This window comes from Vigna unguiculata, chromosome 10, assembly GCF_037176805.1.
Source record: "Vigna unguiculata cultivar grain cowpea cultivar isolate G323 ecotype 2 chromosome 10, ASM3717680v1, whole genome shotgun sequence".
Classification (NCBI taxonomy): Eukaryota; Viridiplantae; Streptophyta; class Magnoliopsida; order Fabales; family Fabaceae; genus Vigna; species Vigna unguiculata.
In genome coordinates, this window is record NC_140801.1 from 38,732,413 (window position 1) to 38,804,501 (window position 72,089).

At 31.8% G+C, this 72,089-nt stretch overlaps 4 protein-coding genes, 1 long non-coding RNA gene and 1 pseudogene across 9 annotated transcripts; 1 reads left to right on the forward strand and 5 right to left on the reverse strand.

The window, feature by feature from the left end:
- Positions 1–15,950: 15,950 nt before the first annotated feature.
- LOC114167072 (patellin-6-like) lies at positions 15,951–18,804 on the forward strand. Its single transcript, XM_028052001.2, has 4 exons — positions 15,951–17,029; positions 17,199–17,323; positions 17,623–17,764; positions 18,177–18,804. The coding sequence occupies exons 1-4, from the start codon at positions 16,283–16,285 to the stop codon at positions 18,435–18,437; spliced, it is 1,275 nt and encodes a 424-aa protein (XP_027907802.2). The 5' UTR covers positions 15,951–16,282; the 3' UTR covers positions 18,438–18,804.
- Positions 18,805–25,902: 7,098 nt separating this feature from the next.
- On the reverse strand, positions 25,903–28,161 carry LOC114165460 (putative protein phosphatase 2C 74). Its single transcript, XM_028050079.2, has 5 exons — positions 27,976–28,161; positions 27,017–27,355; positions 26,797–26,914; positions 26,346–26,569; positions 25,903–26,130 (listed from the first exon to the last, which is right to left on the reverse strand). Exons 1-5 carry the CDS (start codon positions 28,159–28,161, stop codon positions 25,942–25,944), a joined length of 1,056 nt encoding a protein of 351 aa, XP_027905880.2. The 3' UTR covers positions 25,903–25,941.
- Positions 28,162–33,934: 5,773 nt separating this feature from the next.
- LOC146882547 (uncharacterized) lies at positions 33,935–35,321 on the reverse strand. Its single transcript, XR_014985105.1, has 2 exons — positions 34,325–35,321; positions 33,935–34,156 (listed from the first exon to the last, which is right to left on the reverse strand). It is a non-coding gene; the product is annotated as an uncharacterized LOC146882547 (long non-coding RNA).
- A 16,967-nt stretch (positions 35,322–52,288) lies between these two features.
- On the reverse strand, positions 52,289–54,521 carry LOC114165938 (putative disease resistance protein At3g14460). Of its 5 annotated transcripts, none has more exons than XR_014985046.1 (3): positions 53,062–54,521; positions 52,717–52,787; positions 52,289–52,584 (listed from the first exon to the last, which is right to left on the reverse strand). XR_014985046.1 is itself a non-coding variant. In XM_085667640.1 (2 exons), exon 1 carries the CDS (start codon positions 54,519–54,521, stop codon positions 53,082–53,084), a length of 1,440 nt encoding a protein of 479 aa, XP_085523766.1. In that variant the 3' UTR covers positions 52,444–52,584; positions 53,062–53,081. The 5 variants fall into 5 exon arrangements, 1 of the variants encoding a protein (XP_085523766.1); XR_014985047.1 differs by having other exon boundaries at positions 52,444–52,584; positions 52,707–52,787; XR_014985045.1 differs by having other exon boundaries at positions 52,444–52,584; positions 52,717–52,847.
- A 50-nt stretch (positions 54,522–54,571) lies between these two features.
- LOC146882548 (putative disease resistance RPP13-like protein 1 pseudogene) lies at positions 54,572–56,828 on the reverse strand (annotated as a pseudogene).
- A 9,318-nt stretch (positions 56,829–66,146) lies between these two features.
- LOC146882549 (protein FAR1-RELATED SEQUENCE 5-like) lies at positions 66,147–66,548 on the reverse strand. Its single transcript, XM_085667446.1, has one exon. The coding sequence runs from the start codon at positions 66,546–66,548 to the stop codon at positions 66,147–66,149; it is 402 nt and encodes a 133-aa protein (XP_085523572.1).
- Between the last annotated feature and the right edge of the window lie 5,541 nt (positions 66,549–72,089).

A 72,089-nucleotide genomic window follows, 5' to 3' on the forward strand; every position in this document is an offset into this window, starting at 1 on the left:
GAGCTACAGATAACTGGTCCCAACTACGCAGCCCCGCTACCACCATTAAATCCACCTCCAGAATTCTTTCCATCTGCTCCCACCATAAGGTGATCATTGCAAAAGGAAAAGAATCAAGGCAAGAACACACACAAAAAGAAAGGGTAAGCTACTGTAATTTAAAGTTAACATAGTATAGCAGACAAGTACTTAAACAATTCAAGCATGCAACACAGTGAGCATAGAGAATCATATTATAGCAGACAAACAGGACACTATGACTCAATTATCCGGATACATATACTAAGATCAGATTCACTGGACGCTTGCACTTTTTGTGGTCTCTACTGCTCTGCAAAGTCATTGCCAATGGGTTTCACCCTACCACACACAAGGTTAACCTTCAAGTATCTAAGGTCATTATCCTGCCAAAGACTAAGGCCTCCCGCCACTTTCACCACTTGGGTCAGTTTGCTCTACCTGAGACTCACTGACCCATTAGAGTTTCGGGATGCGGTCCTTACTTGAATCCATATCTTAATATATACACTACACACCACCATGAGATCTTCCCACGAGACTTATGGAATTACGCCTATCACATACAAATTTCATGATTCTCATACCATAACCACCACTGGTTATCTCAACATTGAATTCTCATGCACATTCTCAACCAACCAAACAAAATCCCATGTTTTACTCATGTTAACATACAAATTTTAGTGCCTACAACTCATGCAACTCATGCAATTTCACCATAATCATGTATGTTCAAGATAAATAGTCAAACACAAAAAGTAACAAGAATATACAACACAAATATGCACAATTCTCGCCTAGGCTAGAAGCCCTCGCCTAAGCTACAGCAACTGTCTCGCTTAAGCTAGGCATTCTCGCCTGGGCGAGGTCTGTAACAGTGGCACTCTGCGAGTCCTCGCTTGGGCGAGACCAGCTCGCCTAGGCGAGATCATCATTCGCCCAAAAATAAAAACCCCTCGCCTGGACGAGGACACGAGCAGAGCACACTGGCTTTCCTCGAGTACTCGCTTGGGCGAGCCATTCTCGCCTGAGCGAGGCAATGCGTAGCTCAAAACAAGCTTTGATCGCCTGAGCGAGATGCTCGAGCAGAACTAGGGCGAGCTTTTGCTATTCTCGCCTAGGCGAAACGAGCTCGTTTAGGCAAGAATACCAGTTCTCCCCCACTGTTTCACACATGCAGCACCACAAACAAACAACACCAACCAAAGCGTTCATTCATATACAAGCACAACACCTTTTAAATCATCCCAAGCATGAAATAGAGCATAAATATACCAAGTACTTAAAAATACGAAAAGAAAAGGCCTAGCTTCCCTTACCTCACTTAGATGCTAACAAACGCAACAAACCTGCAACTAAGGAGTACTTCAGCTCCAAGGGCTAGAGCAATGAGCTGAAACATAGAACGAAGACCAACCAGGGTATGAGACTAAACCCTAACCAGACCAACACACTTAAACGGTGAAAAGATGAGGAAAACAGATTCAAAACCTTAAGGTTCAACTTACTTGAAGGAGAAATGGTCTTTGCTAGCTCGGAGCTGAACGAGTATGGTGCCCTAGTAGAGTACTTACAAGAGATGAAGGGAGGGAACAAAAGCTGGTTTCTTTTTCTGAAAAAGAGTAAAGTGATATTGTGAGGGGGCTGGACAGAGTATTGGGGTCCCCTGGTGGCTGACCTTGGGCCTACGAAAAGGCCAGGTCCATACACTTAGGAACAGAAAAAGGGGCTTACAATAATTACTTATTTAATTTTAAGTGAAAAATATGTTTAGTTAAATTTTAAGACTTTTATGAATTTAAATACTTTTAATTAATTTTTATTAAAAAAATTTCTATTAAGTATCTAAAAATTTTATATTTCTTTTAACCGGGTCATTATCAGTCATTATCATTTATTTAGATGGTGTACCTAGGGATGGCAACGGGTCGGGTCGGGCACGGATAGTATGATACCCGTACCCGACCCGCTAAAAAAAAATCCGCCCGTTACCCGCCCGTTTACCCGCCGGGTATCCGTTTAAAAAATACCCGCGGATATTTTTAAAACCCGCGGGTACCCGTGGATACCCGATACCCGCAAATATTTAAAAAAATATAAATTTTATAAATTTTTTAATATAAAATTATAAAAATAAAATATAAATTAAATTAAATTATAATTATAATTATAATTATAATTAAATTTGACATAATAAAATATACTGTTACTTCTAATTTTAATTAAATTTAACTTAATAAAATATAAATAAAATATTAATTTTAATTTTTTGCGGGTAACGGGTACCCGCGGGTACGGATAGTATGATACCCGTACCCGACCCGTTTATAACCGGGTATTAAAATACCCGTTACCCGCTACCCGCGGGTAATAAATACCCGCGGGTAGTAACTATCCGTCGCGGATTTTATCCGCGGATATCTGCGGGCACGGGTATTTTTGCCATCCCTAGGTGTACCTAACTAATTTTACAGTCTTCAATATAATACTTTTAACTTAGAAAATTAAATAATAATATTTTAAAATTTTAATTATCTTCATAAAAATTATTTTAACTTATAAATTAAATATTAAAATAAATATCAAAATAAATATCAAAATAATTATATAAATACGTGAAACAATGACTATTTGTAAGAACCATTAGTATTTTATAACTTTTATTTATTTTATTATATTTTATTTAAAATTATAAAATCCAATGATCATGTAAGTTTAATTAGTGATAAAAATTCAATTAAAAATATAAAAATTTGAAAAGCTCAATAAAACAACAAATTTTAATAGAAACTTAAAACTTGATTTTTTTTTCTATGCATGTATATAAACAGTCAAAATATACAAAATAATCATGTTATCATAAATAATCATATAATCTGAATTAACAATAAAATCACACTACACAAATCCAATCGAAACATGCATATAGAATTTTTTATTATTCAATCAAATCAAAAATTTTAGTTGAAACTCATTATCAACTTAAAATCAAATATATATTACATTTTTTAAGCAATAACTTCTATAATGTAAACCGTAAAAAGAAAAAACATCTTTGAACATAACAAATAATATTTTTATTACTACTTTGATCGAGGATTAAAATTAAAGAGCACGTGTGCCAAACCAACTACTTTGTGTTAAAAAAAAAGAACTTTATTTTAAATATTTGTTGTGGTGTTATATTATATTATTATGCCTCTGAGGAATAGTTTACCTTGAGTTAGTAGTTGGTTAAACTCATCCTATACATGTCACGTGGACACTTACTATTCACTAGGTGGCCATAATTATTCATTCTTGTTAAATGTCTTCTAATCACTTAGTTAATGTGGGTTCTTCAAAATTAACATTTTAAATTTAAATAGCTATGTCTTTTATTATTTAGTTGTAGGCACTCTATCATCGATTTTTTATTTAAAGTTACCAGCTCTTTTGTTTCTTTCTTAAACCATTATTTTAATATATATATATATATATATATATATATATATATATATATATATATATATATATATATAAATGAAACATGCAGTTTAATTTGATGCAAAATGAGAATTTTATCAGGACTTAACATGTCAAAAATACTATAAAGTGTTGGGTTAAGTCCGGTAACAAATATAATCCTCGTCGTGTTTAGTGGTTAAAATTGATAAAATACTTAAAATAAGTATTATAGTATTGTAATAGTCTTTTATCGGTCAAGAGTTCAGGTAGATGATAGTTTAAATACACAATTTTTTTAACTCTTTGAAGTACATGACAAAATTATAATGAAAATTTCAGACTACAGAGTAAATAATACTTAGTGAATGAATGATACTAACGGTATCATTTCAATGTAACCTTTAAAATTCGGAAACAAACCATAATAAAAAATTTATGAATTTTCATTTGTTACAAACAGTATTAATATTTCAATTAAAGTTTATTATTAAGAAATCGAATCGTAAGATAAAATTTATATTTACATATGTTATATAGGCTCATGTTATTTTTAGTTGATGTGACTTTTCCGAGATTTGTTGAGTTACATGTAGATATCGATTATACCTTATATATTTAAGTTATTAAAATGTATTTAACTTAATTAGTTTTTTCATGTAAAAAAAAAAACCACAACCATTTCACATAAAGAAAAACTTAAGTTATTTTAAATGTTATGACAGTAAAAACTTATTGCTACCAAATCAATTAAAAAATAATAATTATTTAGACAACTCATTTAAACAAGAGACAACAAAATCACCTGTGTTAATTAAAAAAAAAATAGTCAAATGGGTTAATCAACACTGTTAAACTTAAAAAAATGTAACAAAGACAATGACAGTGAAATTAATGTTTGTTGAATTTGTATTTGGGTGTACCAAACCTGGATGGAGCCATAGAGGACCACACACCATGTTCCCAATTTCCCCACAGAAATTAAATTTGAAAATTCTATTTCTGTGCGGTAATTACCATTGTTTCCTCCTTTCAAGCAAACTTCCTATAAAGTCAAACACTTCGCTATCTCATTCCTTTTCCTCATGAAAAACAAATCATATCAGATTTTTGGTTTCAAAATATTTTATTTTGATTTAATAATACAAATGAATACCCGGTTACGTTTTATTATTTTTTTAATTTTTTGGATAACTTTTTGACAATATTTATGAAAAATAGATCTAAACTAAAATATATAGAAAGTTGTTTGAAACACATCTTCAAATAAATAAATATATATTTTATATACGATGATGTTTTTATTATTTTTAAAAAAATGTGTCTAAGGTTGTAATTTTTATTTTATTTTTTTAATTTTGAAGTTGTCATTCCAAGAATTTCATTGAAAAACTGTTTTTAGTTGAAGTTTTAATCTAAATAACAACATCAATAAAATAAATCACGACCTTGAATGTTGGAAAAAGCTAAAAAAAATAATGTTTTGAAATTCAAATTTTTATTTTTAGAAGTTAACTTTAGAAAAACAATTTTGTTAAAAGGACAATTCATTTTAGGAGGTATAGTTTAAGGGTATGTTCCTTTGGAGGATGGATATGTGAGAGAGTGTGAAGATGAATTTGTGTAGATTTGGGTGGATGATTTTTTGTGTTTTTTTTAGCGGATTTAGAGGGTAAAATGAGTGGATTTGGAGATAAGTTTTATGAAAGTTAGTGAAAGATTTGATTGATGTGATAGATAAAATAAATTGTAAAAATAGATAAAATTTAAAAGTTACCGAAATATCCTTGATGAAAAAAGAGAATGATTTTGAATTTGATGTTATAAAAATAATTATAATTAATTAATACGAATTAAAAAAATATTAAAATTATATAAAATTTTAAAATAAAAAAAAAATTATGAATGTAAAAAAAAATTATACAATTAAATTTTAAAAGAAAGTTAAACAATTAAATTTTAAACAAAGTTTTAAAAAAAGTTTTAAAAAAATTTAAAAAAAAAATTTAAAAACTTTTTAAAAAAAATTAAAAAAAATTAAAAAAAGTAAAAAAAAATAAAGAAAAAAAAATTAAAACCATCGACATCGGTGTGGTAACCGGTGTCGTCCTTCACAAAACAAGGCACCAATTACGTAATCAGTGTTATCCCCTCTATCTCAACAACACAACACCAGTGCATCCCAGCTTACACCGGTGCCATCCCATGCCATCCAAACACAGCCCTGCAACACCGCTCACGACACCACCGCAACACCTCTCACGACCACAATCACACCCCAAACCACCTCATCTTCTTCCCCCTCTGCACTCAACAATCACACACCATAACTCACCTCTCACATGTTTTGGAAAGAAACAAAACGCAAGGGCAATATGGTAAACAGTCTCCAAATACTCGCTTATCTCTGCTTTTATCGTGGATGAAATAATTTATCAATCCCTCAAATCAGCGCTCGCGTATCGCTTCAAATTAGTAAAATGGAACACGTTTGAAAAATAATTCCCCGCTCCCAAATTCAGTTAAACATTGTTATTCCCTCAAAAGAACAGGCCGTAAAAGTTAACTGTAAACATGTTTTAAGTTAAAAAAAAGTTATATATAAACAATTAGTTTTTTGTTGTTTTTATAAAATTTCTCTAAATTTATATTTTCTTACTGCTTTATATTTATTTGTTTTTTCCAAAATCATAAGTTAAGACATAGTAGCACATCTTTAGTAACCAATTAATTGGATGAGGAAATTCAAGAGGGTGATTCATTTATTTGGAGAATTTAGAATTCTTTGTAATAAAAGGCTTTGTTTGGATATAGAAATTAAAAAGCATTTAAAATGCATGTATTTTTTTTGAAGTATTTCAATTAGTTAAATTAGAAGAAATTCAAATACCCTAAAAAAAGTGGAATTTGAAATTCTTTCACTCAACCTAGACGGGTTTGACCGACCCAACAATCTAGGCGTGCCTGACCGGCCCGACGACTTAGACGGGCCTGACCGGCCCGACGACTCAGACGGGCCCGACCGGCCCGACGACCTAGACGAACCCAACGACGAAGACGTACCCGACCAACCCAACGACCTAGCCGGTTTGGGCCAACCGAGCAACACAAACTAGTCAGGCAGGCCCAATGACACAAACGGGTCCAACGACCCATATGGGTCGAGTGGGCTTGACGACCTAGTGGGGCCAAGCCAGGCCAATGACCCAGCCCGAGTTGGGTCGGGTCATGCCGGGCCAGGTTGACGAACTTGACAGGCACAACCAGTAGGTATGGGTCGTCAGGCTTCTTTGGATCATCGGCCCGATCCAGCCTATCTGGGTTTTCCGGCCAGCTCGACCCGTCTGGGTCGTCGGGTCAGACCAATTCAGCTGGGTATTCGGGTCAATCCGACCCATATGGGTCGTCGAGCCCGTTTCCAAATTTATCATGAACTCAAAACATAATTAATCCTAAAATAAATATTGTACAAATTAAATTTTATCTCTTAAGAAATTCAATTATTTTTTCCAAACAAGAAATTGAAATATAAGGTATTTTAATTTCTTTATCCAAACAAGTTATTTAAAAAATGAAGGGAATTTAATTGTAGGCAATTCAAATATAAAACATTTTAATTTCTGAGCATCGTTGAAATGCTAACTCCAAACACAAAGTTAGGGTAAGTTTGATCTCCTTTTACATTTCAAGATCTCTCTTGTTTTTCTTAGATGTGTAATTAAATTTCTTATATATGAATGACCGATTAATAAAAGAGGAATATATGTGAGTATATGTTTGCAGTAATGTAGCTATTTACAAGGTTTTACTTCAAAGTAAGCTACAATTATACTCTTTTAACTAGAATGGTTGCATTCTAAAAAATAAGAAAAAAAAAATCGGTGGGTGTCTTAGTTCAAGAATAATTGGTGTTAAAGCAATATTTTCTATAAAAGTAAATATAGTTCAAATAATATTCAATTTTTATTTAAGAGTGACTGCACTATAAATAATATTCTTAGTTTTTAATAAAAAATAATTGTATTTCGAGTAATTATTTATTTGTAATTTGCAGTAATAGTCTACAAAGTGAAACTTAATCTATTCATTAGAATTGAACATATTTTACATCGTCAGACCAACCAATACAAAAATTAAAAGAGTAAACTTTTTTTCTTTATTAAAAATTACAAATAGTTTTTCAACTAAGAACCATCGTTTGACTATTTTTGACTATTTGATGAAAAAGTATACATTACAAAAAATTTAAAACATAATTCAACCTTTTTTTTTTTCAAACCTTAACATTTTGTTCTGTTTTTACGCAAAAAGCACACTTCATAATGCATCATATAAATAATAAAATATTCATAAGGTAAAAAAAATGTTTATTCTTATTTCAAGTAATTTTCGAACCTAATAATGTGTTTGGATTAGTCGATTTAAAGGAATTATTCATTCATTTGAAAAATTAAATTTTTTTTTAAATAAAATGAATTATTTGGATGAAACACTTTTAAAAAGTTAAATTTAAAAATTCTAAAAAATTATTTTAAATAACTAAAAATTTAAAATTTAAAATTCACTAAAAAAATTGAAATTATAGTACTAATCACACTCTCTTTGTACACATTATACGCACAGAGTGTATCGAACAAGTTAAATTTTTAAATATCTAAATTTGAGTAATACTTTTTTTTAAATTTTAAATTTAAAATATATTATAGAAATTCAATTAATTTATGTAAATAAAAAATTAACTACAAATAATTTAAATATAATATTTTAAATTTTTAGAATTATTAAAATCTCTGATTCAATAAGAAAGTAAGATTATAAGAGATATGATTACACATTACTTCAGTAAATAAGCAAATTCTACTATGCACCATTCTTTCATGTGGTACACCATTGTTTATAGTTTTTTATATTAGTCTAAAGGTATCAAAGCTTGTATTGTTGTTGTCAAGGTTCATGGAGAAATCTCTCATAGGAAATGGTGGAGGTTGCTGGTGACTTTACATAGAAGTGCCTCAACATGAGGATTACAATGAAAGAACCGTACTATTTCGACAACTCATTTTATTTTTTTCTGATAATTCTATAACTTAGTTTATTAAATTTTTATTGCATAATTTAATTTTCAGTAAAATAATTTAATTTAATATTTCAATGTTATTAAAAGATAGGTAAGTTGGTTATCAATCTATCTTTTTCTACATTAAAATTATCAAAGCACTGGTCACATGAGAAACATATAGGTATAAAATATAAAACTAGATGGTATGGTACGAGATAGATATATTTAATAAATATTATTAAAAATAAATTATAATATTATTTATTTAGTTTTATAAAATTAATTCTCATTCATATACCATTGACTTAAATTTTAGTCAACCTCATACACCTTCAAATAAAATAAAGAAAATGAGAAGAAGAAATTTGAACCAATGTATATATGTATATACACAACTCAAATTCAGTTTGAAAACGTACAATGGATAAGGACAATGAAGTGAAAGTGATATAAAAATTAATTGACACATTCATACCATATAATATAATATGATACAAATTATGTGGAGTGTGGGGCTAAATGTTCCCACAAATGCAGTTTAGTGGACAATCACACCCTGTAAAGCTAACTTTTATAGCACGGTCACACTATTTCTTATTACAAATTATTCCACATGTGAGGAACATTTTATCTTCTGTGGAATATAACTAAAATTAATTATATAATTGGGACCAACATTCAAGTTATAAATAAATTTTATGAAAATAAATTACACTATAGTTATTTATAATATCATATTTAATAAATTTCTCTTTAAATAATTTTAGAAAAAGAAAACAACATGAGATCGTTAAAAGAAGCTAAGATAAATAATAGTTTACATAGCCTTTCTTCTTAATCTACCAAACGTTCTATGGATATGTTTCAGCGAATTTTTATTTTTATTATTATTAGGTTTAACAATATCTTTTGTCTTTATATTTATAATAATAATGATTCAATATATTTTTCTTTATTTACTTTTTATTCAATATAATTTTTATATTTTGAACATTTTCTTATTCAATCACCCATCTTATTACTCAGTTTATGGTTCAATGAAAAGATGATACGAATATTATAAAATATCTTATTAAATCTTTTTAAAAATTAGGAACTATTTTGAATAAAAATGAATAAAGGAAATAGAGAGACTAAAAATATTATTAAACTTATTATTATTATTATTATAAAAAGCAAATAAAAAGATAACTAAAATAAAATATTTTATGTACAAACTAATTTATATATATAAAAAAAACTCATCGTTAGTTTTTTTCAAATTCAATTTCTAACTTAAGATAAACTAATTTTAATTTATAAAAAATATTATATCTTTTTCTTGTTTATTAAAAAATCTACCACATTGCATGCTTGGGATCACTGATTACTTATAGTCAAACTGTAATCAGAGCAAGACCCTCCAATGACATTAATACATAGTCTTTTGGTTCACTGGTTTTCAGGACCATCAACCATATGATTATAATTTGTGTACTATGATTCATTTGACCACACACTATGGGATATATAAATAATGTTCTTTCGTATGGTTTAAATTTTAAGGTTGCTTCCAAACCAAGTTTAAAGCTTTTTGTTCATTTACATCTTACGAATATTAGTTATCTTTATATGTATTGTGTCTAAAAAGTTGTACACTGTTATTCTAAAGAAAATATATTGTTAGTATGATTTTAAAAAATATTATTATAAAAATTAAATTAAATATTATATATAATAGTTTATAGTTAAATAGCAGTGTAAAAAATACAAGATATATTACTTACCCACTTTTAGTATGACTCATTCTTTTTTCCTATGCATTTTATAATTGTTTAGCTTTTCTTTTCATGCCAATATTAAAATCAAACCAACAACCATTAAAAAAGAGAGAGCATGTTTAATTAAATAAAAAAAATACTAAATATAAGATTATTGTCCACTACATTTTATGTTTTAGATGATTAAACATTAACGATCTAAAAAAGAGTTTGGAGTCCCAACAATTTTTAAAGATGACACTCGATAATTTTATTAATCGAGTTTCATTTCAGAAAAACTACTTTCTTTGTAGAAGTTCTATCTAAAACTTTCCTATACCTCCTCTTCTAACTCATCAAGTTCCAATTTCTTGAATCCTCAACAAGTGAAATCATGCATTAAGTTCAAGAGTCTTAAGATTACTAATGAATCATGTTCTATCTCTAGATACAAGCTCCATTAGGTATTCAATTTTAGTTCTAGGTTCAAAAGGCATTTTTCAACACCTCAAGAACCACAAATCATGCATGGGTGGCCAAACCAAAACAACCATTAAGCATGAAAATCAAATGCTAACATAGAAATGGAAAAACATATGGATTAACATCACAAAATACACAAGAATTCAGTTCCTTACATCTAATCTCAATAAATAAGTTTAGCTCTCCATGGTGGAGAACCTAGGTTTAACAAATTAGAGAGATAGGGAAGAAATGGAAACCAAAGAGAAGATGCAAGCCCTCTCCTAAGGTTCTTGGCAGCTACTCCATGCTCCAATTACGCCTCCCATTCGCATCAACACCTCCAATTCATAGATCCTCTCTCTCATCAACCCAAAAAGGGGAAAACACCATGGATGAAGATTGAAGACCCAAGGAGGAGTGAGAGAGCTTCCGAACACCTCAATCAACCTCCAAGGGCCTCTCTTAGTCGCTCTAGGTGAATAGAAGTCGTGGGAGGAAGAAGAGATATTGAACCTTCATGAGAAAACATGTTTAAATACCCATTTTCGACCTATTAGCATCGTCACCGCCTGACACCATCTCAGCACCGTCGGGCGTGGTCAGGAAAATTGCAAAATTGGCAATTTTTGAGAGTCACCGCCTGGTGACACGTCTCCACTGCTCGGTGACAAATTTTACGAATTGAATGCGCTCAACCCCACTTTTTCACTGTTCAACCTTGATGACGCTCAGCCTCACTTTCCACCGCTTAGCCTTGTGGCGCTTAGCCTCACTTTCCACCGCTCAGCCTTGTGCAGTTTTACAACATTTTGTATTTGAAGCATTAGGCGTGATTCCTTGGTTCCCAGCGTAGGTCTTTGGCTCAAAATCAAACTTTTATTTTCCAAAACATGTTATCTTGGGTTCTTGCTTGTTTTCATCCACTAGAATTGCTCCCTATTCATTTATTTACACACTTAAAAAGAGAGATTAGAAGTAAAACAAGCATAAAATAGCTAAAACACAAAATAATATAAAACACATTAAACTTGAGAATATAACAAGATAAAAGATAGGAAGGATTTGATTTATTCATGACAATAAACACACAAAAAGAGGTAAAAATGGATGTTATGAACTTGTTACATAAGGTGTGAATGCTATAGTAGGAATCAGAAGAATATTTGTTGGTGTTTTTGCTTTGAATTGGATCATGAAACTCAATCCCAATGAAGCCTTTATCATATGTTGTTGCACACCATATGTTTGATAAAAATACAAAGAGTTTTATTTTTGTTTTTTGTGAAATTTGTGTTTTACTTAAGTTATGAATTGCAAGAGTTGCCAAGTGTTTCACAAGCCTCTTGGGAAACGATATTTGGACTTTTCACTTTATTACTTGTACGATCCGATACACTTGTCAATCCCATAACAATAGGTAAACCTTTTGAGGTTTATTGTAACGTTTGTCATCAGAGATTAGGTTGTGTGCTATGTTAGCATTGTTACACAACATAATATTTATGTTGGACAAAACCAATAGGGGGTGAATTGTTTTTTAATAAAAGTTTATACTTTAAAATTTTCCCTTTCAAAATCAAAGTTACAATAAAAAAAACTTTTGTTTATAATAACAACAGTTAAATAAAGAGAGTAGGAAAAAAATTACAAAAGTTATTTTATATTGGTTTAGATCAAAGTATTGTATGTCCAATTGTTAATCACTCTTAAAAGAGAGATTAACTAATCACTAAAAAGCAAACTAAGATTACAAATATGTGTAAGAACAATTCCATTGAAATCTACAAGGGATGAACACCTCCTTTGAGTCTTACAAAGGATGAAGACACATCTCTTGAGTCACACAAGAGACAAAGAAACACTTTCCTTGAAGCTACAAAGAATTAACACCTCATTTGAATCACACAAATGATGACCAACTTTACCTAGCAACAACAATACCTTATCACCTAAGATCACACTTAGTGAAATGATATGCTCTACCCACACTTAGTTTTCTAAAGCTTGTGACAAAGCTAATTTTCGCAATATAGATTTGGTTTCTTGAAAACATAGAGCTTTGCTTAATTTATAGAAGAAAAAACTTGCTTTGGAAAAATCATATTTTATTATTATAAGCAACAATCGATTATTCTCGCAACATTTCTAAAAAAATATTTTTCTCTGTAATAATCGATTATTATAACTTGCTTTGAAAATATTGTTTTTTCTCAAGTGATCCAATGTTGCTGCTTGGGTCTGTCTTAGGACTTTTGACTTACTAATTTAACTATCTTAAATAATATACACAAATTACATGGCTTCAAAAACTAAATTTGTAAGTCTTTAATGAAACTCTTGAGTCTAAGCATTCTTTAACTCCTCAACAGTTTCCATAAAGCATAATCATTAATAAGACAAACTAACTAAGAGTACACATTTCCTACCTATTAATCTTAAGATGTCTATGTTTAAGTTGACACAATTGTATATTAAGGAGATAACAAGGTTACATGGAGTACCATCAAGTATTATGTTTGATAGAGACCCTAGGTTCACATATAAGTTTTGGAAGACAATACAAGATGCTATGGGGAGTAAGTTAAGAATGAACTCTGCTTATCATCCTCATACAAATGGATAGTCAAAGAGTTCAATCACTAAAAGAGTTGTTGAGAACTTGTTTGTTGGATCATCTTGGTGCTTGGGATGAGGTGTTACCTTTAGTAGAATTTTTTTACAACAACAATTATCATACAAGTATCGATATGGCTCCATATGAGGTTTTGTATGGTAGAAGGTGTAAAACGCCTTTGTGTTGGTACTAAGAAAGAGAGTTTATGTTGGAGTCAAGCAGATACAAGAAAAGATGAAAGCTTTTGAAAGAAAATAGAAATCGTATGCTAGTAAGAGGAGGAAACCTTTGGAGTTTGCAACTAGAGTCCATGTTTTCGTGCAAGTAACTCTGACCACTAGGGTGGGAAGAGCTATACGGTCTAAAAAGTTATCTCCTAAAACCTTATCAGATTTTTAGAAGGATTCATCCAATAGATTATGAAATTTATTTACCTCCTCAATTGGCAAATCTTCATTCACGTTTCTTAACTAAGGAAGTATGTGGCAGATCTTTCTCATGTATTGCAAGTTTGTGTGGTTTAAGTAGGAGAAGATCTATTAATCGATGTTGAACCAATAAGAATAGAAGATCATTAGACCAAATAGCTAAGAGGAAAGACTATCATTATAGTGAGGATTTTGTGGGATGCTAAGATCAGTGATTCTACGTAGGAGTTAGAAAATGACTTGAACAAGTCTTATCCTCACATTCTATCTAAAGCTTTCCACTACATTCTCTCTAGAATTATGACATTATTCTTTATCCTTTTGAAGATCAAAGACCACAAATCCTAGCAGAGAGTTCTACAAGTACAAATCCATATGATCATAGTTAATAATACAATAAGTTGACTTTTTGTTGGGTTTTAAGGTCAAAGAGTGTTTTGAGTTGCATGTGGCCTATGGTTCAATGTGTGTAACTCAAAATAGTTCAAAATGAATCTCTATTTGTCTATGATAATAAGGAAATGTTTAGATTTTTGATTGGAGTTTTAATTGCATAGTTAGATCATCTTGTGAGAAATAGAGCGCTAAGGAACAACTTTGAGTTATAGGGTTTTCTACTTCAAGCAAGGAAACCTATTAACATTTTTTACAATTTGATTTATCTTATTGACCTGTGTGTCTGTTTTCTTTGATGGAATTGTTGATATGCATATTTAGGTTTCTAATTTTTGTGTAGACTCATTGGACGAACAAAATTAAACGACCATTAAATATTGGATTACGTAAAACTTCAAGACATGATTAATTTAATTTTTATGAAAAGGTAAAACTTTTGCTAATATTTGTAAGAATAAAAATATTAGTTACATAAAAAAATTTAAACATAAAAATTTATATATATATATATATAGTTGTAAAATCAAAATAAAAGATAATTAAGTGACCCTTTGTATATCTTTTCTAAAGGGAAATGGAGGGAAAGGTGGTCCCTTCCCACTTCACTCTTCTCCTCAGTTCTCCTACATTTTCCGTACATACTTCCTTACATTGTTCACATCACTTTCAAGACAAATTTGCTTAAAAAATATGAAAAATATTTAGGTTAAATTTGTTGTTTTAGTTTTTATTTGAAAACTAGTTTTATGATATATGTGGAAACTATAAGGATTAACATAACACGTTTTTCTAACAAAATATATGCTTAAAAATATTTTTATTTGACTTTTAACACTTAAAAGGTATAGTTAGATCAAAACACGATTAGAAAATTATCATTAAATTTACGAGAAATGTATATTCCAGAACAACTTATTAAATGGTAAATCTACTTTTATAAGACTTAATTTTATTGCAAATTCTTTAACAGACTGGAATAGTGGTTTTTATGGACATTCTTATTTAAGGCCTGCCTATTCTATACTAAAAACAAATTGATTCCTTCCTGGAAATTCTTTTGAATTGTTGTTGGACATATAATAGTTCTTTAATTTAGACCGCGTGTATTTTTCTTAATTTTTTAATCTAATCTAGTCTCTTTTTCAAATTAAGCAAATTTTAATTTATTTGTTCATATTTTTTATTTCAAACCCTGAATTTCGTTTTCTATTAGCATAATTACCAATGAAATCAATTATATTACCTGATCCTCAAAATATCAATTTCCACTCTAACTAAAATTTAAATTATTAAAATCTGTTATATAATTTCCTGGAAGAAAAAAAAAATTGATCTATCATCTTGTAAAATCTTCCAAATTTATCAAGTTTTACTCAATTTCTTATTTCTAAATTTTTAAAATTAAAAGAAAATATTAAAAATGGATACATATAGTCTTTATATTCACATTAAAATTTTAAAATCCATATCATTAAAAAATAATTTATACACCTTCTGACATAATAATGTAAAAGTTTACATAAAATAAAATAAGATTCATAATATACCAATGCAGATCCCATACTACTTCAAAAGTGATCTAATTACCTTACTAAATTAAAGATGAAAAAAAGATGAAAACAATTAAAGCAAGATAACCCAAGATTATAAACTCCCAGATTTCTCCTTTGAACTCTGAACTGTTCCGCAACACAACTCAAAACTCCCCCACTCGCCAAAGAACAACGCGTGCCTTCACTCTCTGCCACGATCCCTGTCTCCATTTACTCCCTCATCACCACATTCAAATTCGTTTCTTCCTCAAACCACACTTATCTCCCTCACCTCACCTCACTCATTCAAACACAACACAACACAACACAAAGTCACAAACACACTCAACACCCCACACTCAAATCTCGCCTCAAAACTCTCTTGTTCTGTTCTCCTTCTCGCTCATTTCCTTGTCATTTTCCTCCCTCTTAACCCTTTTTCTCCGATCATCATCCACATACTTCACTCAAGCACACACAGAGAGAAAGTTCAGTGCTTTTGCGTAGAATCACCATCCCATTATCCTGCATTTCCCATTTCATGCATTGATTCCATCTGGGTCTCTCTCAAAATCCCTTTTTTGATGATGGACACCGCTTCATCTCCTTTGTCCCTCCAAAACCAGAAGACAAGCTTCCAGGACCTTCCAGAAGCTTCCCCCAAGCCTTACAAGAAGGGCTTTGTTGCCACCCTAATGGGAGGAGCTTCCACTAATCCTTCCTTCAAAGAAGACAATTACTTTGTCTCCCTCCTCAGGTCCTCGGAGAAGAAAGCCCTTCAGGAGCTGAAGGAGAAGCTCAAAGCTTCCTTTGACGACTCTCCCTCTGATGCCTCCATGTGGGGCATTCCCCTCCTAGGAGGTGATGACAAAGCTGATGTGATTCTCCTGAAGTTTCTTAGAGCAAGGGACTTCAGGGTTGGTGATGCCCTACATATGCTTGTAAAGTGTCTTGCTTGGAGGAAGGAGTTTGGTGCTGACACCATTTTGGAAGAGGATTTGGGGTTCAAGGAGCTTGAAGGAGTGATAGCATATATGCAAGGGTATGACAAAGAGGGTCACCCTGTGTGCTACAATGCTTATGGAATGTTTAAGGACAAGGAAATGTATGAGAGGGTCTTTGGTGATGAGGAGAAGCTGAAAAAGTTCCTCAGGTGGAGGGTTCAAGTCCTCGAGAGAGGCATCAAGGTTCTTCATTTCAAGCCTGGTGGAGTCAATTCTCTCATTCAGGTCACAGACCTCAAGGACATGCCGAAGAGAGAGCTGAGGGTGGCTTCCAACCAGATCCTCTCCTTGTTTCAAGACAACTACCCGGAAATGGTGGCTCGCAAGGTTTATGTGGTTTTGTTGTTTTCTTCCAATTTGGAACGTGTTGAAGTTTGTCGTTTTGGTTTCTCTCAATTAATGGCATGACATTTATGTAACTGTGACACACATTTTCACCTTTTTCTGATAAACATATTTTTTTCTCATTTCCTTGGTTTGGCTTTTGGGGATTCAGATTTTCATCAACGTGCCATGGTACTTCAGCATGCTGTATTCAATGTTCAGTCCGTTTCTGACTCAGAGAACCAAGAGCAAGTTTGTGATCTCTAAGGAAGGAAATGCTGCAGAGACACTGTACAAGTGAGTTTATCCGTTTTCTGTCTTTTTTCCCCTGTTTAAATCTTCTGCAATTCAAAACCCTACTAATTTAAAGCATTTTGGCTCCACTCATATTTTAAATCTATATTAAGATTTAAAAATGCTTCTGAGATCTTGTCTACTTTCTAATTTCTACTATTCTTAGATTTTGTTCATAAACATTATCATTACCTAAGTTGTCTTTCTTCGGTTTCATTCTGTGGTAACGAATATAATTCCAACTTTCCTTCTATTTCCATTTTGGGTTTGCTTTCTGAAGGGAGTTGTTTCCTTGTGTTCAGATTTATTAGGCCTGAGGATATTCCTGTTCAGTATGGAGGACTGAAACGGCCCAGTGATTTGCCGAATGGTCCCCCAAAACCTGCATCTGAGTTCACAATCAAAGGAGGGGAGAAAGTGAACATACAGATTGAAGGAATTGAGGTGATGATTCACCCACTGCTTTTGGTGCATGTTTCCATCAACTTTTTTTAAAGAAACAATAACCTGTTTTTCCTTCTTTGAACAATTATTTATTTATTTCTAAACAAGGTCACATTTTACACCCACTCAAAACTCACTATCTAAATATGAAATTTATTGACTTGTATAATAGCTATCTTTCATTTCACTTCATTTCTGATTGCTTGAAAAGGGCATACAAATTAAACTCAATAATGTGCCTAACTTGTTCCTTTTAAGATTATGATTAGTCTTACAGGCATGCAAATAAACTGGTTCCTTTTGAGATATAATAATCTTTGTTTTTTCATTTTCTATGTATTAAATTTTGCCTTGATGGTTTTATTGCCAATGGAAGAGTAGTTGGTAATTTAGTTCTTGTTGGGTGAATTAGGCTGGTGCAACAATCACATGGGACATTGTAGTGGGAGGGTGGGACTTGGAATACAGTGCTGAATTTGTGCCTAATGCTGAAGGAAGCTACACCATAGCAGTTGAAAAGCCAAGGAAGATGGGAGCCTCAGAAGAAGCAATTCACAATTCATTCACATCAAAAGAATCTGGGAAGATGGTACTCTCAGTTGATAACACTGCCTCAAGGAGGAAAAAGGTTGCTGCTTATCGCTATGTTGTTCGCAAAAGCAGCACCATTTAAGACGGCCATTAAATAGTTTTTAGGACCTTTAATTAATATTCTGCATGTGATGTTACTTTTTCTACCTCTTTTTGGTTAATCTTTAGAGGGTCTCATTTATGTTTCTGAACTCTTTAAAGCCTGTTCCACAGGTATTAACTAGTAGTGGTACTAATGTGATGTAAAAAGGAGAAAAAAACTGGTGTTAGTATATCATATATGGCTTGGTATAGAAGGAAAGCAGATTAAGTTTGCTTATATAGCATACGTTGCCCCTCTAGATCGTGTGTGAGACCATTGATTGTATTGTCCTCTGAGACACGTGGTTGTTGTTGTTGTTGTTGTGTATGTTTCAATCTAGAGGCATCATCACATTGTGAAGGAGCAATCTATGGTTTATGATTTGAGGTTTCTGTTTCTGTGAGGGGTTTGATTGGTTGAAGTAAAGTACTTGAGACATGTGCACGCAAATGGAAGGAAAATTCTGTGGGTGGTGGATATTGACAGGACCATGTATTGTAAAAGGGTGTTTGGTTTGGTTACTTTGTATAGTTTCTATTATAATCAACGTATGGACCAAGAGGGTGACCAGAGTTCCAAAGCAAGAAGCTGGAAGAGGTCACAGGCAGTCTCTGATAACGTGCTCAGAGGGTTAGTATTAGGTAGTGAAGCCTCTTTCATTGCTTTATAATGTTCCAAGAGTGATGTCAATTCTGCTTTCTCTGGTTTTTAAATTGCTTCTCTTTCTACCCTCTTTTACCTTTTATGCATGGATATGGATCTTCTGTCCTGAGACTAAGGTTTTACTATTTACTAACAAAGTGTATTTTAGTGTCTGGTAATTTGTCTTTTATGGTGGTGGCTTTGCTTGGGTGGGAGATAAAGCAGTTTACTTATTATGGGTTGTGTAAACTTTAAGGTTTTTAACACAGGAGTTGAGATGTGTTAAAAATAGAGGTTAGAACTGGCTTCATAAATTTTGGACATAGCCTTGGAATTGAAAAGACAACTCATTTATAACATTTTAATTTCTCCATTTCTATAATTATTTAAAAGTTTATCCAAAATTAAGCAACTTGTCTAATTCTAATATTTTTACCAAAATTCTTTAAATGGGTAGAGTGATTTGATTTTTTTTTTCTTTTGAAGAATGTAATTTCAAAACTGAATAGAGAAAAGGTTCAGAAACAGGAGAGTAAAGACCAAAATAAATGATGTCTCCACATTGAGCTGTGTATGTAGCGGAATGAACTAATTTTACTCTACTAATTGGATTAGTAGACAGTGTCCTTTCATCATAGGCTGCATTGAATGCATTTTACTGTGACAATTGTACAGCATCTTTAATTCAATTCAAACCAGTATTGAACATTAACAATTGGGAAAAGGAACTTGTCATATGAAAAATTGTCATTCAATGCATCTGCTAACAAGTACTGCAGAATTCCTCAGTAGCAATTGAAGAATGGTAGACTAATACTGCATTGTCCTGAACATTTTGAGCAGAATCCACACAATTCTCAGACTTTTTTACTTATATTTTATTTTGGTTGAATTTTTTGCCAAAGACTGAGAAAATTTTACTAGCTGCCAGCCCTTTAGAAAATGGACTAGGTGCTCTCTAGATTGACTTGAATACTTGATCGGGATATTAAGAAAAACGTAGATGCGAGATTGATTATCTAATTTTCTGAACTAAAAGTTTATTCTAAATTTTTTATTTTTTAACTGATATTAAAGTTTTATCCCATTATAAAAATAAAAATTAGAAAAAAAAATTATCAAATATTTAATATACTTTTTTATTAAATATTAAAAAAATGTAATTATATTCGTCAAAATTGAAATTAGTTGAAACAATATCTATATCTATTATAACCAATTCATATGTCATTTCTATATTTAATTAATTAAATATGACAGAAATTATCAGTTTCTTGGATACTACCTTACTTATATTTTTTATTTTCAAGATTAAATTATTTATTTTTTAATTAAACTTCCATTTAATAACTATTATAGTTTAATTTTAGTCATTCCAAAATGTCTCTTTTCTTTTAAAACGCACCACTTGGTCTTTTAAGCTTTTTTTACCTTTAGTCTATCCATAAAGTAAGTCACCTACACAAGCAAAATTTTTTCTTTTAAAAATTAAAAAGACAAACACGTTTCCCTATTTATTTTTAGAGAAAACGAACTAAATTTTGAAATATTCGGAGAGAATACAAACAGATTATATAGTTACTAGTCATTTTTTCTGGTCTATTTACTTTTTTTTTAATTAAAGAACATTAATATTAAATTAATATTAAATACAGAGATAACGCTAAACAAATTTTGTGTCTTTTTCTCATAGCATGAGAAAAGGGATGCATTCAAATCCATTGTAGTATTTGAACAAACTTCGCAATAAAGATTTCTAGGACAAAACAAAACAAAAATTAAATTTATTTATAAGTTAAACTTAAGTTATGCGCTTATTAAATTATCTAAACTTTCTTATATAAATTTTCTAAACTGTGTATAAGCTAATTTTAATATTTAGAGAAATTTATATTTCTTTTTTAAAAGTCTCTCGTGATGTTTTTTTCCCCTTTACAAAGTAATGTTCAAGTCTTTTCAAACTATCTTTTAAGGGTTTTAGAAAAGAAGGTTTTGAAGGAGGCGCTAAACTCGGCTGCTACTTCCTGCACCTCCGTGTATACCTCTAGACTGCTATATTCTTTGAAATATCATATATACCCTTGTGAAACAAAAATAAAATTGGAGTATTTTAGTTTGTTGGATTATTTTTCGTGTGTTGTGAAGTCTGTAGTTTGTTTTGGTGGTGTTCAATGGTACTCACCGGTTCTTGGTAGCGGTTCATAAGTGGTGATGATATTTCATAGTGGTTGTTTCTTTTTTATTTTTTTACTGTAAGTTTCGGATCTTCCAATCTAGAAATTTCTTAAATTATATAACGCGAATATAAAAAAGAATTACATTTATGCATTTTGTACTATATAATCCAAAAATGTAATACATTCTAAAAAACAAATTTTATTTAGAATTATACAATTTAGAATGTAAAATTTACATTCCATGTCAGACATGGAAGAGACTAATATAATGAATTTTGTGAAAATTGAAGATGAATCGGTTGAAGGAGACTACCTTAGACCTTTTACAACGAATGAGGTAAGTAGAATTTGATTCATTTGTGTAAATGAGTTGAGACAAAACATATGTTTAATTACGTTATAATGCCTTTATGTAGGTATTTGGTACGAGAGATGAGTTACTTTAATGGATGTGTAGGCTGGCCTTCGGACTTGATATTGTAATAATAATGTTGAGCTTTAACAAAGTAAATGGACAGTAGGGAAAGAAGACATATGGTCTCTTAGATTGTGAAAGGAGTGATAAATATAGGAAATACAAACACAATTTGGATGTTGGTGTTGCTGGTACAAAAAAGAGTGATTGTTCTTTTAAATTGTGGGGTAAATCTGTTTGTAATGGAGAATGTTTGATTTTGAAGGCAATATATGGTCTTCATTATCAAATGAGCATTCCATGCTTATTGACATGACTAAAAGTGTAGTGAAATCGACAAACATATTACTTACTTTAAAAGAGAACAATAAGGACAAGGATATAACAATAAAGAAGTCTACAATGTCAAATATGCATACAAGAGATCATAGACATGATATAAAACTAAAATGCAAGAATTAATGACCTTGATGGGATGTGATATTTATATTCACTAGAGTAATAAATCTTCACATGTTGTCATATATATGTTTGGGACACATCCTGGTAAGTTAAATTGCCAAATGCATTTAACATTGTATTGCTGATGGGCAACATTTACAAAACCAACAAATGTAGGTTGTATTTACTTGAGAGAGTAGGTGTGTCATCCACATGTTTGACTTTCTTTACTGTTTTTTTGTGTTTTTAGGAACTAAATGAGAAAACAACTTCATTTGAGCTCTTGAAAAACTTCAAGGGTTACTTTTTAGATTAGATGTGTTCTCTCAATTCATTGTTAATGACAAAGACCTTGTTTTAATAAATGAAATTATCACTGTTTTTCTTGAAGTTTCAAATCTTTTGTGTTGGTTCCACATTAAGAAGAATGTTAAAGCAAAATGTAACATATGAGTAGATTATATGCAGGCCTGGGAAGTTGCTATGGATGCATGAGTGACTGTTATGTATTGAATATGTGACTGTTATGCAGGCTTATCATGATGCATTTAGGGGATGTCTCAAACACTTTAAAGTTGTTTGTTTGCCATTACCATTATGTTTTGAATATGTGAATGAAATATGAGTCATAGAAGGAAAAATTTATTAAGGCATGGATGATAAGATCATGAATGTGGGGAATACAACATCAAATATGTATGGTTCTATGTGTTCATTACTTATTATTTTTGTAAAAGTTGTTGGTGCTAGGGTCTTCTTTGGTTTGTAATATGTAGGTTGAAATTTCTCACGGGAATTTAAAGTGACTTTTGCAAAATAGTATGAGAGATTTGTGTACGTGTAAGATGTAGTAAAAAAACATCATAATACTTCAACTTAATGAAATTAAGGCATTTTTTAGCAAAGCTTACATGTTGTGGGACACTCTTTTAATATCAGTTTGTATAAAAGATTGGTGGGCTTTATATATAAATATTCTTTGATGCACATTGATGAGAGTTTCATTAATTTAGGTATGTGGGTTTTGATAATGAACATTGTGGTTGTATTTTGAGCAATGCTCACAATTTACCATGTGCTTGTGGATTAGATATATATGACTCAAATATCATACTAGTAAATGAGGTTCGTATTATGTGGACCAAATTGAGTTTTTCTTTATTTTTTTATGTGTTATCATGTGATTCATTTTTTGAGTTATCTATTCAGCAAGAATTTGATGCAATCTAAAATCGTTTCAAAAAAGCCGACATTGATAATAAAATATCAATTTAGAGTAAGTTACGTGAAATTTCATACTTAGATATGATGTCAATATAAACACTAGTCATTAAAGTCAAAATAAGGGATCCTAAAAAAAGTCAATCAAATAAATTTTCCGGGTCCACAAAGCGTTACCTATCATATTTTGATCATGTTGATGACATTCATTCTACGCATAATAGTTTATCTACATGGAAGTCCACCAAGGAGAGGGGAAAAGTGCAGGTCCCCATGAACAATAAAGTAGTTTCCATGTTGGATCAATTTCCTCACATGTCACCTTTACGTAGTTAATGTCATTGATGTCAAAGTTAATGGTCATTTTGATTAATGATATTGACATAATGGATTTATTTAAAGAAATTGGCCAATAACTCGAATATCATGCAATGCTTAGTGGTTATGAACAAATAGACAAACTACAATCATGACTCATGGAGATGTTAGTGGTAAATTATTTAACCATAATCTTTTTACTTCTTTATACTTACTATTTATTCATAGAAAAGTGTAAACAAGTGGATGATTATACTCGACATGGGATACATCATTGTTAGTAGATACAATGTTGTATTTGTGTGCTTATTATGCAAAAAAAGAAAAATATGACAATATTCCCCTTACGAAGTAAACCTCCTACGTATGCCCGTCTTCATTGAATCTTATGATGCACCGATACTTTAACGTAGGTCACGTATCCGTGTCCGACACGTATCGTGTCCGATACTTTAGGATACTTTAACAATACTTATCAATGAAGTATCTACTTTATAAAGTCGTAATACATTACAATAAAATCTTTGAATAGTGAATAATTTTAGTGACAAAAAATAATTAGTCACTATATTGATAATTAAAATAGTTCCAAAAAATTATTATTAGTCTCTAAATTGATAATTAAAATAATTTTAATTATGAATTGGTTTTTAAATTGGTCACTAACATCAGCTACTAGGTTTTGACTACCAAAATAATTGGTTTCTAATTAGGAATTTTGGATTCACACATTAACAATCATATATTTATTATATTTTGTAAGAATTATTGTACATTTTTTAATATTCATATATCAAGTATCTATCACGTATCATATCCTATTATTTAAAAAATAAACGTATCGACGTATTGGATACATATCGTATCCGATACACATATCGTATCTGTGCATCATAGATTGAATCATATGTATTGGAGATGTTTATAGTTCATATTTTTTTTTAGGTTGTTGTAGTTTTTTATATCCGTTGTGGCATTATATATTAATTACCATGTGCATTGTATACTTGTGTAGACAAAGTTGGAGGATGGTTGTCCCATGGACATTTTATGGTTTAATTTCTAATATCTGGCGGTTAAGAATTTTATGTTCGTTAATTTAACATGATTATAGAATAATTTAATATGTAAATGTAATAATTATTTTAATTTATTTAATTAAAAAAATTAATTAATAAATTAAAGCTTAGAAAATATTTATATTATTAATATATATATATATATATATATATATATATATATATATTAATAAATAAAAAAAATAAATGTTGACGGGTCAAACTGTCAATGGTTTTATTATAATGGTGATGGAGACTATTTTTGGTGAGTTTGATCGAAAAAAGTTGAATTGATCTATTTTGTCATCTTAATTTTTTATTAAAGCATTTAAAGAATCATAGTGAGAATCATGTATTTTCCAATGACTTTCTCACACAAGCATACTTTACGAAGATATAACATTTCAGAATCATTGTGCAATAATGACTTTTGTGTTTAACCTTGTACTGGGTGTTTAGCCTTGTACTGGGTGTTTAGCCTTGTACTTTGATTCTGCTCAATAACTATATAACCCCGCTGAATCATTAGAAAATTATTATCACTATAATTTAGTTGGTATGTGTAGAATCCCAAAATCCATTTATTCTACTGTCAGATATGGGGAAGAGTTAACACATCACACTGAGAAAGAAATGAACATAAATAGAAAAGTAGGTACGCATAGTTCTTCACTGAACTTTGTAGTATTAAAGCCAGAAAAAAGAGTTACAATTTGTTAAAAGTTCATCGTACTAGGATGATAAAAGAAAAGTCTTGTATTACATGAAATCAAACCAGAATAGAAGGCTGAAACAATTGCTTTCTTCTGGTTCTATGTCCAAACAAAACCTTCTGGCTATACTATTGGTACCTTGTAAGTTGCTCTGGTCCCTCCCACAACTTCAACCCCGTAGTGCATGTTTGCTTTCGTGTCAGAGTTGCATATAATTGATTTTCCAATAAAGAATAAGTGTACGTTTGGTTTCCAAAATCAATTTAAAAATAAAAAATTTACAGAGAAACAACTGATTGTAACTTATCTGTCAACGAATTGATTCAACTAAAATCAATTTTGTAACGCATATCATGATTCAAAATTGAATCTAGATAACCCTACAATAGCTTCAAATTCTTCCTTCTGATTCTAAAACTACTCTTGCCGTTTACACTTCGTTACATTCAGTATTTACATCTCTAGATCATGGCCTTGCAGGTGCTTCAAAGGGATGTTGTTGTTCCCACTCACATTGTGTCAGGGTTGGGTTAGAACAGTTTGATCCTTCAGGAACAAGCATATAGCAGTACAATCATCAACCATGGATTTATACTTACGTCTCCAAACTTTAACTGCATGGTCCACTAACAATTTAGCCGCCATGGACCTTTTTGGTGCTGAAGCAACTATGTCTATTACTTCACTGTTTGTTAGCACATCCCATACCTGTAAAAGAAAGAAAATTTAGACCCTTTTGATTGAGATAAATATGGGGAATAATAATTGGTTGTTGCTTATTGTTTGAAAGCCCTATTTGATCAAATGTTTTGTTGGAAGTTCACGTTTGCCATAAATAAGGTTATTCAAAGTATATAAGTGGTACAAACCTCATCCTCCAAACCAGTTTTGTAGGATTGAGATTTTAATATGAAATTGCTTACCCCATCAGAAGCCAAAACCACAAACTCATCCTGCTCTGTAAGTTTTCTGTATGACACATCAGGAACTGAGATGAGACCATATTCTTTTAGGCAAAAATCTCCGAAGGCTCTTGCCATAGCCAGTCCAGGGCGATCCCCATTTGGCCTCCATAGTCTATTTACTCTTGGTTCTTCTTTTATAGAAAATATTTTACCTCCACAATTAATGATTCTTAAAGCTTCACCTGAGTGACATTGAAGAAGAAAAGCAAGTTAGACAATGGGAAATTAGGAAGAATGTCTTGTAAAAATAAGTTGTTTTATCTTATTTCACTAAGTTTTACAATCAAGTTATGAATAAACTCTCATTTGATTTGATAAGTTTTCAATGAATATGCGTTGAACTAAACCGTTTAACCAAATTTTAAGATCAGAAAACTTAGATTAACAGTTAATACAAACAAAGACAAACTTGGAATATCTGGGGTCAAGTCAACAGTAAGTTGAACAGGAACAAGATTGTTGTCATCTGCTCTTCTGCAAAGAACTGCACGTGAATCCCCCAAATTGCCAATAATTAATTGGTCACCCTGAATTTAAAGGGGTGAAAGAATGTGGTTAATTATAACATTCTTGCAAAAAGGCCACATTGAAAACAAGGAGATAATGAAATTCAGAAGGTTTAATTGTACCTGTTTGATAACAGTTACAGCAGTGCTACCTCCAGCTAACCCTGTAGGGTCTATGTTCGTAGCAAGGTCTTCATCCATTTCAGTGAAGCACGTCTTAAAACTTCCCTCCCATGAAGCAAAGGACATGTTTTGGTTATCCTCAACATGGACATTACTATGACTACTTCCATCTGTAGCATTAGTATCATTGTGTTTGATCACCTTTTGTTGTGACTGTTTGATTGATTCTGAGAGTTTTGAGGGCAGTTTGTCACGTATAGACTGTGAAAACCTGTGCCCCAGAGGACCATGACCATCAAACACCCCACAAAAGATCATGTCCTTCGTTTTAGTGAAGTCCTGATAACGTATCATAGTAAACATTAATCTAAGACATGAATTCATTCTTTAAGAACCATTATGTTCTAATGATTTAAAACCGTGATAAGTTAATTTTTGGATTAAATATGTTTTTAATCCCTTAACTTTCGGTGAAAATTGAATTAGTCCCTTTTGAAACTTCGGTCTAATTTAGTTTCTAAACTTAAAAAATGTGTAGATTTAGCTATTTTAATAAAATTTTGTTAAGATTATTTGACGATTCAATCTTATTTCATGATAGCTCACAATATTTGAGTTGTTTACACTATTTGACACATTTTCATTTCAATATTAACTGAAAAACACATTTGAAAAGTAAGATAAACTTACCAAAATTTAGTTCAAATGACTAAATCTACACGATTATAAAAATAGGAGACTAAATTGATCCAAAGTTTCAAAAAATGACTGATTTAAATTTTCAGTAGAAGTTAAGAGACAAAAAATATATTTAACTCTTAATTTTATATCTGCAATTTCACCTTCTAAAACGTAATTTCAAACCTTGAAGACTTTAAGGAAAGCAATTCCAGGAAGATTGATTGAAAGGGAAATAGAAAATGAAGCCAAATTGCGAACATATACATCAAGAATCTTACCTTCCACACAGTGAATGCATCTTGATTAACTCCTTTTGAACCCTTTTTGCTGTACATTGATACAAACTCAGAGGACCCTCTTGACATGATACGGTCCCCATCATGTTCACATGCACCATCATTATGGTTAGGCTTGCATGAAGATTCCATATCATGTACTGAAACATGGCTGCAACAAGTTCCCATGATGATATCTCAAATGCAGAAGAACAATTGCCACAGATTTTCAGAGAAAACAAGTGAAGGAAAATTGCATTCAAGGAAGGTTGTTTTTGTTTTCTATAGAACAAAGGATGATTGAACCTTGAATTCGAATGAGGAAAAAATATTGGTGTTTTGCCTTTTATCCGTCGTGGTTTAGTCTGTTAATTTTTGTATTAAGTTGTCGCAACGAACTTAATTAGGATTATGAGTTGAGTACTTGAACTGGCTCAATTCTAATTTAGATCAATATCATCCTAATCTATCCACTGTATTGTCTTTATTTGTGGATAATATGGAATTGAAAGCTAATTTGACAACTATATTTTAGTTGTTTTGTGAGTAAGGGTACAAATAATCCGTATTGACAAGTAACCAAAAAGAAAATGTTTTCTTTGTTTTACAAGTTACAAGTAGTAAGTTAACCCCTGTGATGCATATTTTATTTTATTTTTTATACGGAGAAAATAGTTTTTAAATTTTTGTGCTATGTGAAATAACTTTTCTGCCCAGTTTAATAATATTTACTATAGGAATCATGCTTATTTTTTTTTATAAAAAATATTATAATTCAACTCAAACTGTTCTCAAAAGTTTAAAAAATTATGATATTTTTAAAAATTAATTATTTATAGAAGTTATTTATAATAACTTTTAATTAATTAAAATTAGTATAAATGAACTATTTACGAAGAGTTGACTAAAGTGTTTATTCTTTTCTGCCAGAAACAGAGTATACATATATTGTGCTGAACTGAAAAGCATATATTGTGCTGAACTGAAAAGCATATATTGTATTTTCATTAATAATTAATATTATTTTAATATAGAAGCCAATTTGTTTTTCAAATAAAAATTAATAGCATAATAAATTAAAAATATTAACTTTAAAGTTTTGATTGACAATTTTAATTACAAATATTTTAATCTAATGCACACATTAATAACAATAATAAATATAACTTTAAATATTTAAAATTTGAAATACATTATTTATCAAAATTATATTAATTATAAACGTTTAAAAAAATATAAACTTATGAGATATGTCATATTACTAGTTTTTATACCTCCGCACGGGGTTTTTTAGATCTTATTTTTTTTTTAAATGACAATGAACAATAAATGTTATGCGATAACTTATATATGAAAATATAATGTGTTTAAAAAATTGTGAAGTGTAGAAATGAATTAAACAAATAATAAAAACGTACTGTTATTGCTTTGAGAAGCATCGTTGTTGTATTTTATTTTGTAAGATCACTAATAGAAATGTTAAGCTATGTTGAAAATATGATTTCTTTAAAAGACAATTATTTTCCTCCAATAGACAATAGAACATGCAGTATTATATATTAATTGTATAAATATTCGTTTAACTTTTACTCACAAAAATATTTAACAATTAAATGTTTTTATGAAAATAATTATGATATTTGTGCTTAAATGATGTACTTTGTTTGTTAAACTAAATCTAAATTTTACTTTTTACTTACATAAATTCATTTATCCATTTAAAAAAATACTATAAAAAATATATAAGTTAATTAATAACTACTAATTTTAATAAAATACTAATAATAATACAAATACTTATTATTATTTCAATATAATTAATTTCTTTATATAATTTTCTTTAAATATATAATCATGTATACTTATAAATAGAATATTTAATAAAAATTTTAATAATATGAAAAAAATTAAATAATTAATTGCAGTTATTTTTTATAACAAATTAATTAAAAATAGATAATATTATTTTATAGTAATATTAAATATAATAATAAATTATATTATTAATAATATAATATATCAATTAATACTGAACTGAATTTATAAACATAAATTATATTGAAATTTACGTGTTTTAAAGTTACGTTTAATATAATTATTATTATATTTGGAAAAAAATTTATTTCCTACCTTTTTTTTCTTCCAAATTTTTTTTATATATATAGAATTTATCAGTATGCTGTTCATTCATGCGTTATAGTTTAAAAAAAATTTAAAATTGTGTCTCCTTACTAATACGGATAAGATAAGTAGATTTTTAGCTGGGTTCTATGATTTGATCAGTCGAGTTTCCAGTAACCCCTTTATAATATTTTTTTTATTTTATAATTTTTTTAATCGATTTTGGATCTCTTGGTTTGTTTCATGAATGTTAGTAGTGGTAGAAAGATTGGTCTTATTATAAATATAATGATTGTCGGCAGAACAATAAGAATGATTGTAAACCTAATTTTTTTGAATTTAATAATGTTTAGATGAATTGTTTTACATGTTTAAGTATGTGTTTGATCTGAGTATTAAAAAGTTATTTTACACAGGGTACGTCAAATGGAACAATAAATTCGGCCTCCTTAATTTTAGCTATATAATAAGTTATAATAAAAAAAAATCACATAGATTTAATTAGATGTATTTTTTAAAATATATAAAATGAGGAAAACTTATATTTATACAATATATGTAAATACAATATATTTAAAATATGCAATTGAATAATCTTATATAGAAAAAAAATATTTATAATATCTTTTGTTTCATGAATGTTAGTAGTGGTAAAAGGATTGGTCTTATTATAAATATAATGATTGTCGGTGGAACAATAACAATGATTGTAAACCTATTTTTTTTTGAATTTAATAATGTTTAGATGAATTGTTTTACATGTTTAAATATGTGTTTGATTTGAGTATTAAAAAGTTATTTTACACAAGGTACGTCGAATGGAACAATAAATTCGGCCTCCTTAATTTTAGCTATATAATAAATTGTAATAAAAAAAATCACATAGATTTAATTAGATGTATTTTTTAAAATATGCAATTGAATAATCTTATATAGAAAGAAAATATTTATAATATCTTTTGTTTAAGAAAAATAATATAAAAATTGCAAACTCAGTAACGTAACAATAAATTTGAATATAAAAAAAATAAATCATGAATACAAATAAATATATATATGATAAAATATTAAAGAAATTATAAATTAATGTAGAAGCTTAGATTTATTTTCTAAAAGAATATCATAAATAATAAGATTTTTAATATAATAATTAACTTAAAGATTTCTTTACGTAAAAAAAACATATTTGAATATTTGTGTTTAGGAACCTAATATAATAAAAATTAAGTTTTTCAAGAAAGAAACAGATAGAAATTCTAAATTTTCTAAAAATTTATTTAATGTCAAAAAAATATATATTTGAAGTCATAAAAAAAATAACTATTAATGTATTTTTTAAATCCTAATTTAATATAAATTTAATTTATTGTTCAAAATTTTAGAGAACTATCTTAAGTGTTGTTTGAATGTAGCTACATTTCATCCAAAGACAAAATTTTTTCCAAAATCTCGCCACAAAATATTTGTTGGCTTAAAATCATAATTATTCATTTTTTTTGTCAATTTCTTTATGCTTTAATTTTGAAGTCCATATCTTTGAATATATAACAAAAAATTGTAGAGAAAAGTTATTTTTTTATAAGAAATAATGAAATGAAACAAAATTATAACAAAAATAGGAAATAAAAATGATTGTAAATTCTCCTCTAGAATTTCTTCCACATACCATTAAGGATACCTCATTGCTAACAATCAAAAAAGAAATTTTTTTGAAGTGAAATTAATTAAACAATACTATCGTTTCAGTTTCCAAAACTTTTATTAAATATAAGACAAATTCAATTAAAGCTTCAAACTTGGTGACATATCAGTATTTGGCAGTGCATTGAGTCCCACAAAGCATAATTGCTCACGTTGATAATTGATGCTCACATAATTAGAAGATGTGTGTTTGCAATGCATTATGACACCAAACCAAAACCCAAAATATTAATTGCTTTGTTCAAAGAAGAAAATGAAAAGTTAATTGTTAGAAGAAAAAAAATTGATTTTGATGATGAGTGAGAAGATAAGTGTTGGAAAAAGAAGGTGAAAAGTTGGTGAAGGAAGTCTTGAAAAATGAAAAACTTTGTAGTAGTGGCGTTGGCACGCTGAATTAATTTTTTTGGGAAGATGGAAAGTAGATCTTTACTATTGAAGAAGATAGTTGAAATTATGCAAGAATTATTTTTATGGCTTTTTTGAAGATGCAAAGTAGATTTCTATTACTTGGCTAGAAGGAAAATTGGATAACATCATTGAAACTTAATTTTTTATTTTGAAAGTTGGCAACATCAACTAAACTTTTACTAACATCATTGTCGCATATAGTATTTTGGATCTTACACAAAATGAGGAAGAAGAAATGTTGAAAGACAACAATACAACGAAAATGGCACATTATGTATTTGTGGATTTGTGAAAGATAAAAAAACAAATGCTAAGATGATAGATTTACCAAAAATAATAAATTTTATTATTTTAGGGATGTCCATCCAATACAAATATTTTGTAGAAAGAAAATTTTTATTGTTCATTGCATTCTAGTGCTAAGATAAAGAAGTTTTACAATGTCAAAACTTTTTCATTGGCACTTTGACAACAAACTTTATGATTTGAGAATTTCAAAATGGGCATTTGGTCCCACAAAACTGTTGGTCTTCATAATAAATAATAATAATAATGCATTATAAATACACAAAATTTTCTTGTTTATTGTGGATCTACCTGTTGATATGCTTCAATGCATTAAGACCATACAAAATGAATTGCTTCTAGTGACAATTAATGTTGTGTGAATTAATGCTTGGTGAGAATAAAATTAAAGTCCCAATTATTAATTAATTTTCATTATATTACTTTCATTAACAATGTTTGAGCATTAATCATTAAGCAAAGTATTTCAAACACATATTTTCATAATCTGAAAAATTTAAAAAAAAAATCACATTCCAATTACAACTTATTGTAAAGAACTTTGATGTGGATGCTAATTTCGTTACACTCAACTTTGAAAATCAGAAAAATCTATGTCTTCCTCCAAAGCATGAAGAAGGAATGAGTTAAGATAACAATTAAATGCGGACTACACTTACCAAGATGTGAGGGTTTGACATGCAGTTGGACTTTTCAGTTACTAATATAAATTGAAATTGGACTTTTGAATTATTGAAATACAAATTCAATTAATAATTTTAATAAAAAAATTAAAATTAAAATGCCTAAATAAAAATAAATAAAAGATTAAAATGTCACCAAATAATACAAAATGCTAATTTCAAATCCTAAAAACAAAATTTTTAGTTTATTAAACTATCAAAAACTGAGTTTTGAATTTTGCTAAAATCAATTAAAGAAATAAATATCACTATATAAGTCAAACAAATTTGAAGCTCAATATTTATATTTAAATAATTATATAATAAAGATTAACTGATTATATAATAAAAATAAATCTTCAATCACCAATGACATTGATAAGTATAAATATATATTTATTTGTTAATCTTAAAATGTTTGCTATTAGTACTATTGGTTATTGTTATTAATCGTTACTATTATTATTATGATTATTAGTATACAAAAAATATTATTGAAAAAAATAAGTATGTCTTTTTGATATTGAAAAAATATTTACTTTACGCTATTTATAGTGATAATTTCTAATCTCAAATATTCTGTAGGATTCTAAAAGATTGAACATTATTTTGGATATACATCTCTATTGCATACATTATTACTTTGCATATATCATTATTGCATAAAAAAAGTGTTTACATATAATTGAATTAAATTAAGTTAAATTGAATAATGTAATATATTATTATACATTATTATTAAATAGTAAATAACAAATGTCAAATATTAATAATTATATTTCTTATATTAAAATTAAAATAGCAAAATACAACTCATAAAATAATAATCCTAAATAATAAAAAATTGGTGTGAGAAGACACCACGAGAGAGCATTGAATGTTTTGGAAATGATTAACTATTGCATGCTGCAGCCAAAAGGTGTGTGACAAGAGATCTGTTGTTATCTTTTCACACTTGAGTATGCTTTGGAAGATGCAAAAGTTACCTAAAACATAAAAAAAAAAAAGTTTTTCAACAATCCACGTATTTGAATCAGTCATAAAAAAATACTTTATACTTTAATTTCAATTTTAAAGTATCTTCGATAATGGATAAGGAAAAAATACCAAAGTATTTATTTGACAAAAAAAGATTATTATAGTCAAATACATACCTTTTCTTGTAAATGAACTGTAATGAAACCATCTTTAAACTTTGGAGCTAGTAAACTTGGTGTAGTGAGTGTCCATTGATATATCTATATGTCTGCAAGAGATTTGGTAAAGAAGACGATATAACAAATATATAATTATAAATGTAAAATAAATCCAATATTATTAAAGAAATGAAAAATGAAGAATTAAATAATTACATTTAAACTTATTAAATATACAAAAGGTACACTTAGTTATAATTAATTACCTTCAATGATAATAAGTAGTCTTAAACAGATGAACGATCCACCAGATTTAAAAATATGTTGAGGAATTAAAAATTTAAATCAAAATTGAAGAATAAAAACGTAGAAAAACAAACAACCAAATCTTAGAGAAGAAGAGAATATCAGCCAAAGTATGAAACTTGCGTACCTTTATTGTCGTCGTCAAAGAGTGAAAGGTTTAAAGATTCAACCTTTACTATGTAGAAGAACGAAAATACGAACAACAAAGTAAATCTGAGAAAAAAATACCAATCAAACATATAAATGCAACAAAGTAAAGTAGATTTGAAAACAAAACATTTATCCAACAAAAAAATAGAACAAAAATAAGTAGATCTCAGACAAAAATATCCATAAAAAAGAAAAATAATAGAAAAAAATAAGATTTGAGAAGATGGTAGAAGAACAATAAAAATTAGAAGTTGTTACCTTGTTTTTAGTACGATGAAGGTCCTTAAAAATCTTAGAGGAAAACATCAACAAAAAAAAAAATATCTGAGAAGAACAAATCCATCCAACAGTAGATCTGAGAAAAAAACCTCGACCCAACACATTTTGTCAACAAAGAAAAGTAAATCTGAAAAAATCCACCGAACAAAAATAAGTAGATCTTATCGAAAAATATCCATCAAAAACAAAAATAATAGAAAACAAAGTAGATATGAGAAGATGGTAGTAGATATGAGAAAACAAAAATTAGAAGTTGTTACCTTATTTTTAGTACGGTGAAGGTCCTAAAAAATATCAGAGGAAAACATCAACAAAAAAGATCTAGGAAGAAAAAAAATCCATCAAACAGTATATCTGAGAAAAAAACCTTGACCCAACACATTTTGTCAACAAAGAAAAGAAAATCTGAAAAAATTCACCGAACAAAAATAAGTAGATCTTACAGAAAAATATCCACGAAAACCAAAAATAATAGAAAACAAAGTAGATCTGAGAAGATGTAGAAGAACGAAAAAAAAAATTCTGGTTACCTTTTTTGTATTCCTCAAGTTGCTCAAGGCTCTCAAAGCAAAACATCAACCAAAAGAAAGGTAGATCTGAGAAGAAAAAAATCCATCGAACAATATACATGGAATAAGAAATCTGAGAGCAAATAAACCATTCAAAAGAGAAATAGATTTGAAAGAAAAAACTAAATCCAACAAATCTCGTAACAAAAGAAAAGTAGATCTGAAAGAAAAACATTGATCCACCAAAAAAATAAAACAAAAATAAGTAGATATCAGAGAAAAATATGCATCAAACAAAAAAAATAATAGAAAGAAACACAAGAAGGTAGAAGAATAACAAAAATGAGAAGTGGTTACCTTTTTTTAAGTCTCGTGAAGGTGCTCAAGAATATAAGATGAAAAAATGAACCAAAAGAAAAGTAGATCTGAGAAGAACAAATTCATCCAACAGTAGATCTGAGACAAAAACCTCGATACAACAAAGTAAGATTAGTTAAATATGGTAGAAGAACGAAAAATCGCAGAAAATGTTACCTTTTTTTTTGTGTTCTTCACGTTACTCATGATTCTGATAGCAAAACATCAATGCAACACAAAAATAAAACAAATACAAAGTTGATCTAAGAGCAAAATTGAGATCAAAACTCAAGATCCAGTAGAAAAGAACCAAAAAGATTATTTTTTGAGTATATCTGAATGTTTGACTCAGAAAGATAGAGATGAAGTCTCGTAAAACAAATACAAAGTAGATCTAAGAGCAAAATCGAGATCAAAACTCGAGATCCAACAAAAAAGAACCAAAAAGATTATTTTTTGAGTAGATCTGAATGTTTGAGTAAGAAAGACAAAGATGAAGCTTCACCATGGTGTGGTGTTCTGTGTGAGTGAGAAAGAGAGAGATGAAGCTGGAGATTTGGTGTTCGCCATGGTGTGGTGTGTGGGTGATCTAGAGACAGATGAAGAAGCTGAGAGGTTTAAGAAAGAGAGAGAAGAAGCTCTGAAGAGGTTTGAGAAAGAGAGAGAAGACGATGAAAAGGTTTGAGGAAGAGAGAGAAGAAGATGAAGGGGTTTGAGAAAGAGAGAGAAGTTTGAAACAGATGATAGTGTGTGGGATACGGAGAGATGAAAATATTTGTTTTTGATTTATTTTTTAATCTTCAAAATTATGAGAAGATGACACGAAAACATATTTTCCTGTTGTAGAAAGAAAAATTTGAATTCAACTATTTCAGAAATATTAAAATATTGAAAACTTTGCCATTTGTTAGTTCACATTTGTATATAGATATAGATTTTAAAAAGTTAACACGCAAGTATAAATTTGTATTCTAAAATAATAAATTATTAAGTGTTATAAAATAAAACTAATAATAGAGAAAGAAAAAGTAAATGAAAAATAGAGAATGAGAGGATGTGGATCAACTTTTCTGTATCTGATTACTTGATTACCGATAGGAAGAATCCTATTTATAGATACAAATCAAATAGTTAATTCAAATATTTACATAAAGGTAGTGCATATGAGTATGAATCATATCAATCATATGAGTAACCATATAAAATTAATGGACGACCATTAATTCATAACACTCTCCTTTCGGTGTCCATTGATGAGAGAATGTGTCTGGTTAAAACCTTACTAGGAAAAATCCTTTGGAAAAACCTAGTGAAGAAAAAAGAGTACACCATTCTATATAATTTTGTTCTTTACATATTCTATTTCTCCCCCTCATTTAAACTTACATCATTAAGATGACGAAGTCCAATCTTGTGAACCAATTGCTCAAAAGCTCTCCTTGGCAAAGACTTTATAAATAAATCTGCTAGATTTTTGCATAAACGAATATTTTGGATCTCTACATTATCCTTTCAATTGAACAATGCACTATTGTCTTCATATATTGTTGTTGATTCCATTCTTCTAAAGGATAAACCACAAGTTTGTCGTACATGTTGAATTATAGACCTTAACTAAACATATTCACGACTTACCTCATGTAATGCTAAAAATTATGCATGATTTTGACGATGTTGTTGTTATGGTCTCTTTCACATATCATCATGAAATCATTTTGCTACCACATGTGAATAAATATCTTGTTTGTGATCAACCATTGTGACATTGTGAGAATATAATAAATAACATGCATCTGCATAAATTCAATTTTGAATAATTTGGATAAAATAATTCAATATCTGTAGTACCCTTAAGGTAATAGAGTATATTTTTTACTCCAATCCATTGTCTTCTTGTAGGTAAGAACTATATTTTACTTAACAAATTTACAACAAATGCAATATCACGTCAAGTATAGTTAGCAAGGTACATTAGTGCTCTTATAATACTAAGATATAGTACTTCTGGACCAAGAAGATCTTCATTATAAAAACACCTTTGCTTAAATACTCAATTTATAATCTCAAACAAAAATTTTACCTTTTCAAGATCCTTCATCTCAAATTCTTTCTTTAAGTAATCAATTGTCTTAGTGAGTTCATTAGGAGTTCCAACGATGTTTATGTCATCCACATAAACAACAATTATGGCAAATTCATTTTTGGATATTTTTATATAAATACAAGAACAAATAGGATCATTTCTATATCCTTCTTTTAATAAGTACTTAATAAGACGGTTATGCCACACACATCCTTATTGCTTTAATCAATAAAAGGCTTGTTCAATTTTACTAAATGACCCTCTTTAGAATTTTCCTTGTTGGGCAAACAAAATCCTTCAGGGATTTTCATATAAATATGATTCTCAAGAGAACTGTACAAATAGGCTGTAACATCATCCATTAGATGTAAATGCAAACCTTGTTGTGCAACTAGGATAATCAAATATTGCAATGTTGTTGCATCCAATGATAGTGAATATGTCTTTTCACAAATCAATATAAGGTTTTGTGAAAAAACCTTGAGCAACCAATTGTGCTTTGTATCTAACAATTTCATCATTCTTAATTTGATTTTTGCGTACTATAGGTCCAAAAACCTTGCATTTAGCAAGAAAATCTAATTATGCTTCTTTGCATATTTTCATTTTTTTACCAATCATTTCTTTGTCGAAAATTTTCAATGACCTATGGTTATTGATCCTCATTGTCATTCATAGCATTCATTGCTATATTATATGTAAAAGTTTCATCAATGTTGACTTCATTTTTGTTTTATACTATATAATTCATGACATAATTTATTGAGATCTCATCATTTTGAACAATTTCAGGTACCTGAGGTTCTTTTAGAACCGAATCATTAATTATGTTAAATGAATCTTTTGTGATTTCCACCTTTTTGTTTAGGTCATCTTGCCTTTTAGCTCCCTTTCTCATTCAAGAGTTTTCATCTTTGAAACCAATAGGCCTATCACGCTTCAAGTATGTCTTTGGAACTAATACGCCTACCATGCTTCAAGCGTGTTATGAATTAATATCAATTATCTTCGGAGCATTAGCACTTGGTATTAGTTACCATTTTTCTGTTAGTAAAATATAATGTAATTGATTGACTAATTTTAAAAATAAATTATTCTTTGAACTTCTAGTTCACATTCTTTTGTACGAGGATCAAGACGAGATAATGATAATTCATTTCAATCAATATATTTTTCCAATTGTTTTCTTTCTCCCTAATGTTAGAAAAATTTATTCATCAAAGTGACAGTTGAAAGTCGAACTATAAATAAGTTTCCTGTTGGTAGTTCAAGATATTTCATTACTGAGGGAGAGTCATATCCAACATAAATTCTCAATTGTCTCTAAGGACCCATCATAGTCCTTTCTGGTGGAGAAATCATATACACCACACCAAAAAATCTTATATGAGAATATTATGTCATTGACCAAAAACCAACTGAATAATAAAGTATTTATGATAACTTGTTGGTTTGATGTGAATCAATAATGCAACATACAAAATTGCATATCCTCAAGTAGCCATTGGAAGATTAGCTCTCATAAGTAATGGTCTTGCAACTAATTTTAGACGTTTTAGTAATGATTCCACAAGTCTATTTTGAGTATGAACATGTGCTACTAGATGCTCAACTTCAATTCCAATTGATATACAATACTCATGAAAAGCATGAGATGTAATTTCACCAATATTATTAAAAAAGATTTTCTTAATCGGATAATATAGGAGGTGAGCTTTTAATTGTATGAATAACTTTGCAAATACTTGATTGTTAGTTGATAATAAACAAATATGTGACCATCTAGTTGATGCATCAATTAAAATCATGAAATATATAAATGATCCATATGGTAAGTGTATTGGACCACAAATATCACCATGTATTTGTTTTGAAAATGAGATTGACTGATTTCTAATTTTTCTAGTAATGGTCTTATTATCAACTTTTGTGAACGTATAGTACATGAGAAGTCATTGGTCTGAAGAAGTTTCTTGACTCTTAAGTGGATGTCCACATGAGTTTTTCGACTATTTTTTGCATCATGATATACCCAGGATGACCTAACCGATCATGCCAAACAAGAAATTCATTTCTATTTGTAAGCTTTTAACTTATAATGACATGCATCTAAATTACATTACTATAAGTGTAGTATAAGCCATAAGAGAAGGCTAATAATTTCTCCAATACACATTTTATATTCGACTCAATTCGAGTGATATAAAAATATTCAATATCTTGTTCATTGTTTGTTTCAATGTGATATCCATTTAGACAAATATCCTTGAAACTTAATAAATTTCTATTAGACTTAGGAGAATAAAATGCATTTTTAATATGTAATCTTGTAGCTCTTCCAGAGCCTTCAATTATATTTGTAGTACTAGAAATAGTACTAACATTGAATTCTTGCATTACCAAACAAGAGAAAAATTTATTACTCTTAAGAATTGTATGAATTGTTGCACTATCAATAAGACATATATCCTCATCATTGGTGCTAGTGCCAACATTCATTCTTCATATAAACATAAATATCAATATGAGAATCTTTTTTAGCACTCTCATAACTAATGAGATGATCAATGCTTCCATTTGGTTTAGCAAAGAAAATAATAATATCAAGATTTGTAGCACCCATATGGCCATAATCAAAATCACCATCTTCATAAGCAAAATGTGTTTCTATGTGCTTCTCATTATTTGTAAAATGCTTTGGTGTACAAGTACAATTCAAATGGTCTTTACCATCGTAATGATAATATATACTTTCATCTTATTTGCCAATATTTTCACATTTTTCTTTTTCCTTTTTCATATTAGTGTGCCACTTTTGGTGACAAAATGTGTCTTTGAAATTTCCTTTATAATCATGTCCATAATCAATATCACAATCATGAAAATATAAATCATATGTTGCTGCATTCACTTCTGGAAATGAAGCAGAACCAATTAAATAGGTTTCATGATTTTTGATCCAAAACTCATTGCTTTGTTCAACTATACAAAAGCATGAAATAAATTCATAATATTTATTATTGCATTAACTTCTGGGAATGGAGTAGAATCAATTGGGAAGATCTCATGATTTTTCATCAAAAGCTTCGTTGCTTTGTTCAACCATACAAAGACATGAAATAAATTCATAATATTTGTGAAATCTCTTTTCACAATGTTGTTGTCATAGAAGCAAATTAGTTGCTCAGTTGCTTTATTTCTTTCTTTAATGGTATCACCAAGACCCATTCATCTAAATGTATTTCAACATTTAAAATCCAATATAATTAATTCTTCCTTGTAATATCAAGGGTCACAAATGCAAAATTTGCAAGGTTTGACATGTTTAGAATTAATACATAAAATAATTGTAATAATAATAATAATAATAATAATAATAACAATAATTTAAGATGAAGATCGATAAAGTCAAACCATTCTTATGACAAAAATAATAATACAAGATAAAATTATAAATGAAGAAAGGATTAGGAAGAACCTAGATTAAGACATGCAAAACTTTGTCCTTATAAAATAAAGCTAATAATAGAGAGAAGAAGTAAAGGAAGAATAGGGAATGAGAGGATGTGGAACAACTTTTTGTATCTTATTACTAATAGGAAGAGTCCTATTTATATATACAAATCAAATAGTTAATACAAATATTTACATAAAGGGTAATGGATCATATGAATATCAATCATATAAGTAACTGTATCAAATGGACGACCATTAATTCATAACATTAAGCAAATAAGTACTATTATTGTACATTTGTAATTGTAGTCATTATTATATAAATATAAAATCTTAGAAAAAGTTGTTTTAGTAGTTGTCAACACCCAATTTCGTCCGGGTAAATGTATTTGTTTGGTTAAAATAATAATAATAATAAAAATAATATAGAATATAATAATAATAATAATAATAATAATAAATAATAAAATAAAATATAAAAAATATGTTTTGATTAATGATAGGTTTTTAAACTTTAATTCTACCATGGGAAAAAAGAAAAAACCAAGAGAAGGAGAATCTAATTTATTTTTAATTATCACACTCTTTTCATGAGCCCAAATGTTTTAGATATTTTTACCCCCACTATTTGTTATTTAGACTCTTCACATGACATGTCAGAAAATGACGTTTCATAATTTCTATTTTTAGAGAAGTGTATAATATTAGGAGCAATATTTTTTATAATAATTTGAATAAATATCTTGCATTTACACGGGAAAGGTATTGTTTTAATTAGAAGCAAATATTCCCAATAATAATACTTTTAGAGAATGGTAAGATTTTAATATTTAGAAGAAAATATTCCTGGTAATAATTAGAATCAATTATATGAATTATATGTTAGGATTTGATCATAATCTTTATGTGACAGAAAATGTGATTCTAGTAATTACAGGCAATATTTCGTTAATAATTACCGTGAATATTATGCAACTATTTAATAAGACCAATTCCTTCCCCATATATTATATTATAATTAAAGACTAGGATCTCAATGGTACCCCAATGGGCCTATATAAGTACAAATTTTCTCTAATGCAACAGAGAGAAAAAATTCGAAAAGGTGGTCACGTTAAGGTAAATTCCATTTGTTCCTAATGCTTTTCATGATTCTCTTATAATATCAAATATATGATCGTTTGAATTGTTGTATGATTAAATGTGTTTTGGGTTCTCAGGTTAGATGATTTTGGGTTTGTCATTGAAGTGTTCAACTTCTTTTCCTTTATTTTTATCTTGATAAATAAAAAGGTTTCCTTCATAGGTTTTAATTCTCTCTAAAAATAATAGATAATAATAAATAAAAAAATAAAAAAATTATATCTGTCTTTCATATAAGTATTGAATGTCATGTCAAGTCTCGGACTTGCTTGATAATCAAAACACTCTTTCATAGGCCTTTAATTATTTTTTTAAAAAATTAATAATAATAAAAAATAAAAATTATAAAATCATCTTAAATATCATGTCAAATCTCGGATTTGCTTGATAACTAAATCTTTATCATGTAGAATCTCAGGTTCTCTTGATATTAATAAAATATACATATATATAAAAATCTAGAAAATTAAAAAAAAATAGTAATATCAAACAACAATTTTTTTACAAAGAACTACGTTATCCCTGATTTTCCAAATGGAAATACGTAGGAGCGAAGTACAATCCTCGCCAAAAATATAAAAAAATTATTTTGTTTTAAATAATATTTTTGTAGGTGTTTTTATTTTGTTTGATTTTTTGGGGAATAACAAATATTATAAACATCAAATTCAATCTTGCACACTTAATTAAAGAAGGAACCGTCTTAAGACGGGCGTTGTGGGGTACTAATACCTTCCCACACGTAACCGACTCCCGAATCCAAATTTGGTTTCAAAGACCATTCTTTTTTAAGGTTTTTCTATAGTTTTCCATAATAAACTATGGTAGCGACTCCTCTGTACCTTTTTTTAAATCATTTTTGTCGTCCCGCCGCGATCTCGGTTACGACAGATGGCGACTACACTGGGGACATTTTTGAGAGTTGATCCTATAAGTTGAATGTGCAAAATATAAGTTTTTTTATATATTTGTTTTCCCCTTGTCTTTTGTTTTATTTCATGTATATTTATCTATCTTTATCTGTCTTGATGCCATGTTTACTCTTTAATGTCCTCATATGATTATATTGTTAAAATTATTGAACCCTAGGGTAGAAGACAATTGCTATATCTCTTTGGGAATTTTCTGGTTATTTTGCATGTGTGGGTTTGGGTAGTCTTAGGTTGCTCCCTTCACACACTACACATGGTAGGCTAGTGCATTCATTTTAATATTGGGGTCCTATACCCGGACCTGAGTTAGCCGTAAGGAGTGGAGGTCCAACGATTGTTATGCTAGATCTCGAATCTACTTGACTATTGAGAAGGCTTCATCTAGAGTTTGCTTCCTCTTGACATGCCACATCAGTTAGGTCGCCTATCGTTGTGGATTATGTCTTGAGGTTGACTTCAGCTCTAGAGACCTGTGAGATAAAAGCCCATAGACTAGAAAATAGATTTTTTATACACCTTCTAGGACACAAAGGGAGCGTGCATTATTTCTTTTTTTTTTTTAATATTCTATTTTTTTATATAAAATTAAGTAGTTAATTTTTAATTGTGTCATATTTGCATCAACGTATAAATAAAGGCCTCTCGAGGCGCATACATGCATTACATCCACATTTTGTTTTCATTCATGCATGATACCATGCACATAGTTTTAAGGTAAATAACATTTTTACATTCACTTGACACGTAGCATGGATTCACTTTGTATTCATGTCACAATGTATAATGCATAATATTCATCTCATTGGTTTTTCATGCCACCTTGCATAGTACATACCATACATACACTCACATGCATGTGTATAGGTAGTTTCCAAATTTGTAGCATCTTGCATTTTCATGTCACTTTGCATAACACATAACATGCATCAACATATCTTGAAAAAAGTTCCACTACAATAATTTTAAAAATTAATTGTTTCCCAATTTTTTTAAATTCATGGAATCTTGCGAAAAGTGAAAAAAAAAAGAAAATAATTTGTTCTTTGGTCAAATCAGTTTGTTGAATAAATGGATAATTTTTATGAAAAGTGGCATGCTTTTGAAACTTTGCTCTAATTTGTGTACGTGGAATTGCTAAAATTCACTTCCTTTCCCATCCCATTTCCCATCACCTTTCTCCAATAAACTTTTTCTTTGTATTCCATGGAGGATCATCATAAAGGGGCATGTGCCTTAAAATGAATTAAAATTGAAGTAAGTCTTTGAACAAAAAAAAAAAGGAAAAATGAAGAAAAGTCTGCTAGACTGAAAAGCCAAAAGGGCGGTCTAGGCAAAAAGTAAGACAACAAAAAAAAAAAAGAAAATAATACAAAAAAAAGTAAGGGCAACCTCTAATGTGATTGATTTTTGTTTTCCTTTTGGATTAAAGCTTTTGAAATTAAAACAATCATGAGTTGAAATGATGTGTGGCCATGTTTCTTTATCAAGAAAAAAATGATCTTCCTTTGTTACCTATTTTGAGCCTATAAAAAAAATCAAAATTCTTTCTAATTACCCTGAACAAGGGTCACCTTCCCATTGAAGTTAACATAATATTTGCATCTATTTCATTTGACTTGTAATTCACCAATAAAAAATAAAAAAATTTGGAAAGACAAAAAAAATTGGTTATGCAAAAAAGAAAAAGAAAAAGAAACAAGAGTTGGAAAAAGTGAAAAAAGTGATGAACAAAGGTAGTCAAATGAATTTTAGGTGCAAAGTTAGATAAAGACCCTTGTTTTAAATAAGCTTTATACCATTTATTTTGAGCCTTCACTATCCATTTTTTTATATCCCTTAACCTTGGCCACAATACAAGCCTAATAAAGTCCACACAAATCAATGATTGGTTGTTGTTTTTCGAAAGCTTTAATTTAGAGAAAAATATTTTGTCATGTTAAGAGGATTGTAAAAAAAAAAAAAGATTGAAAAAGTGTTCAAAGATTTTCTTTCAAGCACTGGGGCAGTTTATTTTTGTTTAACATGTTTCCAAAGAGATCATAATCAATGTTAAAAAAAATACATAGTATGCATCAACATTTTTATGCATATATCATGTAAATGTTAGAAAAAGAAAGTCATAATAAGCATCAACATATTCATGCACTCATAAAAAGAAAATTCATAACATATGTTAGCATCTGCATGCATTCACACACATGACATCAGTTATCAAACAAAAAAATATCCAAACATGTGTTAGCAAAATTAGGTTCTATGTAGTATTTGGTTCAAAAAAAAAAAGTCACAAACATGCCAACATATTCATGCATATATAATATTAGCATATTCATGCACATATCATATTATGTTAGCATATATTCATGCACATATCAAACTATGTTAACATATTCATGCATGCATAAATCATCTAAATGCTCAAAAAGAAAAATTCATAACATGTCTTAATCATCATGCATCATGTACATACATCATAGTTCTTTTTCATGAAATGAAAAATTCTTGTCACTTTTGGGACCAAAACCCTCTTCATTCACATGAACGGTTGTCGAATCCTTTTGTTTCAAAACGAAGAAAATGAAAAAGATACAAAATTTGGTTCTTTGATGTTTCTCGAATTGATGGTCCTCTTCATTCATATATCCTCAAGCCCAAATTAGTCTGGCCAAGGCCTAGTTTCGCACTGGCCCCTCAAGCCCAGTTTTATCTGGCCACCTCAAGCCCAGCTTTGTCTGGCCCCAAGCCCAGTTTCATCTGGCCACCTCTAGCCCAACTTTCTCTAGCCCCAAGCCTAGTTTCGTCTGGCCACCTCAAGCCCATTTAGGTATGGCCCAAGCCCAATTTCGCACTGGCCCCTAAGCCTAGCATTGTCTAGCCTCCAAGCCCTATTTATCTGGCCCAAGTCCAGTTTCGCACTGGCCCTTAAGCTTAAATTTGTCTAGCCCCTAAGCCCAGTTTATCTGGCCCAAGCCTAATTTCGCATTGGCCCCTAAGCTTAGCTTTGTCTAGCCCCCAAGCCTAGTTTATCTAGCCCAAGCTCATTTTCACATTGGCCCCTAAGCCTAGCTTTGTCTAGCCCCCAAGCCTAGTTTATCTAGCCCAAGCCCAGTTTCGCATTGACCCTTAAGCCTAGCTTTGTCTAGCCCTAAAGCCCAATTTATCTAGCCTAAGCCTAGCTTTGTCTAGCCCCTAAGCCTAGCTTTGTCTAGCCCCCAAGCCCAGTTTTGCACTGGCCCCTAAACCTAGCTATGTCTAGCACGCAAGCCCAGTTTATCTAGCCCAAGCCCAATTTCACATTGGCCCTAAGCCTAGCTTTGTCTAACCCTCAAGCCTAGTTTCGCATTAGCCCCCTTAAGCCTAGTTTATCTGACCTCCAAGTTCAGTTTTGCATATCTCTCAAGCCTAGCTTTGTCTAGCCCTCAAGCCTAGTCTTACCTTGTTTTTGTGCTAGTCAAAGTATTCACATTGCCATCGATTTTTATACACGTTTTTTTTTATGTTAAACAAGATTTCCAAACCAATCCATCTGAGTCATATCTTGTTCTTCATGTTTCTAACCTGGGGCAACTTTGTGGGTTTCATTTTTTCCCATTTAGAGTTCTAGCATACAGTGTTCATATAATCTATCAAAAACAAAAATGATTCTTTTTCATTCATGCGTTTTGTTTATCAGAAAATTCATTTCGAATTTCACACGTTGATTTCATATTAGAACCCTTCACAAAATGGTTACAAACTTTCATTTCAATATCGGCCCTCTACGAGGTAACGGTCGAGTTTAGGTTTCTTTTGGTATCTCGGCCCTCTGCGAGGCAATGGTCAAGCCCAAGTTTTCTTTGGTATCTCGGCCCTCTACGAGGCAATGGTCGAGCCCAGATTTTCTTTTGGTATCTCGGCCCTCTGCGAGGCAATGGTCGAGCCCAGGTTTTCTTTTGGTATCTCGGCCCTGTACGAGGCAACGGTAGAGCCTAGGTTTTCTTTTGGTATCTCGACCCTCTGCGAGGCAATGGTCGAGCCCATGTTTTCTTTTGGTATCTCGGCCCTCTACGAGGCAATGGTCGAGACCAGATTTTCTTTTGGTATCTCGGTCTTCTACGAGGCAATGGTCGAGCCCATATTTTCTTTTGGTATCTCGGCCTTCTGCGAGGCAATGGTCGAGCTCAGGCTTTCTTTTGGTATCTCGGCCCTCTGCGAGGCAATGGTCGAGCCCATGTTTTCTTTAAGTATCCCGGCCCTCTGCGAGGCAATGGTCGAGCCCAGGTTTTCTTTTGGTATCTCAGCCCTCTGCGAGGCAATGGTCGAGCCCATGTTTTCTTTTGGTATTTCGGCCCTCTGCGAGGCAATGGTCGACCCTAGGTTTTCTTTTGGTATCTCGGCCCTCTGCGATGCAATGGTCGAGCCTAGGTTTTCTTTTGGTATCTCGGCCTTCTGCGAGGCAATGGTCGAGCCCAAATTTTCTTTTGGTATCTCGGCCCTCTGCGAGGCAATGGTCGAGCCCACATTTTCTTTTGGTATCTCGGCCCTCTACGAGGCAGTGGTCAAGCCCAAGTTTTCTTTTGGTATCTCGGCCCTCTATGAGGCAATGGTCGAGCCCAGGTTTATTTTGGTATTTCGACCCTCTACGAGGTAATGGTCGAGCCGAAGTTTTCTTTTGGTATATTGTCCCTCTGCGAGGCAATGGTCGAGCCTAGGTTTTCTTTTGGTATCTCGACCCTCTAAGAGGCAATGGTCGAGCCCAGGTTTTCCTTTGGTTATATCGGTCCTCTGCGAGGCAATGGTCGAGTTCTCTTTTTTTCATTTTTGAAACCCGAACGGAATGAGTGTTTTTATCTTTACTTATGATAATATGAAAATTTCAATTTCACATTATCTAGTCAAATCTAAGTAAAGAGGGGTAGTTGTCAACACCCAATTTTGTCCGGGTAAATGTTTTTGTTTGGTTAAAAAAATAATAATAATAAAAATAATATAGAATATAATAATAATAATAATAATAATAATAATAATAATAATAAATAAATAAATAAATAATAAAATAAAATAATTTTTTTTTGATTGATGGTAGGTTTTTAAACTTTAATTCTACCATGGAAAAAAAAAAGAAAAAACCAAGAGAAGGAGAATCTAATTTATTTTTAATTATAACACTCTTTTCATGAGCCCAAATGTTTTAGATATTTTTACCCTCACGGTTTGTTATTGACACTCTTCACATGACATGTTAGAAAAGGACGTTTCATAATTTCTATTTTTAGAGAAGTGTATAATATTAGGAGCAATATTTTTTATAATAATTTGAATAAATATCTTGCATTTACACTGGGAAGATATTGTTGTAATTGGAAGCAAATATTCCCGATAATAATGCTTTTAGAGAATGGTAAGATTTTAATATTTAGAAGAAAGTATTCCTCGTAATAATTAGAATCAATTATATGAATTATATGTTAGGATTTGACCATAATCTTTATGTGACAAAAGATGTGATTCCAATAATTACAGGCAATATTTCGTTAATAATTACCGTGGATATTATGCAGCGATTTAATAAGACCAATTCCTTCCCCATATATTTTATTATAATTAAATACTAGGATCTCAATGGTACCCCAATGGGCCTATATAAGCACAAATTTTCTCTAATGCAACAGAGAGAACAAATTCGAAAAACCCCTCTCCTTTTATTACTAGAGCACGCGCAAAAGGTGGTCACGTTAAGGTAAATTCCATTTGTTCCTAATGCTTTTCATGATTCTCTTATAATATCAAATATATGATCGTTTGAACTGTTGTATGATTAAATGTGTTTCGGGTTCTCAGGTTAGATGATTTTGGATTTGTCATTGAAGTGTTCAACTTCTTTCCCTTTATTTTTATCTTGATAAATAAAAAGGTTTCCTTCATAGGTTTTAATTCTCTCTAAAAATAATAGATAATAATAAATCAAAAAATAAAAAAACTATATCTTTCTTTTATATAAGTATTGAATGTCATGTCAAGTCTCGGACTTGCTTGATAATCAAAACACTCTTTCATAGGCCTTTAATTCTTTTTTTTTAAAAAATTAATAATAATAAAAAATAAAAATTATAAAATCGTCTTAAATATCATGTCAAATCTTGGATTTGCTGAGATTCAATCATTTTAATGTTAAAAAATTTTAGTGTAAATAATTTAGTTTTGTTATAAAAAACTTTCATTATTTTAAAACACACAATCTTTCTATAAATAACTTTTCTAGAGTTTTCTGACTTCTCTCTCAGAGTTCTCAATCATTGTTGTTCGCCTCATTCAAGATTTGAGATCGTAGGAGTGATCATTGTGGCAAGCTCTTCAATTTGGATTGATCAGTTTCTCCATCCACGTAAGTTAAGTTTCAGTCATTTTTTCTTGGTCTTCTTTTTTTTATGTTGCATGTGATGTTTTTTCTACTTGTATGTGAGATTTTCATCTTCTATTCGAGTCTTTGCTGATTAGTAACGATATGCCTTTATGGTTCTTGTGATGTTTGTATGTGTCGATAGAACATCTTGTGGAGTTGAAGCGTTTTGGCGTTCTTAGAGTTGTTTGGGCTTGTGGAGCCACTTTGTCAAGTAAGAGAAGCTAGGTTTATGTTGAATTTTGATTTTGGTGTGAATTAATCATCTTGGTAGTTAATTGTGATATGGTGTGTTGAATTGATGAGTTATATATTGAACTGTTTGATATTCGATTTGTGTTTATTCTAGATTTAAGGAAAATTTTGAATATGTGCTTTGAGTGATTGGGTATCAGTTTTGAACTCTCTAAAACCATTTGGAATCAACAACACTAAAGGAAAGGTCCCAATTAGTCAATTGCACATGATCAATTTTCCCCCAAATTGCTGTTTCTAATACACTACCAAGTGCCATTATAGTATTGCCAAACGCTAGGCCAGTGACTTGGTGACGTCGAGCGTCCATTTCGTACTGCTAGACACTAGAAATCCGTGGGTTCCCAGGGCTGGGAACCAACGCTACTTTTCCTACTTTTCCAGCTAGAGCCTTTGTTGAAGGTTGAAATGGGTTTGTCCGAACTAAAGGTCAAGACAAGTTGGCTTAGGGTGAAAGTTGAGATGAGTTCATTAGATCAAAGGTCGAGCGATTTAGCTCAGACTGAAAGTGGAAATGAGTTGTCCTATGTTGAAGGTAGAATGCATTCCATGGTCTAATACTACATATCTATGAACAGTACCAGTCAATTTCAACATGTGACACGTAATTGAATTTTTAAAACTTCTCTAAATGCCAAGTGAAATCTGAAAAAGATCATAATAGAGTTAGACTATACAATAATTACTAGATTAGATTAAGATAAATACCTCAAGAGACAATCAAATTAGATACAAATGGATATTTAAAATTTCTTATAAAATCAAAGTTAGAAGCCTTATGTATGGCAGAAACATACATAAAGTGACACACATGATGAGAACACAAAATTGGAAAAACCAGGATTGTCATCACTCTTGAATGGCCGAGAGATTAATACAAAATCAACAATTAGCTAACTGACCCTGAACATGCAAACAGATGATGCTCGTATACCATAAATAAACAGTGTGAGAATTTTGTAATAGTCATTAAAAAACGTTCTATAACAAATTTGTCCTTTAAACGTAAAACCTAGAACTTGTGTCTGTTGCTGTCAAAGAAAAAAATAATGTTAAATTATGAAAATTGAATTATCTTATCTATCTTCCAAGTATAATATGAAAAATTTATAAAAATATTTTCATAGCCAATTGGAAGTTTGATATTTGCTTTTTCCTACTTGAAAGTTGAAACCTCTAGTATTATCAAGCAGATGTTAAAAAATGTGTACGAGCTGTGAACAATAATTAAAACAAAAAAAGTAAGGAAGCAAAGAAATTATGAGTGCAGTTGCATCCGATTTAAGTACAACAGATTGAGTATGCATCCGAGAGATTCCTTCATGCATGAATGAAAGAAAAAATGTGTTTTGAGAGACATTGGTTGGGAGATTTGGGAGATATGAGTGATGAAAAAATTTAAATAAAATTTTGACTATATTTTCGATTCAAAATCTTAAAAATGTTTGTTCTTCGATGAACTTCATGATGAGCTCCGATGAAACCACCCCTCCACTTCGATATTAAGCATCAAAAAGCTGAGTCTAATGTAAAGGATCAATCTTATTCTACTGAGTTATTTCCTTTTTCCCCTTTTCCCATATAAGATATTTGACGCACTCTTCCATTTCAGACCTTGCCCTCAGTTCCTCCACCACTTGGCCATGAACCTCAACTTTGCGCACATGAAAATATGAGCTTTTACTTCAAGTTTTCCTGAAAGTAATATTTTTTGTAATATATTATTTGCATGACAATGCATCTACTGATACAATTTGCTGCAAAGCTTATGCTGTGTGTGCAGCATCTCTACCATGTGATTGTAACGCCATGAACTAAATTTTAGAGATGACAAGAGAAGCTCGTAACAATAAATTGTGATGACAGAATATACAGGTTTGACCTGTTTTATTGCAGTAGCTAGATTGAATTCAACTATGAAAAAAATGGGTTAAACCAGCAGAGCAGTTCACGTATGGTTCAATTGAAGTAGGATGAACACATTCCATATATATGAGAATATTATGAATTTATGACGTTTCAAAAGTATGAAAAGAAAAGAAATTCATGGCCATGATTAAGCTGAGCTTGAACTATTGTAGTGCAGTTTCATTTCAAAATTTATTTGACTTCCATAAATATGTCTCATTTGAATTGGCACTAAAGATAGAATTTACTTTCAAGAACTCAATCCATAAGTGCTGACCTGCTAGAGGGCAGTATATTACAATTTCCTACAAACGAACTTCAGATGTGTCTAGCAGGGCATTTGACATGGCTGACTGCAAAATCAATAATAAGAGGTAAACCTTTTGGTTTGTATAGCTTTCATCCGCAACCTTGTACACCATGTAAAACCTTCCAACTAAAATTCAAGCTGTTGGGATCTTATTCAAAGTTGAATTTAAACCCATGGACCGGTGCAGTTTCTCCAAGCCAATCCAGCATGTCTGAAAAACAAATACCACCTTTCTAGTCATGAATTTAATTTTGACCTCAATCAGCTGTTTGATTTATTTTATATAAAACAATTATAAACTTGTGTTTAGAAAACATGAATGGATAACATTACTTCAATTTACCCTTCTAAATGAAATTTCAGTGGAATCATCTGTCTCCCAAATTCACCACAATACTTAGCAGAATCTTGGCACTGACCACACATAAAAACTGTTCAGTGACTACGTTTAATCGAAAATGACATGAATGCTCACTGTAAATAACATAAATACAAAATGTTAGGTTTCCATTACACTTGCAATTCCAGTCAAGTATGAAACTGAACAATTAACTAATTTAAGGCTAGTTGAATGAATGCAATATTAATTAAGATAAATTTGAAAGGAGAAAGACAAGAAAGATAACACAGACAGAAGAAGTTTTTGATGGTTAGAGGTTGATGAAGTAAGTGAAAGAAGGAGAATTACCAGCTCATCATCCTTGCTCGTTATATCCATCTACCGTCAATCTTTATCCCACGGACATGGCAGATTTTAGGCCAAATGTGGCGGTCCTTTTTGTGGCATCGTTTTTGCAGCAAGGGACACCCCATAATAATTAATTTTGTTAGAGAGACAGGCAGCCTTTCTCCCGCGACATTCTCCAGCGTTTTGCAATTTTTAATGTACAATTCGCGTAGGGATGTGAGATGGAGAAAGCCCATGCAGTCCAGAGTCTCCAGACTTGAGAGGTTACAGAGACGTAGAGACTTAAGGGAGGGAGGCAGCAAACCCTCCTCTGGGAAGGACTTGATGCCATCACATGGTCCCCACACATCGAGAGAGGTAACCATGTCCATGCATACCCATGCTTTACCGCTCACTAGTTTCTTACAATTGCTGATCGAAACTTTTATCAAGTTAGGCGGCATACCTCCTACAGGGAATGACTCAATTTGTTGGCAGTTGGATATGTTAAGATTTTCCATCTTTGGGACAAGAGTTCCCATCTGATCGGGCAACGACTTCAACTTATCACAATCATAAACACTGAAACAAGTCAAATTGGGCGCAGACAATCCTTCTCCCAAGAATGATACAAAGTTGGGACAGTGGCCAATCTCAACAGAGTTCAAACTCTTCAACGAATCTGATCCTGAGACCAAAAGTGATTCCATATTTTCACAGTTTGTGATTCTAAGAGTAGTGAGATTTGGGAAGATAGCCAATTGAAGAGATGTCAGCGATTCACAACTATTATTTATTGACAGTGATTCCAGTAATTCGTGTTTGTGTTGCATCGGGAATTTCATTTTGGTTAAACCACTGATACGAAGAGTTTTCAGCGATGCAGGAAGACGATCACCTGGAAACAATAAGGCTGACGAATAGTTCTGTAATGTTAAAGATTTGAGGCAAGTAGGTTGGATGTCAGTGATGGCCTCCATCATGGACTCTACCATTGGGCCTCCTTCTACGTCTACACTTTCAACCAAAAGAGGAAACTCATGAAACACTACTTTCTCGCTTTTGCGTATCTCTAATGATCGAAGGGTGGGATCCCTTGGGACAGAGGAGACAAGAAGCTCGCAATTTACAATGCTTAGATATTGAAGAGCAGGAAGGTGATTTGGCAAAGCTCCCTTTAGTTTGGGGCAATCAGTTATATAAAAGCACTTAAGCACAGGAAAAGCTTTTGAATCAAAGGAATTCCACACCTCCCAACAAGGCATATCAGAAATTTCTAGACGCTCAAGGGAGGGAAAGGGTATCACAGACGAACAATTTTCCATCTTAAAAAATTCTGCATCAATAGTCTTCAGCGAATTCATGTCTGAAATATTGAGGAACTTGAGGGATGGTAGTTGTCCCATTGAAGGAAGCATGCAACAGTTGTTACAATTATATAAACTTAGACGTGTCATGTGGCAGTAGCAAAAGTTCCCCATCCATTTCGGAAATCTGGTTCCTTTATAACCATATATTGACAGCGATTCCAGGTCTTAGTGGGGTTGTAACTTGCTGAGTACATCTAGTTCAATTTGGAAGTCGATGATATTGTCATTAACTATAGACCATTCCAAGGATAGATGGGTAATATGTTTCTTATCCCTTATCCTGGCCTCCAATGCTTCTTCACCTTTGGTAACATTCTCCAGTCCCTTAATAGAAAACGAACCACGGAGGTATGGAAGTCCTCCCAGTTCTTTGATGCTATTCTCTGCATACTTGCCTGCAATATAGAAGTCCAACTTCTGTAACTGATTTAGTTTCCCCATCCTTTTAGGCATCTCTTTTATGGGAATATCAAGAATTTCAAGATAACGCAAGTTTACAAGATTTTGCATGGCACTAGGCAACTTAGTCAGCTTATAGCAAAAAGACAACTTCAAGGTTTGTAGATTGTACAAATTACACACTGACTCCGGCAAAGATTTTATACTTGTACCAGTGAGATTTACATAACGCAAATGGATCAATTGACCAATTGAATCAGGCAGAGCAAACGGACTTTGGAAGTGACAAAACGATAAAACTCTCAAGTACTTAAGCATGGACACTATAATATGTGGTGCCATTTCGTTGTTGAATGGAGAAAAGACATAATTGGTCAGCAAGAATGTTCTTGGAAATTTAACTGTGTCAAAAACTTCAATATCGGAGACTGGATCACTGAACCTTGTAAAAGACAAATGACGAGTCTTTTTACTAATTTTGGTTTCTTTTCCAAATTCATCTGTCCTGAAATAAAATTCCCCACCAATGGATGTCGCTAGGTCATGCATGAGGTCATACATTACGAAACAATTACCCCAAATCCGACTACTTGAACATTGGAAAATGGATCTCGAAAGCAAATCATCAAAATACTCGTGACAAACTTCTTCTAAAGTCTTTCCTTTTTTGGGTGCTTTTACTATATCTTCAGCCATCCACAGCTGGATCAGTTCATCTTTTATAAATTCATAATCTTTGGGGTACAGTGAGCAATAAACAAAACACCGCTTTAAATGTGGAGGGAGATGATGATAACTAATTCTGAGTGCTGGAATAATTTTACACTGACCTTCAGGAAGTTCCCAGATCTCACTTTCAAGTACATTAATCCAATCCCTAATAGCCTGCTTTCTTCTCAACATCCCTCCAAGCGATTGTGCTGCTAAAGGCAACCCATTACACTTTTTAACAATCTCTTTCCCAATCTTTTCAAGGGTTCCTCTTTTCTCATTGGCTTCTGAGAGGGGAAATGCATGGTTTGCAAATACCAACCAACAATCTTCATTTGACAATTGGTTTAGATGATGTACTTTAACAGTTTGAAAAGGGACTCTAACAACCACACTTTCATTGCGGGTTGTGACAAGAATTTTACTGCCTCTAATCCCGCTTAGAAATGGTTTTGTAAGAGTACTCCAGTTATCAAAATCCTCAATCCAAACATCATCCAAGACAATCAAGAATCTTTTTCCTTTCAGTTTGTCCATCAGGTCAAGTTGAAGGGCATTTAGATCACTCAATTTACAAGGCTTTTTGGTAATTTCCTCTATCATAGTTTTTGTGACCTTCACCATATCAAATATATCAGAAACACAAACCCATGCCTTTAAATCAAATATCTGTTCCTTCAATTTGCCATCGTTGAACACAGATCTTGCCAAAGTGGTTTTCCCAACCCCACCCATGCCTACAATAGAGATCACAGACACCTGTTCACCATCAGTGCCATCCTCTAACACCAATTGCATTATGGCCTCCTTATCTTTGTCTCTACCGTACATACCATACCCATCTTCCAGAGATGTTGGTTGAGCTTTCCATTGCTGGTAGCTCTCCACAGGAATATCTTTCAAATCAAGACTCTCCTTTTGTTTTAGAATATCATCTAACCTTTCAACCATCTCTTCCAACTTACTAATACTAACAATCTTTTTCCTGTTGAAAATGCGAGAAAAGGAATTGCTTACCTCCTTTTGGGTAGCAGCTTTAGTAGAAACTTCATCAAGTAAGTCATCAACCTCATAGATAACATCTTTGAGAAGATCGAGCCACTCTTTGACAGTGGAGTCTGTGATTTGTCTCTTCTCAGCATCAGCAAGCACAACTCTAACAACTATCAATTGGTTCTTCACCTTTTGGAGCAACTTATCAGGCTTCTTTCCCCGGATCAAGTTAACAACCTCAGGAGAGGCAAGCTTTTCGAAAAGAACGTCAACGAAAGCAGAAAGTAGCGCACCACCGACCACGGCTAATGCCATTATCTCAACAGCAAAAAACTGGGCTGGTTCTTGATGAGGGAGATTTGGCCTGGTTTAATTAACTCTCTTCAATTTACCTTTTTATGCTCCGAGAGTACCTGCTATATATCAAAATAAACCTTCGGATATGTATTAAAAATTTTGATCGTTGAGATTGAAGATGCTTAGTTGGAAATCTACCGCTTTCTCCTTTTCAAAAGGCAAAGTTCATGGTCGGATGCCTTTTGCAAATTCAGCATAGGTATATTAATTAAAAATTCAATTGTTGAGAATCAAGACTTGTTAAATGGAATACTAGTTTTTCATTTTGTAGAAGTACTTCTATCATAAATTTTCTCCAGGGTCAGGAATATAAATTTATTTCACCTACCGTTTTTCTTATTTACTTTCCTGTAAGTATATAGGAAAAATAATTATAGAAACAGAGCATATTTAATTGAGCCTGTTGCAAGTATGCTTAATGATGTAATAAATGTGGTCATAGTTTACGATGTGAAAGGCAGCAATAAAATCTCATATATAGGCAAACCAGAACTTGCATATTTCATGTTCAATTTCAATAGTGTGCCCATTTGCTTTTTGAAATCACCTTGGCTCAGCACGGTCCTTGTAGACATAATCAATCAAAAGGTCAATTCTAATGAATAAAAATTTATTTGATGATATTCTTGAATGATTTGGTTCACTTTCTTATGATACTCTTTAACTGGTTCTTTTTATTCTTCATTTTGTTATTTATTGTGGCTGCTAAATATCTTTTAGATGAAATGAAAGAGCAGGAAGTTATTTACTCATTGATAGAGCTTGTATATCAAAGGATAATGACACAATGTTTAAGCTTTTTGACCCAAATTTTACCCGCCTACGTGGCATGGGTTATTTTAATGTTTTGTAAGTATGAAAAGAGAACTGACGAATGAGGTTATGAATGGTTTGTAGGTCACGCGCTCGCACAGGAAAACTGAGAAAAAACAAGTGAAGATTGTAGTTTTGGGAAAACAGAGAGTGCGGTTTTGGGAAAGGAAAACAGAGGCGGGCTTTGTGGCTGTTGCAGCTTCCTCCACAATCGCTGTTAATCGCTGCTGCAGCTTCCTCCACAATTGCAAGCCCTAATTTTGGTGTTGTTCTTCTCCAAATCAAAGACCAACTTGGTATGTTTTACTTCCCCGATTGCAATCCCGTATTTTTGTGTTGTTCTTCCCCAAATGAAACCCTATTATCGTATGTTCTTGTTCCTCGATTGAAATGTCCTTTTTATGTGTTGTTGTTCCCTAAATCGATGCTCTCTCAATCCTAAATGTTGTTGTGGAGTGTTAATTCGAAATGTGAACGGGTTTGTGTAAGCAAAAATGCTTCGAATGTACGAATGCTTTTGAAGAAGAAGCGTTTCGGCAGTTAAGGTCGGGTGGGTACAAAATGCGAACTATAGTTGTGTTGTTGGATGTTAGAAAGTGAGTTTGTTGGTTTCGACATTTACGCTTGGGTGAGTACAAAAAGCAAATTGGATTTGTGTTGTTGGATGTTAGAAAGTTAGTTTGTTGGTTTTTGACTATGTTGTGTGTAATTTGATTGATCTGTGCCGAATTTGTTTAAATTTGGTTAATGCGTTTCATAATTTCAGGTCAGTTGACATGGGTGACGTTAGTGAAGGTTCCGAAGGTAGTGAAGGTTGTAAGGTTGGAGATTGTAGTTATATAAGTCAAATATTTTATTTTTTGTTGCTTTGTAACTTAATTTATATTTTAGTAGAATAAGTTTAACCTATGGTTTTTAATATGAATATTTGTAGATTAATTTCAAGCATTCTTGTAGAACACAATATATTGGTTTGTTGAACAAAAAGTTAAGTGTGGAGAAAAAACAATGTATTCAAGGAACACCGTTTTTGTTGTTTGTTTTGTTGCATGAAAGAGTTAAGATTAGTCGAAAGCTTCTTTGTGAGTTAATTAATGTGTGGGTGGAGAGTAGAGGAGGTTTCATGATTAACTCCGAATTTGTAGCGTTTAAGTTATTAGACGTATGTGTAGGTCTGAGGTTGAGAGTTTATGGAGATAGAATTGATTTAGAGGAGGTTGGCGTTGATAGTGTTTGTAGGAAGAAATTTTCTGAAAAAAGGTAACAGTTACTATACTATATAATTATCTCTTGACTGAGTGTGAGTGTCTTGATGTAGAAGATTACTGTCGGTTGTACATTCTGTCAGACATTTATGAGTTTCTTTTGCCTAATAGAAATGGAACAGTCTTTGTTTCACACCAGTGCAATAAGGGCTTTCTGCCCCGGTTATTTTCCACATTTTGCCTCGGGTCTGGAACCGAGGCATATTGGGGCGAGGCCAAAAGGTACCCCTTTTAGCCTCGGTTATCACCCGAAGCCATATACCCAGTTTTATGCCTTGGTTGTCTCCAAACCGGTGCCATATACCCAGTTTTTTGCCTCGGGTCAGATAGGACCGAGGCCATAGGTTAAAAATATTTTTTTTTAATTAAAATTTTCGCAGACCTTTTGGCCTCGGTTATGGTAAGAACTGAGGCCATATGTGAGTTTTTTTGCCTCGGTCTTGGTAGCAACCGAAGCATATTCCATTGCTTTTTTTTTTAAATAAATTTTCTGTTTTATATTGATTCCCACATTTAAACCTGCATATATTGTTCACACAACATATTTCACAGCAGCACAACCATAACAGAATATTTTCTCAAACCTCCATAATCCAAAAACATTTAAAAGATAATTGAAATGTACACAATCGAAATACATATATCCTAATCAATACTATTGTACATTTGAATTATGAATTTTGCAAATGCTATCCTACCAAACTTTATGGACTTCATGGGAATTGGCAAAGGACTCTTAAGTTAGTATATAGAAAGACAACTTTTGTATACCAAACTTTAGAATATGGCAAAGTAATTGTTTTAATTCAAAAATATATTACCGTTTCCCAATTAGTTGTAATACGGGCACGCACAATTGTTGTCATCCATTGCATTATATAGTAACCGCACTCATATGAGTCGGTTTGTCTATTACACTACATTATATCAACAACATTAAAATCAATTAATGAAGAAAATCAAATCAAACAATTATAAATATATGGATAGAAATATCAAACTTGGAGGGAACACCATGCAAGACATTTTACCTTAGTCGTTGATCTCCCTGACAACATGTTATGTCCAATAATTGAACTATGATAAAGGGAATAAGTTAGGATACTTTTATATAACATGTCATTTTCATAAGATTGAGATTAGGTTTCTTACCAATCTATCACTTGTCTGAGATGGTTGGGGGGAGGGTGGTGCAAAGAGCAAAACCACACAGCAAGGTTCTCCCTTAGGGAAACCACAAGTAATTGCCAATGATGTCTGAGAAGAAAATAAATTTATTGTTATGCATTAAAATGATAGATTATATTCATAAGTTAACAAAAATGACTTACCCAGCAATATAAGGGACAAAATAAATTTCTTTTCCGCGTTGAAAGCATTCAGTCACATATGATTGGATGTCATCAAACTTGTTGCCTTCATGAGTGAGTTGGGGGTCTACAAACCCATATACATCATTCAGTCCCATAGTTTCAGTGACACTAGACAAATACCTAAACATAAAATTGATTTGATATAAGTAAATAGATAAATATATCATATAACTATATATAATGATTGAAAGACTTACAATAATCGAAATTCAAAAATAATATATACAAAATGGAAAATGAAATAAAAATGAGTTAGAAACTTACCTTGGAGGAATGGCGGTACTACAATTGCCGGAAAAAAACTGAGAAGGAAGTGCACCGGCGGAGGCGACGCCGCGACAGTGGCTCAAGGCGGAAGCTAGTGGCCAGAGGAGGAAGCTGAGGAAGGGAGAGATGAGAGAGGCACGAGAGAGAGCACGCGAGAGAGACGCGAAATGGAGGTGCATCATAGGGGGCTCGTTCGCGTGGTGGTTGCAATGGCCGGAGGTGGTCGCAGGTGGCTGGAGGGTGTGGTGGCAGTGGGTGCAACGGAGAGTGAGAGCGCGCGAGAGAGAGAGCGAGAGAGAGAGAGACACGAAATGGAGAGGGCTCGTTCGCGTGGTGGTTGCACTTGCCAGAAGAGGTCGACGGTGGCCAGAGGGTGTGGTGGCAGTGGGTGCAGTAGAGAGAGAGAGAGAGTGGAAGGAGTTGCAGAGGCATTGGTGTGGGGAAGAAGAAGGGTTCGCGATATTTGAACCCTAAATAAACCCTATGCCTTCGGTTGTTAGAGGAACCAAAGCCATTGACCCCCTTTTGGCACCGGGTCTCCTTGGATCGAGGCCAAACAACTAACGTCCACCCACTTTTTGGCTTCGGGTCTTACTGGACCGAGGCCTATACCACTGTTTGGCACCGGTTTTGAGCGAATCGGGGCCTATACCCCTCTTTGGCTTCAGGTATTTGGAGAACTGAGGCCTAAAATTTGGCTCTAATTGCAAAAATGCCATCGCGCCATTATATGCTTCGGTTCATGGCCAACCGAGGCATATAAGGCGAGGTAAAATGGGAATTCTGCACTAGTGTCACTTTTTAGAATTGTAGATGATTTGACTAATCTAGTTAAATATAACTGGGTGGTGTGGTTTATGAGTACTTGGTTGGTAGTTTTGAAGAAGCAATTATATCGAAAGCACTTCCACGTTGTCGGATGTGTATATTTATTGCAGGTAAGTAAGTTTGTTTTTCTTGAATTTTATGTTTTGTAGCATTTGGGTTTTTGTTATGAATCAGTAACTTCGTTTTAAATGAATTGTATTATTTTATGATGTAGCTATGGGCTTTTGATCACTTTCTGTTTGTGAAGAGAAAAGGTGCAATTATTCAATCCAAATTTCCAAGGTTGTTGCGTTGGATTGATTACAAAGTTGGAGATGTGTCAATAAGAAGTAGTTTGAAAAATAATGTGGTACTTTCTATTATTTTTTCGTGCAATGTTTTTGGTTTAAGTTCTTTTAGCAATTTATTGATGTTGTTTGTTTGAAATTAAATTTCAGATTGTGCATGATCTTTGTCTTTCTAAGGAAGAAGTAAGTGTGTTAGTTGTGAAAGAAGTTTTATCAAAAGGTGATGGTGAGTGTGACAAAAGAAAGAGGAAAGAGTGTGTCTCTGGTGGAACCAAAAAAAAGGAGTAGCTTATGAGTGTAATTGAGCAGTAAGAACAAGATATTCGTGAACTTGGTGGAGCGATTGCTAAGTTGAAATCAACTTTGGTGAGAGGAAAAATAAAAGAACTGAAGATGAATTTGTTTCTCCTATTAATTTGAATAAAGCGCATGTTCAAGTGAAGCTGCAGAAGACAAAGATGTAACCAACAACGATATGTATGTGCGTATGAGGAATGATCCACAGTTACGGTTCAAAAGCTGTGTAATCCAAACTCCGTTTGCAGTTTATAGTCGAAAGAAGAAAAAGATACCAAAATAGTTGTTGGAGTTGCAGCAATATCTATCTATTTTGTTTTGTTTGATGGAAATGAAATATCCTTTTCATTTGTGTAACTATAAGAACGTATAATTGTAATTCAAATGTATGAAACATGTAGTTGTGAACAATTTCTTTTGTTGTGTTTTTGACTATTATGGTGCAGTTAATGAATAATGACTTTTCGAAAGTCTTTGTGGTGATTTGTACTGAATTTATTTAGCAAATAAATCTGGTAAGTCTGTGGTACAGAAACCACATCTCAGAAAGACACTTATTGAATTTTAAGAAGACATGTCTTGTGGGAGATATTAGTAGGCTCTAGTTGAGATGTGAGTGATATTTGTATTGTAACAAGACACTTATGGAAGTAATTTTTAGGTGCTTCACATGACTTGGGAATCATTGTTCAGTTGTTGTTATAGTATTAAGATAAAGAATTTATGTATTTGAAATTTAAAAAATAAAGTGTTGGTGGTCAACGAAATTTTTGCCACCTTGTTTGTACATAAATTACATATGAAAAATACAGTTATTGTATTGTAAAAAGACACTTATGGAAGTCATTTTTAGGTGGTTCATATGACTAGGCTATGATTGTTTAATTATTGTTACAGTATTAAGATCAACAATTGATGTATTTCAAATTAAAAAAATAAAAAATAAAAAAGTCTTGGACAACGAAATTTTTGACTTGTTCTTTGTACACAAAGTACATATGAAAAAGGCAGTTATGGTATTGTAACAAACATTTATCGAAGTAATTTTTAGGTTGTTCATATGACTTGGGAATGATTATTTAATTGTTGTTACAATATTAAGATCAACAATTGATGTATTTCAAATTAAAAAAAAGCTACATAAAAAAGTCTTGGTGAACGAAATTTTTGTTCTTTGTACATAAAATACATATGAAAAAGACAATTACGGTATTGTAAAAAAACACTTATAGGAGTCATTTTTAGGTGGTTCATATGACTTGGGAATGATTGTTTAATTGTTGTTATAGTATTAAGATCAACAATTGATGTATTTCAAATTAAAAAAAAAAAACTAAATAAAAAAGTGTTGGTGGTCAACGAAATTTTTGCCACGTTCTTTCTACATAAAGTACATATGAAAAAGGCAGTTATATATGGTATTGTAAAAAAACACTTATGGAACTCATTTGTAGGTGGTTCATATGACTTGGGAATGATTGTTTAATTGTTGTTACAATATTAAGATCAACAATTGATGTATTTCAAATTAAAAAAAACTGAATAAAAAAGTCTTGATGGTCAACGAAATTTTTGCCACATTCTTTGTACATAAAGTACATTTGAAAAAGGCAATTATTGTATTGTAAAAAAACACTTATGGAAGTCATTTGTAGGTGGTTCATATGACTTGAGAATCATTGTTTAGTTGTTGTTACAGTATTAAGATCAAGAATTTATGTATTTAAAATTTTAAGAAAAAATAAAAAATTCTTGTTGGTCAACAAAATTTTTGACATGTTCTTTGTACATAAAATACATATGAAAAAGGTAGTCATTGTATTGTAAAAAATCACTTATGAATCTCATTTGTAGGTGGTTCATATGACTTGAGAATCATTGTTTAGTTGTTGTTACATTATTAAGATCAATAATTTATGTATTTAAAATCTTAACAAAAATAAAAAATTCTTGTTGGTCAACGAAATTTTTGACATGTTCTTCTTACATAAAGCACATATGAAAAAGACAGTTATTGTATTATAAAAAAACATTTATGGAACTCATTTTTAGGTGGTTCATATGACTTAGGAATGATAGGCTGAATTATTGTGGCACCACAATGGAGTGATTTAACAATAAAAAGCAATGAAGTTCAGAAATGTTAGAAGATAATTGTCCTTAATAATGACTATCATAAAAATTGCATATCCTGTTTTGCACTAACATGTTGTCTGTTCAAAAAATGTTCATAAACAACACACATATTGAATCCAAGAAAAGCAAATACTGCACAAAATACATAATTCTGGTTTTTTTTTCATTGCAAAAATGATCAAATGTCATTGACAAACAACAACCACATAACTTATAATGTGTTTGTCAATGTCATCAGACTTCAATCATGACAACGTCCTATACACCAAAAAATTTGTTATCCATTCAACTCACAATCTGCAAAAAGGAATATAATTTGTTACGTTGTGGTTGATGTAATAGAGTAAATAATTAACAAAATTGATATTATATAACTATACCATAATTGCGACGATGTTGCAGACATTTGAGTGTGTAACTCATTGGTTTCAAGCGAGGTTAATAAGGACATGAAACCTGAATTGAGAACACTTGAATTCTGCATCATATTTAAAGAACAGTCAGCCAACGAAGTGGAAGTAATAATTTACCGTGGAACCTAGTAAATGTTGTGTAAACAAACCCATTTAGGTGTATTTGTTCCTTGAGTATTAGAATGTTTGTTGTAATTGCAGACATGAGCATCCATAGGTGGATACAAATTATTTGAATGTTGTTGGTGGCATACTAAAAAAATGGTAACGGTTATTAAGCACAAATGACTTACATGAGTATTGTAGTGTGTTTTTAAATTTTGTTAGGCAAACTTCTTTTTCTTGGCAACCTTCTCGACGACTGATTTCATCTTTAATACACGTGGGCGGCCATTTCTCTTCACAGCAATGGGGCTCCACATAGTTGTGTTAATTGTTCCAACGAGTGTGGGGCAGTTACTTTGGTTCTGCATAACCGCAGAACACTATCCAGTGCTGTTGCGTAAGGATTTCATTTGATTAAACAAAATTTCAGTCCTAGATTCAGTCTCGCATGTGACATCTGCAAGTTCAAAGAATTCTTTGCGCAGTGTTTGGTACTTGAGCATTTGCGAATCATCACTTTTTGTGTTGTAAGTGGCTCTCATTGAAGTGTATCTCCTTCGAATCAATTTACTGCACCTAGGTATTATGTATCTTGAGTGTACAGTTCTGACTTCTTCTTGGGCTAATACTACCAAACAGTGGAGGCCTAGTATCCCGTGAAACTCAAACAATAAGCAAGTGCAACTGATTGTTTTAGTTTGACAATTGTATACAACTTTATGGTACTTGTTTGCACAATCGCCATCTACAAACACTCTTGCAGCATCACGTAATTGGAGACAAAGTCATTGACATTTACATTTTTTATTACACAATTCATTTTGGATCTAAACTCGTTTTGGATCTCCTCAAACTTTGCATTTGTGTAATTTTGTTGAAACTGACGTTCTATCAAGGAATGAGTTGCGCAAGAAATAGTTGTGTTGATTGACGCAAAGTCAGCTTCACATTCCTTTTTTACTTTGTGTCTTAGTGCATTATCATATTGCACAACAAACTGATGCAATGTGGTTTTGGAATTGATAAATCCATCAAAGAAGGCATTTAGGCCCTCATTTCACTGTGTGGTTGACATTTCAGCCCAAAAATTGCTCTTGAAGTACGCCGATACCCATCTAGATCTATCTTCATATAATGTTCCTAGCCATTCATTGTTTTCTAATTCATATTTCATCAAGAATTGAGACCAACCACTTTCAAAGTCAATGACATTCACACTTTCGTATACCAATTTCTTTAATTCACACTTAATTCCTTTGTATTGGGAGTACCCTTGGAGCTTCTCGGGAATTTTTTTCATTATGTGCCAAAGGCACCATCTATGTCTTGTATTTGGAAAAATAATTTCAATTGCATTTTGCATAGCTTTGCATTGATCTGTGACAATTCCGTCAGGTGACTGATTGGACATGCATCGACGCCAACTCTGAAATAGCCAAACAAAAGTGGATGTATCTTCTGATGACAAGAATCCACATCCTAATAATATTGACTACCCGTGGTGATTAACACCGACAAATGGTGCAAATGGCATGTTATACTTGTTGGTCAAATCAGTTGTGTCGAATGATATCACATCTCCAAATTCTTCGCATGCTGCACGGTTACGCGCATCAACCCAAAAAATGTTTGAGATGCGATCATTTGAATCCAACTCAATGTCATAGAAGAAGTCATGGTTCAATTGTCGCATGTTTAAGAAGTGTGTTATCAGAGTCTGGGCATCACCATCCTTGCATAATCTCTTGCGTTGCTTTCCGATGTAATTTCTGACATCACGCTCAACAAATGGAACAATTTCAAAGCCACCTGCTTCACAAACTAATGACTGGAAACTCTTGTTAATGAGCACACCAACTTCACCATTCATATCTAGTGTCCTCATGACCTGCATGGTTATTTTTTTGTTTCCACATATCAACCTCGACTTTTTTGGACTAAGGTCGTGGTTATGGACATTGTTAACGTTGCGTATATACCACTGCCCTTCCTTTTTCACACCGCTAATTCTGGCATAACATTATTTTCTCTGTGTTGGGAGACTTTTTAATTCTGGAGGAATTGCGAAGTGACACTTCTCTTCACGATTGCAAACTAACTTAATGAAGCATAACTCATTGTCTTCTCCTTTTGATGAACTTCTAATTTTGACACCAAAGCCACATTCAATAGCGTAGTTCCTATGAAATTGCTTCAGTTCGTCTACACTTTTGAAACTCATGCCAACTTGAGGAATTTCTTTGTCGATGTTATCTTCGATAGGTTTAATAATATCTTCAGATGGGTTGTTGACCTGAGTATCTTCAAATAAAGAAATGTCTTCAAGAGATATTGGGTTAACATCTTGGCATGTAGTCATCACATTGACCCTGTTAGTATTATTTAAATGAAAAATAGTTAAAAAAAATAACATCCACCAAAGCAAATAGTAACCACGCAGATTGCGCATACAAACATTTCTTTTTAAATTAACATTCTTGTACATTGCATTTCAGTTCCACCATTAAAGTAATGATTTTTATGAGTTTTTATTTAGGTCAAAGCTGTTAAACGTTAATAATAATGACAGTATTTAATAAACTAATAAATGAGCAGATAACCTTTCCGCAACAGTGACGACATGTTGTCTAGGCTCAGTAGATGTGCATTTATGCACATCTTAGCCAACCTGGTTGTTGAAATCATTAATGTTTGATGGAGTATGAAGCATTGGTGGAACAACAATATAATACACTTCGGACAATGAAACAGAGGGGCAATGAAACAGAGACAAGAGGTAGGTGGGAAATAAAGGCGGCGGATAACTTAACTTTTGCAATAAGTTAATGAAGGGAAATATTGTTTTTTACAACGTTTAATGTTTTCAAAAAATAAAATTATATGTGCCTACAAATAGAAGCAACTAATTCAATGCATTCACTCTCCAACGTTGCAGCTGTACCCACATATAGGTTCTTTGCAAATTATCAGATTTACTTGTCTAATTATTCGAAATATTATTTTACATTCATATTGTTTGCCTTTTGTATTAGTAGATCATTGTGGGAAAAAAATAATTCGATGAAATGGAAGACTTGGAAAGTGTTGATGCTGGATAAGATATTTCAAACTCGTATTTGGCATAAATTTACTCAAATGCAGAAATGAAACAATGCGAAGATGGTGTTCATTTCGAAGGTCCTACACCAACTCTATTCCGAATTGCAAACAACACCACATTAAGGAGTTTGAAGGAAAAAGTTTGTCGCGCGGAATTCACTCACCTATTGGATAAAATCTCACATGGAATTGGGTGCGGGGATTGAAAAGAAGTGATTGAAATTAGCTACCATCGCGCGGTTAAAGTTGTGAAGAATTGCTTGTTTCATGACATAGTTGAAATCAAATGTGATAGCGATGTAGTCCAAATGATTCAGAGGTGGAAGGATGTTCAACGTATAAGTAAACATGTCATTCATCCATGCACTTCGACTGACATAGAACTGTTCATACAAACAAGGGACATACGTCCACCAACACCACAAAAATATTTCGAAGATATCCAACCTTGGTTGTATAAGAATGCTAGAGGAGGATTATCACGAAGAAGCAGATTGGATTATCTTTAGTTAGTTGTTTATTAACTTTTGTAAAGAGTCAACAATATATTCGTCCAAGTTGTGTTTTTTGTGATGCAAAATATTAAAGGAATTTAAGACCTTAATTGAATGTTTGTCAGTGGTTTCGAAATATTTAAATTAATTAATATTGCATAATCCCATCGTTTGCCTTTCTATTTGAATCAATTGAACCATACTGCCACCGTTTGCGTCATAATGACATTCAATATTGTGCGCAACCGTTTTCTTCAACCACATCAACTTCCACCTAACAAATATAAATGCGGTCAAACGTTTAAACTCCTTCAATGGTCGTTAAAGTGTCTATTTAATGTGTTTCGTGTGGACATTGGGGAATTGAAGTGCTCTTGACGCACATTGCGGGAAGTCATCTCCCTACCTCTTTTTGTTTGTACATTACTTTTTGACCCACATTCTTGTTCAGATATGGCACCCACGGGCAGCGGCAACAACATCAATATATTATGGACATTTAACACAATTCACGTCGCATATGTGGTAAGTACAGTTGTGGACCCATATTATAATGTTTTTAAGCACTAATATTGTGTTTCTAATTGCCATCACTGATGTTTGTTGAAATTAGAACGTTGCATATATTGATCGCCATTTTGGGGTGGCTTTCGAGGATGAACTGGTTGATGAATGGGAGTTAGTCGACAACAAAGGCCAAATCCACTTCGTAACCTATAACTTGGACGTCGAGTTTCCCAGAATCACTCATGGCTGGATGGACATTCGGAGAGATTATCATATTTTCGGTGATCATCATGTCCAGTTCCACTACACTAGGAACAGCCGTTTTGAAATCACCGTGCCGCCATGCCGCCACTAAGTTTCATGACACAATCTTTTGTGTAAGGATCATTGTTGCCAATTTGAACTAAGCCCTTGATAAAAAACAATTTTTTCATGTTTTGACACGCATGCATGCACAACTTGTTAAGAAATGATAAAAAGGAAATAAAAAGGAATATAAGAAATAAATTCTAAGGGTAAACAAGAACAAACACTATTACATTTTTCACTTTTAGTAACATTTTATTAGTTACAATTATAAAAATGTTACTCTAGATTATATTAATAAGTATATTCTAAAATTTTTGAAATAAATGTTACTATAGATTATATTAATAGTTGTAATTAATATAACTTACACGCTCCTGATTCACCATCTTCTTCTTAGGTTGGAAATGTTTCCACTTCTTCCTCTCCACCATTGGGCTTCCATCTCTGGTGAAGTCTGCACGTTGTCGATCGTCGCAGCCGCAACACATCAACAACTGTTGCCACGACTAACATTGACGCGGGCAATCGCCAGGACCTCCAGTATAACATGGACGCTAGATGAGGACCATCCTCCCTGTCTTTGCTTAGGGTTTGTATACACTAATTGCACATAACAACAAATATATGGTTATGAGAAAATATAAAAAGTGGAATTTGATATATTTTGTGTTGCTTTTGCGGGTACAATGAAGGAAATTATGAAGTTGGTGCTAAGCTCTAAAAGTTGCAACTCAAGCTAGAAAGTTGAATTGAGAAAAGTAAAATTTGGCGCTGAGCCACATTTTAAGAAACCTTCATTGCAAGGAAATATCAAGTATACTTGCTAGAAAAGTAAGACCCTCATCTAGGTGCAAACAAGTTTTTGGTGTCGTTGTTGGGAATTTGTGTTAAATTAGATTAGTGTGTAATTACCTTAATGTTTTTTGTATATTTGTGTAAATCTGTGCATTATTTTTTATTTTATTTTGTTATAAACATTCAATCTGCTATGCTCATTGATCTTGAGTTGTTGTGCATGCCATAAGGAGAGAAAGGAACATTATTGTTTGATCCAAAAATAGAGAAATCTCTAAGAAAAAATAATCACAGAAATGGGAAAAATATGCTGCAGACACAGCTTAAGCCGCAACAGATATAAAAAAACTAACCTTATCAAAGCTCAAATCCATATAATTAAGTGGAAATCATGGCATAACATATAGAACCGAGGAGATTGTTGGGAGATTACGTGTAGCAACATGGGCCAAGCAGTTTTTCAAGCATTGTTAGACCTACCACTAGTGTCGTTTTGACTATTTAACTCGCGTTATAGACCTAGGTTATAAGGTTACTGAAGCATATAATGGCGCGGTGAAATTTTTGGAATTCCTGCTAGTTTTTCTGCCTCGATTCCCTCAATACCCGAAGTAGAATATAGTTTTTATAGTTTTATTTATGTTCTAGTTTGGTCTGGTTTTCTGAAAAAATATGCAAGTTAAAAAATGTGGTAGTAACCAAAAAGAAGAATTTAATTTAAAAAGTTAACAGGACACACAACCTTGGTTTTCATCAGAACCGACGTAGAGAAAGGGAGTATACGGCCTCGGTTCTCATTAGAACCGAGGCAGAAAGATGAGTTTCTGCTACGGGTAACACCCAAGGCCAATAAATGACCCTTTTTGACCTCGACATTATATGTCTCGATTTTGAAACCAGGGTAGAATAGCAAAAATAACCGCTGCCAAATACCCTTTCTGCATTACCAAACAATTATTCCTAATTTTTGTTTGTAATTATTTTAAGGTATTTTTTGTGAAGTAGTTTTGGAGCTTGGACACTAAATATTTTGATGAAGAGAGAGTTGTCATGACACTCCCACATTATTGCCACGTCTGTGCCATGTTAATACACTTGTCCATATTATTGGGCCAACATTATGGGTAGAGAATGGCATTTTTGTAATTATGAGTGGCAAAATTGATGTGACCACGAGCTTTCTTAGCGCTTTAGGTGCAAAACCTTGGCATTTGTTTCCAGCAACTATTCTTCACATTTCAGGAGCACCATTGAAGACCGATTGAGGATATACTTCATTTTTTTACGTTTTTTACACCTTGAACCAATATCTACTTGGGGATTTTGTAATTTATGCACTCTTTGAAGCTTTATCAATTTTGTTGTCATATTAGAACAACACCCAACCTTGGGTTTTCATGTTTCTTGCTTAGTTCACATTTTCATCTTATGCTTTGTTGTTGGTTTACATTTCTGTAATATTTTCTTGCATTTGAATGATTGTATTTCGTTTTGGGTTGAGTTCTAATTCAAATTTCATGGAGAACTAATTGTGTGTGTTGATTCCTTACACATAATGAATTTAAACCTTGAGGTTTATGTTTTATTTCATTGGGTTCTGTCTTACTCTCCATTAAGATTCTGTTTTTATGCTTGATGGATGGAACATTCTACTTATGCTTAATTTGCAGAATGGGTCATTGTGTTTTTGGGTTGTGTTCATTCTTAACCAAACTTTTACATATTGAATGAATGTGTGTTTTGCTTAATTGCATATTGAACTCGTTTTTAATTTTCGCTTAGTTGTTTAATTTCGATGTTCATGAGAGTTGAATGAACTAATTAGTTTCGTGACCTATATTTGTGGAATTTCATTCGAATCATGGGATCAACGTTGTTTTTGCTACTACTTTATTAAACCTTTAAACTGCAATTTTAATTGTGTTTTTGTGAATCTACCAACCCCTCACATGTTACATCTGGAACCTTTGAATGAAAATATTGATCCTAGGAGACGACCTTAGGATCACTTCTTAAGTACTACTTTAAGGTATTTTATTTGATTGGGTACGACCTTGATCACTCTGGCTCAATTCATTCAAGTTGCAACAACCACTCAAAAGAACACAGAGGAATCCATTAGAAATTTGTAAGTGCAAGTTGGGCAAATAGAAAAGCAATTAGCTGATCATCAAGAAAGACATTGTTCAGCGAACACTCAAGTGAATCCTAAGGAGCATTCCAAGTCTATA

What these genes read in the sequence shown, in the direction of transcription:
- LOC114165460 (XM_028050079.2), bottom strand. Translation starts at nt 28,161, where the DNA reads ATGGGAACTTGTTGCAGCCATGTTTCAGTACATGATATGGAATCTTCA. An exon ending in ATGCATTCACTGTGTGGAAG is followed by an intron (nt 27,356 to 27,975) that starts GTAAGATTCTTG and finishes ATACGTTATCAG; the next exon opens with GACTTCACTAAAACGAAGGA. An exon ending in CTTGACCCCAGATATTCCAA is followed by an intron (nt 26,570 to 26,796) that starts GTTTGTCTTTGT and finishes AATGTCACTCAG; the next exon opens with GTGAAGCTTTAAGAATCATT.
- LOC114165938 (XM_085667640.1), bottom strand. Translation starts at nt 54,521, where the DNA reads ATGGGGAACTTTTGCTACTGCCACATGACACGTCTAAGTTTATATAAT.
- LOC146882549 (XM_085667446.1), bottom strand. Translation starts at nt 66,548, where the DNA reads ATGCAGGTCATGAGGACACTAGATATGAATGGTGAAGTTGGTGTGCTC.
- LOC114167072 (XM_028052001.2), top strand. Translation starts at nt 16,283, where the DNA reads ATGATGGACACCGCTTCATCTCCTTTGTCCCTCCAAAACCAGAAGACA. An exon ending in CGGAAATGGTGGCTCGCAAG is followed by an intron (nt 17,030 to 17,198) that starts GTTTATGTGGTT and finishes TTGGGGATTCAG; the next exon opens with ATTTTCATCAACGTGCCATG. An exon ending in GCTGCAGAGACACTGTACAA is followed by an intron (nt 17,324 to 17,622) that starts GTGAGTTTATCC and finishes CCTTGTGTTCAG; the next exon opens with ATTTATTAGGCCTGAGGATA.